Genomic DNA, 71,152 nt, shown 5'->3' with positions numbered 1-71,152 from the left:
CGATCATGATCTAATGGCGCGATCTGAGCCGTCCAATCAAAGTTAGCTAGGGTTTCCCTTCCACTAGCAAACTTGTTCATCATACCTAAAGAAGGCACATTATTCTTCTTCTTTAGACTATTATTATCTAGTGTAGCACTTCTACCTTCCTTACCATGTTCTTCACTTTGATGACTACCCTTTGATTTCTTCAATGATTTGTTGAAAAACTTACTAAAAGGCGATGATTTTGTACTTGATTTTTTTTGATGATCAACTTCTAACAATACATTATTTGTTTTATTTTTAGAAGCTATTTTTCTTAGCTTCTTTTTCTTGTGCTTGTACTTGATTTGCCCCATGCAAGATACCTTTGGTGAGGTGGGCTCATGGGCTTCATAGGTTGATCCATCTTTCTTGGGCTTTTCTCGGGCTTCGTCCGGTAACACCGAGTAGTTGATTGGGCCGGAGAAGCCTTTATGTGCATGGGCTTTAGCCTTGGACGAGTGGTGGTGGTGGTGGTGGTGATCTCTTCCAGGACTAAATTGAGGGTTTTGAAAGCTAACTGCTGAAGCTGCTTTTGGTAAGAACTTTAGAAATAAACTCTTGGATTTGTTTGAGTTTTCCATGCTAATTACTTTGGTTAATTACCTTCTAATCCATGCATAAAATATAACACATGCATGTATAGTATATATATACTATATGATTATATGAGTGAAAGAAAAATATAGATATAAAATGAAAGGGTTGAAAAAGTATAGTTGAAGGAAATTGGGAGAGTAGGTGGAAATATGAAATAGAGGGGAATTGACCTTTTCATGTTAGGAATAGTCAAAGAAGAGGGTTGAGTTTTATGACTCGGTTACCAAAATCTGTTCTTAACATTGATGATACAAACATTTAATTTATATTAATATTAATTTACTTGTAACGAAGCTAAATCAATCTGACTCAACCATTACATTGGGGACACATTCTTTAAATGTTTGTACAAGATTTGGAAGATGACATTTAATACTTGGAGTACAACTTACAAGTTTGGAGCTAACGCTTCTATGTGGTGGTCCCGGTTACCATGGTAGCAATTTTGGCCGCAGTTATTGGGATTCGTATTTCAAATTTTAATCAAACCCATTTAATTTTAGACCGGGTTAGACTAACTAATAATTGAAAATTTTATTTCAAACTTTGATGAAGCATGTTTGATTTAGGGTCGGGTTGGACTAACTTAATTAATACTTCATCCGTTTTTTTATTATTGCACCATAGGGGTTGGATACAAATATTTTGGTAGTGGAAAAAAAATAAGAAAGAGAAAGGTAAAAATACAAAATTGCCCATAGTGACATATTGATAAACTAAGTAGTAAGTGTGAAAAAGCAAGGGTATATTGGGTATTTGTAATGTGAATACAAATAATTTTTTCCTAAAGAGGAAATGTTGCAATATTTGTGAAACTTCCTAAAAAGGCAAGTGGTGCAATAATAAAAGAACGGAGGAAGTTTATATAAACGGAGAAAGCAAGTAGCGGGACTTGTTGTTGGGGACTTCAAGTTCGTTGAGGAACTTGAAGATAGAGTTTTTAGCTTGTAATAGGTTGATTGTCCTATTCTAGTAAAGAATCTTTCCTAAAATCCCAAATGATAGTGATTTTTCTTCTTGTTAGGGCCCATAATTTTTCCATGTAAAATCTTTTTGTGTGACTTTCACGTTCGTTTAGCTTTGTTTTATTAATTCCGCAAACAGTTAGCTAATTCCTCCCAAACTACAATTCACCCCCCGGTAGTATTCTTCAAGTAACACCAAATTTGTCAATCAAGTGACTGTTTGGTCATAATGAGGAACATTGTTGCTAATGTCAGCTTATTTGTTGTCTGCAACAAATGCTGAGTAAGAATTAGCATTTAAATTATTTTTATGAAATCGTTGGAGTTGTTAACATCCCTAGTTCAAAAGCCTTATTGCAAATAATTAAATGAATGATTTGCATAAGATGTGTGTTATGATGTTAATTGTATTACACATCCGACAGTTTGGCCGAGTGGTCTAAGGCGCCAGATTTAGGCTCTGGTCCGAAAGCTGTCAATTTTTTTCCTTATTTATTTCTTTGCCCTTGATCATCACCAATTCTAAATTTCAACTGTAAGTCTGTAAATTGGTATGCTTCAAAATTCTCCTAAAATCAAACAAATTGGCAATAAAATCATCAATATCAATAAATATTTTGAAGTGATTATAAAGAAAATCCTTTAGCTAACAATTAGTCAACTGTACTCAAATCTGTATAAGTAATAGCAATTTATCATCTAAGTATCTAACTAATGATGTTTTTATTCCCTAAACATAATCCAATTAAGAAAAAACATCGTAACGAAAATCTAATCTATTTGCTAATCACTTAGAAGAAGCAACTACTATAGGACTTCTGACATTGTGCACGCCATCTGACCATACTAACTCTCCAAACTTGTAATCTCCACTACTACTTTCAGAAGTTAAAGTCACTGTAAACTTCTTCTCTTCTCCAACTTTGTCAAACTTTAATATCCTTGGATTAACACTGACTGCTACTCCTGATGGATGGCGAACACGGGCTACATATTCGCCTGGAAATCCAACGTTCTTCAGAGTCCTAGTTACAGTGACGGAGCCAGAAAGTTCTGGGACTGTAATCGAAGGGTAGTTAAAGTTCAAAAGGGTGGCTGTGTTGGAACTTGATTTTGAACATTCGACGGAACCATTGTATAAGGTTTTGATGATAGTGTTGTTGTAGCCGATTGCACATAAGAAGTGCAAGTAATCAGTTGGGGTTAAGTCATAGACCAATCCAGGATCCATGGCACGGTTTGGTCTGACATGTCCTGCACCGTAACCAAATGGAGTGGCCTTAACAAAGTCCCCATCTTCCATTGGATTAATGGTGTTGTCTCGAGTTTTAGCTGTAAATCAATGACAGACCGTTATGTTAATAGATGACCATCTCAACCAAAAACTTGATGTTTGAAATACAAGATCAATTTATATACTCTATCACGTTACACACTATAGCCGAATACAAATGTACCATTAAATAATAAAACTGTCACAGATAGGATTACCTGTAGTCATTATAGCAGATCTGATAGCAGCAGGACTCCATGTAGGGTTAAGAGTTTTCAGAAGGCCGACGATACCAGATATATGGGGACAAGACATAGATGTACCAGATTCGACAGCAAAAGAAAGTCTGCGGTGATCATAAGGTTCTGCTGTTGGACTCACCCCTTGACTGTATGCAGCTACAACATTCACACCTGGTGCTGTTATATCAGGCTGTTTTAGAGCACATGCATAAAAAGAGATTTAGTAAATCTAACAAAAATCAGTATAAGTCTCAATGTTATAAACTACTACATCTTTTTCGAATTAGCCCAATAGAGAAAAGGATTAAGAACAATGCAACTAAAGCACACTAAAAGTTCTTAGTACAAACCTTCAAAATCTGTGGTGTTACTGTATTTGGACCGACGGAGGAGAAGGGAGCCATGTAGGGAGCAGGTTTCACATCGAAACTTTCTTTAAAGGGAGTAAAATAACCCACGGGATTACTGTAAAAAAGAATTTTGATCAAGTCTAAATTCAACACCCAAAAAATTAAGAAACAGAGAAATTTTGTACAATTGGTGTAGAAAAGATAAATACTTACTTTGTGGAAGTAATGTAGTTGAGTATAGCTGATCCATCTTTGTAGTTTACATGTACTGCAGGAAGAACATGAAGATCCGCAATGGTTTCATTTCCGTCTTCTTTGTCATTGCAAAGAATCATGCCAGCAGCTCCAGCAAGTTTTGCTACATTGCCCTTGTCCACTCTAGCACTGACTCCCCTAAGGCAAGCCACAATCTTTCCTTTCGCCTTTTGCTCATCTAGTGTGCCTGACTTGCAAAGGTGACTACAGGTACAACATACATATCAGTTACTAATAATTAACAAAAAGTACTGTTCGAATCAGAAAAAATAGGGAGTTGTCCTTACGCGTCATGAGCAGATGCATTAGCAGCTCTTGCATCAGCAGCAGATATGAGTGGATATGGTCCAACTCTCGGCAATGCTTGTGATAGGCTTGCACCCTACCAATGAAAAAATATTGATGAGGCCGATATCAATAATAAAATTGGATATAAAGTAATCAGATAATATTAACATTATTTAAGCTTTTGGTTGAGTTGGTCTTTTAACAATATGGTTTATACCTTATAAAGATGTCCGTTGCCAAGTTTAACAAAGGAGTCAAACTCACGATCCATAGTACTCGCAGCAACAGTAAAAATCCAAGGAGCAACATTGGTGACAGTACCAGGAGTATTCCCAGAATTTCCAGCAGAACACACAACAACAACACCATTTTGAATAGCATGAAAGGCTCCAATGGCATTTCCATCGGCGAAGTAGTCAACAGGATCACCTCCAAGAGATAAAGATAGCACATCAACGCCATCATGAATGGCCCTGTCGAAAGCTGCTATGATATCAGAATCAAAGCATTCATTTCCGTTAATAGGCTCCCAACAAACCTTGTATGAAGCAACTCGTGCTCTTGGTGAACCGCCTTTTGCAGTCCCTAGAAAATTGCCATTTATGCTTGCTGGTACGAAGTTTCCTCCTGCAGTTGAGAGGGTATGCGAACCATGGCCATCGAAATCTCGTGCAGATTCCATAGCTATTGACACAGTTCCACCAGAGGCTTTGTATCCTTTGTTGAAGTGCCTTGCTCCAATCAACTTCCTACAAGATTTTTTTCATTGTGTAAATATATAGAAGTTTAAAGTCAAATTTCATGATTTTTTGTTTAGAAGTTGATATTTAAACCTGTTGCAATGAACTCCATTAGTGTTGTTGGAGAATTGCTCGCAAGAACCTTTCCATCGCGATGGAACAGGTCCATACCCTATGTCGTTAAAGCTCATGGATTCAGGCCATACACCTAATCACAGTTTATATCAAGCATAAATTAGTACTACGTATATCATTTTTGAAGATGAACCATCTAATAAATGTCACCCCTCAATAATGTACTTGTTACGTATTGTAGACTAGTTGGTTAAAGTCTTCGAGGTGACAGAACAAATCTTATCTACTTCATCATCGAAAAGTAACTTTTGTTTTACCATACAATTGTCTTACACATGAATTATATCTAATACAGTAAGCAAATTAATCTCTCCATAATGACTTTTGAAAACTGTCCCACAATAATTATATTGTATGCTATTTTCAAGATCAAATATTATAAACTTCATTAATTTGTTAGAATATGTAGTCATATAAGATCAGGTTAGATTTTACACGATCAAAATATTAGCATTACCAATTATATTAGGCAATAGATCAAGAGAATACCAGTGTCAAGGTTGCCGATGATGGTATCTTCTCCGAATCTGGCTGTGGCCCATTCTTTACTAGGAATGCCATTGTTTTCGAGCAACAAGAAATCCCAAGAGTGTGTTGTGTGTTTTTTCTTCCCTTTGTTTACAAACACAGATACCACGTCCGGATGTTCTAAATCACAAGATACAAACTAAATCAATAAACTTGATATAGCGCGCTATATAGTAATGACTAATGAGAATCACGTCCTTTTATTATCAAAAGTACATTTTAGTAAATACTTCTACCTTCAAGTAATCTACTATAAACACAAAAATACAGGTTTAATAAATAATTGTGGACTAACTTGCTATTTCCTCTGCTTGATGCTTGTCAAGGTTGGCAGCAAAACCATTGATAACCCTAGTATACGAGTCAAATATTGCACCCCTTGCCTTTTCATGACTACATACACAACATAACCACGAATTGTACATTGTAATGTTTAAACTCAATAAATCAGAAACATCGAAAATAAAACCCTAACAAGGTATTGGGAAAAAAACATAAGTCATAAACAATTTGATTATGCATACCTTCCTAGAAAATTTGCAAGGAAACTATGATGATAATCCGTAACTCGATTAAAATCCTCGGTTGTAGCTTCTGGACCATGGGAGTGTGCTCCCATGTACACTACGTACGACTATAAAAGTGACATTAAACTATATCAAATTAGCAATGCAAATTAATAACAAACACAAAGTAATTATTAAGTTCACAATCATTATAGTTACATATTAATTAAAATCGTGTCGTTAAGATAACCTGTTTTACTGCTAGTGATGAGGAAACATGGAGGGCTGAAAGCACAAGAAAAACCAAGAAGATCTTCATCTTTATGTTAATATCAATAGCCAAATAAAATAATAAAATGCATAACAATGAGCTTATTATATAGAAAATTTTCAGTGAAGAGTAGTTCTGGCTAAGATGTGATAAATTATCTTCCACAAAGCTTTTATATCCTAATAAAGTTTATTTTACGTTTATATAGCTCAACACTACTAGATTGAATTTTTTTTTAAAAAAAAACTAAAGTATATATGTACAAGATTTTTTTAATCTTATCTTAAATATATACGTATTTATCTTGTCATTTTATCAATGTTATCATGTTAACCTATCTCTACATAGGAGCTAACAACAAGTTAATCTAATAGTTGTATAATTTAGAAAAAAAAATCAGTAGCATTTTTATTTTTATAATGATATGAGAAATCTTATAGATTTATTATTTATCGTATTATTGTGTACCCAAAGCTGTGTTTGTGTTAAAAATTTATCCAAAAGCAAAAGATAATTATCTATGGTTTTGAATTGATGACACAAATTTTTTAAAATTTTTTTAATTACTTAACTTTAAATCTCTTATCTTATTTGCTATTTTTATTGAGTTAAACACAAAATCAGGAACTCAATTCTTCCTTTTTTCACCGTTTAGGTACTCAATCATTTTTACTTTGCTTTTGGGTACTGAGTTAAGAATTCCGGCCAAAAAAAAATCAGCCAAAGAATTTAGTACCTTGGGTTAAAGAATTTAGTACCTTTGGTTAAGAGTATGTGGGCCCCACCCGATTAAAAATTCGCGGGTCAACCCATTTTTTTCCCCTTTCTTTTTCTTTATTCCCCCTTTTTGCTCCTTTATTCTTTCCCATTTCTGGAAACATTGCTGCGTCACTTTCGAAGAACAACGAGCAACCTTGGGCTCGATTATGGGAAAACGACACCAAAAGCCGCCATTTTTTTGAGGTAAGCTCAATTTCTCATCGTTTATGTTGTTAATTTGATATAAATTTTGGATTTTTTGCCCATTTGTTGATGTTTGTTGCGACCTAGGGTTTTCGATATTTTGGGGTTTTTTTTTTTGAACAAATTGATGATGTCGATTGGTTGTGTTTTTTGTGTTAAATTTGTTGCTTTGTTGTTGTTTGTTGTTGGATTAAGGTAGTGTTGTTGTTGAATGTTGATTTCATGTTGTTTACAATGCGCAAGGGTTGGATTAGTTTATATGTTTGTCGCACTAAAACAGGGGAGGTTTTGGTGAAATTGTGTATATATTCTGAATTTGTGTCCTCACAGAATATTCAAAGTTATCCTTCTATGAGGTTGAATTTCCAGAACTAGGTTCATACAAATTACATACAGTTAGGGGGTATGAATTTTGAACCGTTAAACTAATAAGAATTTTGGGCCTGAAGTGGTAATGATATGAACTTGCTGTAAGTTGTTCCTAATTATGTAGTTTTTATAAGTTTTGGTTGATCATTTGACTTAGTGGCCCATGTCATAGTTTGGAAGTTCCATTGTAGCAGAATGTTGATTTCATGTTGTTTACAATGCGCAAGGGTTGGATTTGAATCAGGGACAAATGGTTTTGGATGAATTTTGTTAAGCAACAATGGTTGATTTTGTGGCTGGACAGAAGAAGCAGCAGCAGGGGCAGACTTGAAGTACCAGCAGCAAGGGAAGCAGCAGCAGCTTCTGCTTCTGTGTTTTTTTTTTTTGTTTTTTTTTCTACAAAATTTGGGAAAACCTTGAAGAATTTCTGCCTAAATAAACATGGTCAATGAACCTGTTTTGATGAATTTTGTTGTTGGTTAAACTGCTACAGATTCTGTCTTGCTGTTTTTGTTTTTTTGTTTTTATTGAAATTGAATCAGGGACAAATGGTTTTGGATGAATTTTGTTAAGCAACAATGGTGATTCTCCCAGGTTCATGCCCCTTTAAATAGAGAAACTAACGGCTAGTTTCTTAGTCAAATTTAATACATTTTTTTTTAATTTTTTTTAAATATTAATTTTTTAAATTAGGTATGGGGCCCACATACTCTTAACCAAAGGTACTAAATTCTTTAACCCAAGGTACTGAATTCTTTGGCTGATTTATTTTTTTTGGCCGGAATTCTTAACTCAGTACCCAAAAGCAAAGTAAAAAAAATTGAGTACCTAAAAGGTGAAATTTTTAAGAATTGAGTACCTAATTGTACTCTTAACTCATTTTTATTTGGTTTATTTATTTATATCTATCTTTTTTTCTTTTCTAACTGCTTATGCGACACCCATATTTTAAGTTACCCGAGATTCCAATCGCGCACGGTATGACTAGCCCTTTGAGAAGACTTATTATCGATAGCCTTTATGCTCAATGCCTGCGGCTTGCATGATATTTTAATTATAACTATTTGCATATAGGCGATAAATGTGTTGAATGTTATATAATGTCCGAAACTTTTGTAGAGCTACTTTGATTAAACAACGGAACGCTAAAAATATCTAGGTCCAGAAATATAAATGTCCAATACTTCCTTCGTTTTTTTAGTTGACACCGTTTGACTTTTATACTATTCACACACTATACTTTGACTCACTTTTGTGATTTATACATACGATAAAGTATAATCATGTGGGATCTTGTTTAAATCGTCTATATGTATATTTATTAATATCCACTTTATATAATTTTACAATGTTGATAATTGAAGTTATTAAGCATTAAAAACATATGTTGGCAAGCATGATAACAGAAAGGTGTCAACAAAAAAAAAAAAAAAAAAAAAAAAAAAAAAAAAAAACAGAGGAAGTAAATTTTAGACCGAATTGAATAAATTAAACAAGACATTACACAAATATATAATTCTTGTACTCCATATATGTTAAAATTAATTTAGAATCTCTTTTATACATTGTGTTAATAATGATCAATTCCCAATATGAAAAACAAAAAGATATGGAGGGAGTAAGTAGATTTTAAGGCTTTTGAAATCAAATGAAGGCAAATATGTAAAACAACATTTTTAGAATTATGAACGTCGATGTATTTATAAGAATTTTGTTAAACTTTTTATAAGAGACGATAGAGATTTAACTCTAGAAATCAACTCTAATCTAATATATTCTAAACTAATGTAAGTAATCAAATCTAATCTAAGTTATCTGACCCTAGAAAGTGAAGAATGAATAAATCACTCCCTCTGTTTTTCCTAAATTCTACCCACTTTTCGTTTTTAACTTTTTTTTTTCTTTCTAAATTCTATTGACTTTTGTCTTTATTGTACAGCCTAATTTATTTAATAACTAGGTTAATCCCGTGTGATGCACGATTTGAATAATAAAAAATGTACTTATATGTATGTAATATAAATATTTTAAGCAAAACATAATAAATCGTGATCGATCCCTTTAGTTAAATCAATTAAGCTAAAAATATATTTTAATTAACTTCATAGTTATAATAAAATTTTGAAATGTTAGCATACATTTTTGATTCATTACAGAAAATTTGAAGAATTAATAAAGAGGGGAAATCATCCAAACTCTATTATCACTAATAAAATGAATGAGATTCCCGTAAAAAAAATATAAAAAAATACACAAGATAGTTTTTAAAAAATATCTATGTAGGACGAATAAAAAGAATGTGAGAGAGACCAACCGCGCTAATTATTTTTACTCCATAGAAATTTATGTAATTAGTCAATTTAGTCATAGTAGTTTTAAAATTATGTATAATTAATCAATAATTTTCAAACATTAGCTTTATTTAAAAAAAATAAAAAAAATAAAAATAAAAATAAAAGAAAAGAAGAGAGAGAGAGAGAGAATAATGTCACAAGTAATTTAAGAGGGGAATTTTTTTTTTTAAGAAGGCGACACAAATACAGTGTGATGTCAATGGTGATTATATTAGTATTAGGTTAGAACCCGTGCGATGCACGGTTTATATAAAGCCTATTTTAATTTGTAAATTTTAAAAATAAATCGCTATTATACATGAATATAAATAAGAATTACGTATATTTTGTATTTTTAAATTTTTTAATTTTAATCAAAATTATGATATAGTATCAGTTCAACGTTTTCTAATTCATAGTTCAATGTCGGAGGTCATTTATTAGTTTTCTATTTAAAATTGTTTCAATTTCCTACGATAAATTGATAGATTTTAGTTGTAATGCAGAAGCTTCCAATATTTAAATTTCAAAAATGTTAAATATGGTAGCTTTCCCACAAAAAAAAAAAAAAAAAAAAAAAAAAAAAAAAAAAGATGACATCATTATTACATTTAGGCGGGAAAATTTTTATTGAGAAAGAGACACGTGGGCAATGATGATGTCAGCAACTTCTGTTTTAATTATAGTTAATAGATTAGTTATAGAATCTCTTACTCTATATATCTCCACTTTAATACAAAAGTACCTGCATGTGTAGTCCAATTTTCAATTTTATGTTTTGACAATTTGAGTTACAGTAACTAAGGTTTTGTTCTGTTCACCTTATTTTCACTTATTTCAGGCATAATAAGGACATGTTCTAATTTATGACTGAGCTAAACTGAACTGGACTGATTGGAGTTGAACTGAACTGAATAGAGTTGAAATGAATTGTTTATGAGAGAAGGAAATTAAGAGTTGAACTAAACTGAACTCAATTGATTGGAGCTAAACTGAATTGAAATTAAGCTGAAGAGAACAGGCCCTAAGTTTAGATCTCTATAAAAATAATAAGTTATAGTAAGGCATTGTTTAGTTCACCTTATATTTGCTTATCTGAACTTATCTGATCTGGTCTCTGGTCTGGTTTGATTGGATTTAGTATCATTTGATTGATTGATTTGACCAAAATTTGACCTTAAGTGTACGATAATCTATGAAGAAAAAATATATCAAGTGGGGTTTTGATAAATTCATAATAAGGTGTGTTTTATTAATATGTAATTTTCATAATTTTTTATTACAAAATTTAAAGATATTTAGCGATAAAAAACTACACATAATACGATGATTTGATTTGAATTTGTTTTTTCTAATCTGAACTTATTTTTTCCGAATCTGATTTAATCTGAACTTATTTTTTCTGATCTGATCTAATCTGATCTGAACTTATTTTTTCTAAATTAAGTAAATATAAGTTCAACTAAACAAGGCGAGGTAAGCTCTGATAAGATAAGTAAAAATCAAGTGAATAGATTACACCCTAAATAACACTCATGATCACGAAGGAAGTACATATGAATTTTATCGATTTTGACTTAGATTTTTAGGAGAGAGCCAAGTAAACTATCTATTTATCTATACATATTACTAAAACAAATGCCGCTAACATTATCTTACCTCATTTGACACATGTAAATTTATCTTACACTTTTTTCCTTTAAATATTGCATTACAATTTACAATACACCTTTGTATAAACAGCTTATTAGCAAGTTTGCAGCACACCCGAACCACACAGGTCATCACCAAAACCACCACGCCAGGCCAACCACCTAGGCCATCACCAAACACAACCTTTGGTGTCTTCTTACACCAAAACAACCACCTAACTCGCCGCCTCTCCTACACCCAACAGCACCCTCCCAACAATCCAACCACCCAGCCGCAATTCATAAGAATTACAATTTCCCATAAAGCATGTGAACTTATTCACTTAACCCACCCTTGCTTATTCACAAGTCATGTGATTTATATAAATTTCACATGACAACCAAACAAAGTTGAGTTTTCCTATAAATTTTCATATATAGGAAATAATTTCTCATACATTAGAGTTTTTCATGAAAATTTTTCCCTATGTCAACCAAAGCGAGGCCTTTGACTTTTGATACTATTAATTGACTCTACTTTGACTAAATATTGTGATTTATAATAATTTTTATGTGGGATATTGTTATAAGTGGCTTAATGTATTTTACTCCGTAACTTTTATAATTATTAGGAAAATTTGGAATTTGGTACCTCGAAAATGGGGGTAATTGAATTTTAACATCTAAAATTTTATTTTAAATTGGTACCTTAAAAATGACTAAACTATAGATATCAGTACCTCCGTTAGCATTCTGTCAACTTTGCCGTTAGTGGGTCCCATTATCTAATTATTTAATAATTTAATAATTTAATTTATTAAAAAAAAGAAAAAACATTTAATAAAAAAAACTTAAAAAATAATTAAAAAAAAATCAGAAAAAAAACCCATAATACCACCAGCCACCCACCTTCCGCGCGCTGACGTCACCCCCCCCCCCACCAGCCCTGCCTCCCCGCGACGACGCCACCCTTAATTGGCAACCACCATTACTACCACTGGATCTCCACTCTATCTACCCAGAATTTCTCTCTTTTTGTCATCTCCCCCGATCTCCACTCTACCACCGACTTCCATCGCAACCATGTCATCTTGCTTGTCATCGCCGCCTTTTTCTCTTTCTTCCTTTCCTTGCTGCTTCTTGGTGGGTGGTTGGTGATAGGTGGTGGTGCTGGTTGGTGGTTTGTGAGTTTCGGGGTTGTGGGCGGTGGATCTAAGTTCGTGGGTTGTGCGTTTTGGGGTTGTGGGTGGTGGGTTTCGTGGTTGTGGGTCTGCGTTCGTGGGAATTGGGTTTCGAGGTGGGTGGTGGTGGGTTGTAGTGGGTTCGACGGTTCGTTGTGGTTCTGGGTTCGTGGTGGCGGGTTTTGGGGTTGTTGACTGGGTTCTTAGGTTATGGGTTTTGGGGTGGGTGGTGGTGGGTTGTAGTGGGTTTGACGTTCGTGGGTTGTGGGTTTCGGGGTGGAGGTTGGTGGGTTGTGCGTCTGGGTTTTTGGTGGTGGGTTTCGGGGTGGGTGGTGGTACGTGGGTTTCGGGGTTGTGGGTCTGGGTTCGCAGGTGGTAGTGGTGTTGGGCTCGTTGGTGGTGCGCTGGGTGGTGGTATGTTGGGTGGTGCTGGGCTCCGTTCGTGGTGCTTGGTGTTTAATTTTTGTTTTTTGTTTTTTATTTATTGGATTAATACTAAGCACATTCCTTGTTTTTTTATTAGGGGGTTTTTTCTGATTTTTTTTTTTATTATTTTTTAAGTTTTTTTTTATTAAATGTTGTTTTTAATAAATTAAATTATTAAATAATTAGATAATGGGACCCACTAACGGTAAAGTTGACAGATGGTTAACGGAGGTACTGATATCTATAGTTTAGTCATTTTTGAGGTACCAATTTAAAATAAAATTTTAGATGGGTACTAAAATTCAATTACCCCATTTTCGAGGTACCAAAATCCCAATTTTCCTAATTATTAACTTATTAATAATTATTGATATTAATGGTAAAGGCTACACATACAATTGTGTATGTGGGTCCTACATACAATAGCAATTATGTTACTAAAAAAATCTACAACATTACTAAAAAAGTATATTAGGTCATCAATAAATATAAGTTGGGTTTTTTTACGCAGTAACCCTGTTTTTTTCACTTTTCTACGTTGTGCCCCAATATATATGACTTTCTACACGGTAACCCCAATATACTTTTTGTTTACATACGGTAATCTTGCCGTTATCCCGCCGTTAAAAAATTCCGTTAGTGGGGCCCACTCTCCATTTATTAATATTATTTTTATCGAATTGATATTCCGTCAAAGGTTTCGGGGGCTATTTTGGTTCTTAGGGGTCCAAATTGAGTTCAGATTTGGCAAAAAAATAACGTAGATGCCTCGTTTTGCTTATTAAGAAATGTCTCGATTTACGTGTTAACATTTAAACACACAAACGAGGCATCTACGTTATTTTTTTGCCAAATCTAAGCTCAATTTGGCTCCCTAAGGCCCAAAATAGCCCCCAAAACCTTTGACGGAATACCAATTCGATAAAAATAATATTAATAAATGGAGAGTGGGCCCCACTAACGGAATTTTTTAACGACAGGATAACGGTAAGGTTACCGTATGGAAACAAAAGGTATATTGGGGTTACCGTGTAGAAAGTCATATATGTTGGGGCACAACGTAGAAAAGTGAAAAAAACAGGGTTACTGTGTAGAAAAACCCATATAAGTTTATTACTAGAGATAATAACGCCCTATTCAACGATACTAATTAATGAAGAGAAATGTTATTTTGTATACAAATTGAATAATGTATAATTTGCTAATGAAAAGCTTTTATTATACAAATATACATTATTATACTATGAGATATCGTGAAATTATATATTATTCAATTTGTATAAAAAAACAGATGTCCTCACTAAATAATGACGTTGACTAGGGCCTTATTATTTCTAGACTTAAACTTATATTTATTGATGACCTAATATATTTTTTTAGTAACGTTGTAGATTTATTTGGTAACATAATTGTTGTTGTATGTGGGATCCACATACAACAATTGTATGTGTATCATTATATTAATAGTTGAATTTGTGCATTGAAAAACATGAAAAAGGGTCAACTAACACTACAAGAAAAATGTCTTTTCGTAGCGATTGTATATTCGGTACAATATGCAAGCATGTTTGTGAAATAATTAAGGAACTCGTATCATTTTACAATCGTCATAGTTTTCCCATATAAAATCGATACGAAAAACATAATAATACATATCCACACTATTTTTACACATTTATATAATTTTGAGAAATCGTATCATTTACAATCGCCACTAAATCCCAAAAATCGATACGAAAAGCCTTTTCAACACTAGATATATAAATATTGTTTGAAATAGAATACATAAAATATGTCATAGCTTATTGGTGAAACATTTACTATAAGAGTTTGAGGTTGCATGTTCGAATCTTATAAAGATCATATGCATGTTTTTTTTTTTTTTTTTGAAGAAAATGAGTTCAATATTTATAGCGATTGTAATCGCTACAATAATCACCACGATTGGACGTAGTTTTTTCGTATCGATTATTGAGGCCAACCCCAGCGATATTGAAAACCACTACTAAAGGCTAAGACAACGGGGGATATTGTATCGAATGACCATTCGTTGGGAAAGCTTTTTGTTGCAATTACAATCGATATTAAAGGTTAAAATAATCGCTACGAAAAGGTTATTTTCTTGTAGTGTAAAAGTATATGAATATCTTACAACAAAGTTTGTGATGCAATGATAGTATTTTAAAACGAGCAAGCCACAATTTTTGTACTTGTTCAATAAAAAACGTTTATCAATAGACGATTTCATAAATAAATAAAGCAATAAAAAATTCAGTTACACGACGTTTTCATAATTAAATTAACAATTATAGGTACAACTCGTCTTGTGTGTGACTAGTCACACCGTGTCACGACTTATGAAAAAACAAAGTAACCCGCATAATACTGACCGAGTAACTTCTATAATACTGACAAAGTAACCCCCTAAAACACTTATCAAGTAACCCCTATTACACTAACGAAGTAACCCCTATAATGATTAGTCACACGGTGTGGCCAGCCATATATATTTTGTGTTATAGGTACCACACTGCCATATTTAATGAAGAATAGTTGATTTATTTACAATTTGTCACTTAGCAAATGATTTTTTAGTCGTACTTAAATTGTCTTTAAAAGCAATGAGTAAAAACTTCATGTTTTCTCCATTCTCTTTTACCACCTTAGGATAAAGTGACTTATGCATCAAATCCAACCTTTTTTTTAAAAAAAATTAATTAATTAATAAAAAAGGTTTCCTTTAATTGAATCAAATTAATTAATAAAAAAGGTTTCCTTTAATTAATTATATGTATTTGTTAATTTAGATTTCATTTGTTATTAATAATTGAATTAAATTAAAGTTTCCTTCATAAAAGCTATAATCGAAGATTTTGTATAGTGGTACGTCTCTCGCACACACCGTTGGAATATACAATCTTTTTCGGAGAGACAATCTAACGATTTGTTGTAGCCGTAAGGATGACTTTCATCTTATTCAATTGAACACATTTAAAAACTTGAAACCGTTGTAATCCCAAACAAATATTTACCAATGAGGGATACCCAGTCAATTCCCCAGATAAACAAATTTGTTTATCTGGTGGTATAATGGTCTTTTCAAGTAACAGTGGAGGGGTATATGCGACTTTTCATGTACTTTTTGAGGGCTACATGTGTAATTTTATCACCAAACAGTAAAAGCAAAAAGCAAACAGTAATTAGACAGCTCACCAAAAGTACTGAATAAATGACCCTGCTTTTTCAATATATTTACAAAAATGCCATCAGATTAACAAAAATTCGTTTATCTGGCAGGTTAACTTGTATTTTCCCCTTACCAACAAACTAAAAATAGGGTAAAAGAAGATTACTTTCTTTTTATAATCCCTAACACACAAATAAACCCTAAACATAAACAAACAACTAAATTAACAAAAACTAATGACTTTACCGAGACAAACGAATATTATCTACACCACTCCTGTAGATTTATTGAAACCTAAATTGCTAAACTAAATAAAATTAAGAGAAAAAGATCGGAAATAGACTATTTTCAACCCAAATGGCCAAGATTTTGGAGAAACAATAGGTGAGACGAGGAGGTTAAGTATTAGCGCATAGTTGCTATTTACATAACATGTAAATAGCAGCTACACTACAAAAGAGTAATGAATTTTTTTGTCTTTCTAGTGGTACAAATGTTGTACCACTGTTACCTATAATGGTTATAAATAGTACTATTAATACAATCTATACTATAATAGTATAAATTACATGTATAATAGTATATTAAAAATACCACTGTGAGTATAATGGTACATTAAAAGTACCACTGAAACGATAAAAACTCTAAAAAATTATGTGAATTTACAAGTTAATCCTCCTATATACATTCTAAATCAATAACAGCTATGCGCCTAGTTGCACTCAGAGGAGGAGAGGAGAGGAGAGGGGAGACACACAAGTTGGATCTCAAAGTTGGTGGGAACAACTTTTTCTAGAACAAGTTTAGCTTGATATAAAGTACTTATATGTCTACTTGCATAAGAAAGTACATGTATAATGAGAATAAATTCTGATTGTTGATATTATTAAGATGTGCCATTTAACATCATACACCTGTTATTTATATTCTTCTTATTTACTTTTTTTTTTTTTTTTTGATCCTTTGGAGGTTTTTAACGTTTACCCCCTCTTTCTCTCTCTCCAAAATCTCCACACTCCATTGATACTGCATACTCTGAAATTTCCATTGAAACAGCATCTGAGCTTTCTCTTCTCCATTGAAGCAGTTTTTAAGGTAAAATGTTTTAGTTTTCTCTTCTTTTTTATCGATATAAATGTCACACTCTAGTGTAAATCGTTAATTTAGTTGTCAGTATAGTTAATTTGGGGTTTTCTTGGTTGGATCATTTAATTATTTGTTATAATTACTGAATAAAAATGAAAAGATTTGCTGATTTTCTTTATCAAGAAGAATTTGATGTGAATTTTGGAGCCTATTTTTATAATTGAATCAAATTTGGTTGTGATTGTAATTATGTAATGCATGCTTTTGTTGATGATGTATAACCCTTTAATGTTCGGAAGGAACTATGAATATGGACCTTTTATCCCTCTGGCCAGGGCGGCCCCTATTGCCGTGGCTCGGGGACGGGCCTGTTAAGACTTAGGAGCTATGAAATGAAGGAAGTGTTGCATTTACTGAATTGTTTTAGGTTATTGGTTTTGATGTGTCAAATGCGGTTCGTAATTGTACTCCGTATTAATGTGAGCAAGATTATAGACATTTTTCTTCTTGTTTGTTGTAAGGAGATCAATCAATTGGTGTAGCCGTGTTGGTAGAATTGATCTCCTTGCCAAGAGTATGGTATTTTGAAGAATTCGTTGCCTGTGTTGTGGAATGAGATTAACACAGCATCTAGCATTAGCGTTGGCATGAAACGTTTTTGTTTTGATACCCACCCACGATGTAAGACTAAGCTATTGACAGTCATCAAACTTGCCAATTATTTAAAAATGTCGGAGTGGATGCATTAGAATTTGCAAGGTTTTGTATTTTGAAGGATAATGCTCAATTGCCCATGTCCATTTCAAGTGCTTGCATTCATGTTTGACATGGGTGCAAATGAGGAGATGAATGTCAAGAGTAACAATGTCTAGCTATGGACTATGACTTTTCAATTGGCCACTTAGTAATCGTCACACAAACCAAAGTGTTTGTACTTGCATTGGTGTTTTCCTGAGTACTTATGGGTCTTTCATTAATTTTGTGTAGGGGTTGCATCATCTCCAAAGCCAACTATCTTCTAATTGTGCAACTTCTGTAATATTGTAAAACATTGCATCTGATGGATATCCTAGATGATCATCATATAGAAGGACGTGATGAAAGTGATCCAAAGGTGAAATGCAATGAGTCTGCTGGTGCTGGAACCACAAAAAGAAAGGAGTTGCACGGGACAGTTCATGTTAATGCCTTATCTGGTACTTGGATAGATAACCCTCATGGAGCTGTGTTCCATGCTTACAAGATTGATTTCTCCTGTGATTGTGAGTTGTACCCTAGTTTTGTACTCTTGACAGAGTTGAAGCTAGATGAGGATGTAGCTAATACAAAAGTTGATTTGTATCTACTTGACAAGATGGTCAAATCATCGGTTATGCCATGTGGTGAAGTGCATTTGGGGCCTGACCAAATAAGGCGGGCTATGTGCTTTCATGAACTCCTCTTTAATGGGTTATATGGAAAATTGTTTCTAGGATCAAAAGTAAGTGGGGTCAATAGAGAGTTTCTTCTCCAGAGAGACAATGATCTTCTGTGGTGTAATTCATACATATATCTGATCTTACCAATCGAGTCGTTAGACACTGTAGGTCATGATTCATGGAGAATTGACTGGAAGGGAATTGATTCCTGTGTCTCTGTGGTAGAATTTATGAGGAATTCTGCTTGGTTGAGTGCTGAGCAATCTGGATCCCAGTATAGGAGCTCGATTGGTGACCCATCTTCAGCAGGTAGCACTGGTGAGAATAGTATACATTTGGCTAACTGTTCATTGGCTATAGAAAACTTGGAAGAAACTGTCGTTATGTCCATCCACACTGGAAGGATATACTATGTTCGAGAAGTCTTGGTCAATACCTCTGCTGAGAGCCCTTTTGATTCTAATGTTGATGGGGCACCATCAAAGTATACTAGTTTTGCTGATTACTTTAACAAAAAGTACGGAATTGTGCTGTTCTATCCAGGACAGCCGTTGTTACTGTTGAAGCAGACTCATAATCCATTTAATCTTCTCTCAGATAGTGAGGCTAGTGCGTTGCGTCGAAAAATGTTGTCAAGTGGTGATCTGGTTGACTCAAAGCGAATGAATCATGTTCACATGCCACCTGAGCTATTAGTCTGTATTGATATCCAACTATCAACTCTAAGGGCTTTGTACTTAATACCTTCTTTGATTCACAGGTTGGAGTCTTTGATGTTAGCCTGTCAGCTAAGGAAAGAGATTGCCTATGATTTTCATATGCCAAGCTCACTGATTTTGGAAGCACTTACAACTCTCAGATGCTGTGAAGATTTTTCTTCAGAGCGTTTAGAGTTGCTTGGTGATTCAGTGCTAAAGTATGTTGTGAGCTGCCATGTTTTTCTTAAAAGTCCCCATGAACATGAAGGAAAGTTATCTGGCCAGCGCCAACGTACTATTTGCAATGCTAACTTACATAAATTGGGAACTAAGCGTAAGCTGCACGAATACATTCGTGATAGTGCATTTGAGCCTCGTCGATGGGTTGCTCCTGGGCAGCTTTCAGTCCATCCGGTTCCTTGTTCACATGGTGTTGACACATCTGAAGTGCCTTTAGATAGCAGCTTTCATACTATAGATGAAAATACCATACTTGGAAAGAGCTGTGACAAGGGACATCGGTGGTTGGTTTCCAAAAGTATAGCTGATTGTGTTGAGGCAGTTATTGGAGCATACTATGTTGGCGGTGGATTAATGGCTGCTCTCCATATGATGAAATGGCTAGGAATTGAAGCTGAACTGGGGCCTGGTTATGTTGACAAAGCTATTAATCTGGCATCTGACCGATCTTGCATCCAAAAAGTTGATCAGATTATAGCCTTGGAATCCAAACTCGGGTATGACTTCTCTACCAAGGGACTGCTACTCGAAGCTATTACTCATTTAACAGAGCAAGAATCTGGGGTGGGCTACTGCTATGAGAGGCTGGAGTTTCTGGGGGATGCTGTGCTGGATGTGCTGATAACATGGCATCTTTATCAGAACCACACGGATATTGATCCAGGAGAGTTAACTGACCTACGTTCAGCTTCTGTGAACAACGAAAACTTTGCCCAAGTCTCTGTCAGGCGAAACCTGTATCAGCATCTTCAGCTTTCTTCCGAGTCAATCTCAAAACAGATAACAGAGTACGTTGCGCTGGTTATGGATGCAGAAGATTCTAAGTCGCTGCAAGGAAGGCAATGCCCCAAGGTTCTTGGTGACCTTTTGGAGAGTATTGCTGGGGCAATACTAATTGATACCAAGCTTAATGTCGAAGAAGTGTGGAGAATATTTTTCCCTTTATTGTCTCCTATTGTAACACCTGATAATCTTGAGTTACCTCCCTTCCGTGAACTGAATGAATTGTGTGATCGCCTTGGATACTTTTTCAAAGAACATTGTATCAATGAGAAAGATGTGGTGCTTGCAGAATTGAGATTGCAACTGGAAGACATTTTATTGATAGGAGAAGGAATTGGTAAAACTAAAAAAGCTGCCAAGGGACAAGCTGCTCTTTATTTGTTAAAAGGACTGGATAACAAAGGAATGTCATATGATAAATGTGTTCTGAAGAGGAAAAAACAGGAATTGAATGATGTCAGTTCAGGCCTGTTCGATATGAACTTCAGTGTCATGAAAAGCAAAGATGCATCTCACAAGAAGCAAAAGGTCTCTCAGCTGCCTTGTGGAGATAATGAAGCTCCTGGTGCTGCCATTCCAGTAATTGCAGCTGTTAAAACAGATAAAGGGGGGCCAAGAAACTCATTGTATGAACTGTGTAAAAGATTGCAGTGGCCTATGCCTAGCTTTGAAACTACTGAACAAAAGTCAAGATCACCTATTGAATTCGGTGAAGGCTCAGATAAAAGGACCGGCTTCAATAGTTTTACGTCGAAAATTTCTTTGCTCATACCTGACTCTGGTGTTATGGAGGCCATGGGGGAGCAAAGAGCTGATAAGAAAAGTTCTCAAGATTCGGCAGCACTGCACTTGCTTTATGAGTTGGAACAGCAGGGAAAACTAGTTATCGATTGCTAATTAGTAGGTGGAACAGTAGGGAAGACTTAATGAACTGAAATGGCAAGCTTTGATGGATGCTAGTGATTAGGATTCAAACTCTTGCTTCCTTTTGCCTTTAGGCTTAGATGGTGTAGGACAAGCTATGTAATGGAGTCCTGAATAACTAAGAAGGATAGATTACCCTGTTATTTAGTCTTAACGAATCTGAATGTAAGATTATGGCCCTGTACATAATGGTGTAACATTACTGTAACTGCGAACACCTTATTGTTCTGTCTTGCCTGCTGCTTGATCATCGTCATTAGGAGATTTAATAAACATCTATTCTGTAGTTGTAACCTATATTCTTCCAGTGTATTTTCCCTTCATAAACCTCTCTAATCCCCCTTTTAACATTGAAGAATATGATTGCAGCAGGTCGTCATGGGTGTCACTCTTGATTTACAGGCTTTTATTCTTCGTGCTCGAGTACTGAAGCTGTATAGAGAAGCACTGAGAACGGCTAGGCGAGCCCCGTGTCAATCCAGAGGTGTCCCCCCCCCCCCCCCCCCTCCCTCCCTCTCTCTCTCTCTCTCTCTCTCTCTCTCACTCATATATTTTTATGTATTCTGCTGCTATTGTTTTTTTCAGTTGCAAGAGCTATTGCAAATTCCTTTATTAGTTATTGCAGTTGCTTGTTGTATTTCACCTTGGTTGCCTAAAGCATGCAAGATAATCCATTCTGGGTACTTCATGGTCCTCATCTTTGGGTGATTTTACTTTGGGTACCGGAGAATTAATAACTTGTTCCACTTTGATTCATCACCCTAACCTTGTCAAGTTTCCAATCTTTCCATTACTATTTGCTGATCATGATAGTGGTAGTAATACATTTACAGCTTTGTGTTTTACGGATCCATAATGTACGTTTTATTAATGATTTTCAGTGGATCATGCCAATTTACAAGTAATCTTGTGCCCTTTCTGGTAAAAGTTCTGAAGGAGATTATGGTTGTCCATGTAATTGCAGCTGAATTGCAGCAAACAATAAGGCAAGAGATAGAGAAGAACCGGGATTGTCAGGACAAGCAGAAGATTCGTTTCCTGTTAAGTGAAGGGAAGGAGAGAGTGAAACGCTTAGATGAGATGCTCGATATGCAAGGTTGCTGAGGATGCTGACCACGGGGAAAATGTTCTGTTACAAGAGGATATGATTAAATTACAAAGCTTGTTGGCTTGCTGGCTACCAAATGTACTTACTGTGGTGGTTCAGCCATGATCTGTTGACTGTTATAATCTTTTTCTAAATGAGGATATGTATGTGAAATACGTTGCTAGAATTTTTTTTTTTTTTTTTGTAACATTATGCTTATGCTGCCACAGTCTAGAGATCTTGTGAGTTCTTAGTTCTGCGCTTTGGTTTTCAATTTAATTTTTTAATATTTAAAGCAGGTGTTTTATGAATAAATAAAAGAGTCTAAGCAATTTCGTCACTTTTGTTGGACAGCAGCAATTTCACTTTTCTTATTAGTCTTAAACAAGTAAACTTATTAGCCCTTATTTTTAAGAATAATAACCCTTACATTATTGGACAATATAGTGAAAAGAAGATAATATGTTATTCAAGACATGATTCCAATTTCCAAATGCAGAGCACACATTTGAAAAGAAATATTCAAATTATTGCCAATGAACTAAGGAAATCATTCTTATAAGAGTTACAGTCTAAAAACAAGTGCTTATATGCTATGAAAATGTACTGTAAAACATATAAATTGACTTGGAAATGATTTGAAACTTCATGCCATTGGGGCTGAAGTAAAGTCAATCAGTATCCAGACTCCAGTTGCATGAATTAATGAAAACAGCAAAGTGTAAATTATGTACACTAGATTGGTTTGAAACAGAGAAATTAAACAAGCCAACACAAGAACTTTCCACGTTTCCAGGCTCCGCCTCATGAATAAGGCAAGAAGTGAGATTGAACATAATAACACAATAATATTCGTCCAGCCTCTGCCTCATGAACTTAACAAGAAGTTCAATGAAAGCATTAAAGCAGGTTGCTTAACCATGTTTTATTGTAAACTAATTTGTAAGGACCTTGCCCAGTTGCCATCAAAATACGAGAATGGAAGTGTGCACTGTATATATCACTGAATCAAGGGAAAAATCTTGCAATACATTTCCACAAAACTTTCTTCTTCTCTGCCTATTAGGCATGGGGTAGTAAGTTTGACAACCAAGGTCTATCAATGTGCAGCAGAGCAAATCCAGCTCAAACTGGTAGCACTCGTATACTGTATCTTCAAATAGGCCGAGTAGCATATCCCCTGTCAACCATCTTTTCCACCAACTCCTCATGCAACTTAAGCTGCTCTGCTTTCCTCAACAGATTCAAGACCATGTTGTATAGATGCAAGCTTGGCACCAAACTCTTCACTTCAATCATCTCTCTAAAATACTTGTAAGCTTTGGACCAGTGCCCCATTGCACAAAACATCGAGATCAATGTCTTATAAGTATTCACATTAGGCTCTACCCCATTCTCATCCATCTCCTCCTTCAGCTTTAGAACCATATCAGTCGACTTGGATTCCACAAACATCTTCATCAGCACATTGTATGTCACTGTATTAGGCCGACACTTCAGTTCTTTCATCTTTGCAAACAAACGATGGGCAGAATTCACATCCTTAGCCTTAGCTATACAGATGAATATTGGGTTAAAACTATGCGCATTAGGAGTACATCCCTTGATCGTCATTTGGCGAATCAGCTTAGTAGCCTCATCCCGATTGTCATTCCTACAATGGGAGTCAATCAGAAAGTTATAGGTGATCACATCAGGCTCACACCCAAGCCTTTTCATCTGATTAAAAGCCTGCAAGACCTCTTCAGTCTTCCCCACCTTAGCATGCACCCTCATCAAGTTATTGAAGGTCACAACATTTGGCTGACAACCCTTGTCAATCATCTCCGAGAAAACATCATGGGCACGAGTAATTTGCCCGTGCCTGCACAAAGCATCGATAACAATCGTATAAGTATACACATTAGGCTCAATGCCCGCCTTCTTCATCTCACCAAAAACCCTTTCAGCCTCAGGAATATTCCCCACCTTACACCACCCATTCACCAAGCTAGTATAAAGCACAACATCAAGTTCAAATTTATCTTTCACACTATCAAACAACGATTGCGCATCGGCCGCCTTCTTTTTCTTACTTAGAATGCTAATGATAGCCGTGAATGCCGCCTTATCAGGGCGGCAACCGTAATCCTCCATTCGATTAAATGCGTGTATCGCCTCAGCTACCATCCCTGCCCTAACATACCTCCTAACTAAGGAATTAAAAACATCTACAGAAATTGGTAAATTACTCGTTTTCATCAAATCAATCAAACTCCATGCTAAATCAAACTGCCTTACCTTCCCAGCTAAATCGATCATTTCCGTAATAGCCTCATCTGACAAAACAACAACGCCATTGTTATGCTGGCCAACCACCCAATTGAAGAAAGCGAGAGCTTGAAGAAAGGGAACTCCATGGCGGACAATACGACACCGTTCGATAACAGAGGTTACGATTTCAGGGGAGAGAGAATCGACGGTGGAAAGCTTCGAGAAGGAGAGAGAAAGAGATGGGATGGTGAGATTAGGGTTTAGAAAATTAGGGTTTTCTTCAAAATTAGGGTTTTTGCGGAAATGGTCTTTGATTAAAGAATGGAAATTTTCCGCGATTTGGGTTTCTAGAGGAGAGAGATTGGAAGGTTTTCTGGGTTGTTCTGGAGCTTCAATATCATCTTCATTGTCAGATTTCTGGGGTTGCAGTGTTTCAATGGCGGATGTAGAGAAGGGTTTAAGGGAAATTTTAGAGAGAGAAAATGATAATCTTGTTCTGATTAAAGCCATTTGAATCAAATGAATGAATGTCTAAGAAAGCTTTAATCTTTGTTTATGGTTGTTTGAAATGGGAATTGGGAAGAAATCAAGCGAGCTTTCAACAACGGAGGAAGCTGAGGTTTATGCCTCAACCCTCTGCCTTTAGCAGAGCACACAGTACAGAGGTCAGAGGACAATGTAAACGACGTCGCTTTAGATATCAAAATTAGTAAAATTAAGGACTTGGGGCCTGTTCACATTTACTTAATTTCAGTTCAGTTCAGTTCAGTTCTAATCAGTTCAGCTCTTAATTTCCCTCTCACATAAAATATTCATTTCAGCTCAGTTCAGTTCAGTTCAGTTCAGTTCAGTTCTGTTCAGCTCAGTTCAGTAAATATGAACAGGCCCTTGTTTGGAAAAGATTTATTTGGAAAGCTTTTAGTGAGCACTAAAGTTAACCATGATAAAAGGCTTATTTGGTTGTTTGGTAAATAACTTACTCCGTTACTAAAATATGAAGTACCAGTAGTTTTTTGGGCTTAAAAAACTCTTTTTAAAGGCAAAAGCTAACGAATGCCTCGGGGGCCTTGAATAATCTAGCTAAAAGTAGAAAAATTAAATTAAAACTATCATTAATTGGGCCCAGTTCTCTTCACTTTAAATAAATAATATTAAGTAAAAATAATTTCAGTTCAATAAAAATAAGTTCAGTTCTGTAAAAATAATTTCAGTTCAGTAAAAATAAGTTCAGTTCAGTAAAATTTAGTTTTCTTAGAGAAGAATTATAATGAAAAAATTAGTAAAAAAAATTTCAGTTCAGTAAAAATAATTTCAGTTCAGTAAAATTAATTTAAGCTCAGTAAAATAATTTAAGTTCATCAAATATAATTTTGTTTCAGTAAAAATAATTTCAGTTCAGCAAAAATACGGTAAAGAGAACGGGGCCTTACACCGATCGACGTACGATTTTGTCATACATTTTTTTTTGTTATACATTCTTAAATTAATACTACGTTAGTAATATTTTAAAAATGCTTATCCAACACCCCGGGACGTTTGTTAGCAATAGAACTGGCAAAAATTGACACGACACGATAACACGACACAAACCGAACAGGAAAAAAACGGGTTAGTGTCAAGGGTTTTCAACACGTTTAATTGAACTAATTATAAGAGCTTTTTGAAATTAGCTTATTAAACACTTAACTTTTGTGTATTTAATACATACGGAGTACACTAAAATAGCTAACAATAAACAGCTAATTACCAAACACTTTTACACAATAAGTTATTTACAACCAGTAGTCAGACCAGTTAATACACCCACTTCATCAAATAGCTAACAACTAATTATCAAACAAGGCCTATTATAGTTTTCGAAACTTTATACACTAGCTCTGTTTTTAAAAGTTCCATTAGTCAAAATAAGATAAATTTGGCTATAATTAATGACGAATATACACTATAAATAAATTAGCATGTAAGATATTAAATATTATGCTCCACCAATATATATCAAAGAAAAATATATATCAAATATGTTCAGTATAACCACACAAATACAAAGTAAGACCATTTATGGGCCTGTTCACATTTACTTAATTTCAATTCGGTTCAGTTCAGTTCAGCTCTAATCAGTTCAGTTCAGCTTCAATCAGTTCAGTTCAGTTGAGTTCAGCTCCTAATTTCTCTCTCTCATTAAATATTCATTTCAGCTCAATTCAGTTCAGTTCAGTTCAGTTCAGCTCCAATCAGTTCAGTTTAGCTCCAATCAGTTCAGTTTAGCTCCAATCAGTTCAGTTCAGTAAATGTGAACAGGCCCATACTCCCTTAAACTCGAAGTATGGCTCTAACTTATTTATACATTATCTTTGAAAAGTTCAGGAGATAATAGTACTATGTCTTTGTTTAATTTAAGGTCACTCAAGTGTAATTTACATTTTAATAACAGGCCCATACTCCCTTAAACTCGAAGTATGGCTCTAACTTATTTATACATTATCTTTGAAAAGTTCAGGAGATAATAGTACTATGTCTTTGTTTAATTTAAGGTCACTCAAGTGTAATTTACATTTTAATTTAATAGTTATATCATCATTATTGCTACATATATACATTATACTTGTAGAATGTTGTGACGACCTAGACAAATACAATAGCAGGCGAGGGGAAAGCATATCCTTCAAGGACTTTTGGTAATTAACTCATAATTAATAATCCGTCTTTTTTTTTTTTTTTTGAGTAAATTCATAATTAGTTTATATTTGTAAATAAATGCTTATCTAATACTAACAAAGAGTCAAGGACCTTTTCCATCAATCAATCAATATCAATATATATATTAAAACTCATGGCAAGACAAGATGTTTTGCCATGTGTCAACAATTTTGCCATTTGGCATATAATGTATTAATAGCATTAATTATTAATGATGTCGTGGCCAAATCATACCATAGCATTAATTATTGAAAAACTCTATGCATTAACTTTCATGTATTAATATTAAGTTTAATTGATAAACTCTTCATATGCATGGCATGACAATTTCCCTTAAATTGGACTATAACTCCTTAATAATTACATAATAATAAAGTTTGTAATAATTAAAAATATATATAGTTCGATTAAAGTAATAAATTTATAATGACCTGGGGCATCGCCCGGGCCAATAACTAGTTATTTTTTAAATCACAAAATATAATAACAACATCTTTACACATAAGAGAATTACAAATGACATTATTATGACATATATGAGTGATATGACTAATTAAATTAGGATAGACTAAAAATTATAAAATAACCAGATACATAACAAAGTAGTATTTAAATAAAATATTATTTTTTAATCTGGTAGACATAATAGTATAAATAGCAGCAAAAGTAAAGAGGACATCACACAAATACTTTCTATTCTCATTGCAATCACACAAAAGTTCGATAATTTTTGTTCTCAACGTTACAAAAATGGCAATCAAGGTCAACTCCAAGAGCATGAAGTTAGCTACCCTTTTCATTCTTTTAGCAGGTCACTATTTGATGTCCTTTAAATGTTATTTAATCTACCATGTTTATGCATACTAAATCGGCCTAATTTGGTAAAGAGGTTACTTATGAATCTTTAATTTTGATATTTGAAAAATAGATATTATTACTTCAGGAAAAATAGAATATAGGTTAGTTATGTGCTATCTTATTAAATTTGTCTCGGCATATATATACTTTTAATTAGGATATACCAACTTAATTGTTTCTTACGTAGTATAGTTTTTAGTTAGGTTATTGATTATATTAATGAACAAATTAAAGCTGTTTTTTTTAGAGCACAAAACTCTAATTGTTGCATTACTTGCATATGTCGTAATAAGTATATTGCATGCTAACCAATAATGTTTACTTTAACCCGTGCTCATAAAATACTGGTGTTTCTTATGTAGTGACATTGCAATTCATTACCCAAGATGTAGAAGCAGCGTGTGGGTCGTATGATGCTGTGTGTGACCCAAACAATCCAGATTTGTGTTGTGAATCTGGGCTTCACTGTCAACAAATTAACCTTACTGAGTATAGATGCAAAGACGAATTTTGCGAAGAGCACAAAGACCATGAATGTTATCCTGGAATATTTGATTGTTGTGATGACACGGAGCCTAAATTGGAGTGTGTGTCTGTCGGGGTTAATCAGTACGAGTGCAGAGAGATGCCCCTGTGATGATCATCATATCATTTGCCTACCATTCATACATGCTATGAATGAATATGAACCCAATTTGAATTGGCATGCAACTTTTCATTACACCACCTTTCTTTTCCAGTCATGGTTGTTGCATTGTGTTCTAATTTTTCATTTTGCATTTTCCATTTTTAATGTTATTTTGGATAACATTATATACCAAGTATCTGTATAATGGCCTAATGGGCATAATGGTGTGGTATTGTTTGATATTATGCCCGCACTACCTCTTTAATAACTAGTAAAGGGAAAATAAAAAAGTTTTATTGTTGTGTTGATGGTTGCAAGGGTTGAATCTTTTCCTTAAATTAACCGGTCTACAGTATGATAAAACACTTATTTGAATAGCCCATAATGACCATAATGCAAAATATATACTTAAACCATGGGTGTTGTATTTCAATACTTAAAAACTAGGAGAAATTTGGTATTAAAAGTCCAGATCGAATAATAAAACAAGTAATATCAATTTCTAAATACGAGTAGTTATATAAAGGAAAATTTGTTAAAAAGGACCTTTTAAGTGCATTTCTTTGTTAAAAAGGATCTTTTAAAGCTAAAGTTGTCTAGAGGGTACAAATTTTGGAAAAAAATTGTGACTTGGGACCACTCGCCGGAAAGTCGAATTTGACCCACCAAGTACGGCGTTGACCACCCTAGCCCAACCCCTCCCCCTTCCCCTTTCATGGCAGACCCCCCCCCCCCATTAGCCCCCCCTCTCCCCCTCCACTGTCTAAGCGACACCCAAGCCGCCTCCCTTTCCTTAACCCCGATCCTTTTTCTCGCTTGATTACCCACCCCCTCCGTTTTCAACTTAATCTCCGGTAAGGGTTCGATCTTAATCTCAAAGATCTCAACTTTCCCCAAATTCGTCACAAATTAATCCAATTTCATACCCTAATTTCATTAAACTCGATCACTCAGAAATTTGATTTCATCTTCTCTCTTTGCTCCATTCTCTCATCCCTAAATTACAAGGTTTTGGTGGAGGAAATCGCTTGAACATATTTACAGTAATCACAATGGAGGAAAGGGAGTGGAGGTGGGGAAAGGGGAGAAGTGGGTTGCGGCCGTGAAAAGGATGGGACTGGGGTTTCGGGATTAGCGTCGGCAACGGAGGATAAAAGGGGGTGGCTGGGGCTGTCGACTTGTCGTGAATGGGGAGGGGGAAGAAGGAGGCGATGGGGTGGAGGAAAATGGTGGCCGCAAGTGCTGGTTAATGCCGGAGTTGTGCAGTCAACTTTGGCTTCCGGGAAGTGGTCCCAAGTCACAAATTTTTTCCAAAATTTGTACCCTCTAGACAACTTTAGCTTTAAAAGGTCCTTTTTAACAAAGAAATGCACTTAAAAGGTCCTTTTTAACAAAATTTCCTTATATAAACTCTTTAATGGAACAATCATTTTGCCAATACTATTATAAACTCTTTAATGGAACAATTTTTATTTTTTTTTTATACTTTTTTTATTATTTTATTACAACAACTGAGTTGACACTACTCTTTTTTATTATTATTATTATTATTTTATTGACTACAACTAAAATCAACACAACAATAACTTACCGACTTACTTTTAGTCACGCGTTGGGACCATTGATAGAATTAAGGGGGATCACAAGGAGTTAAAGTTGATTAATTATTGTACTGTGAGGATCTTTTAAACACATAACTAAGACTTGATCAAAGTTGTTGAGATGACGAAAAATTTACCCAAAATCGACATGTCTTAGCCTAAGGGACGAATTCATTGCTTCGCCCAAAGAACAATCCTAAGAATTCAACAAATCGAATCTTCTAGAGATTTGTGTTACAAGTCACAACCAGGCGAAATTGACAGCAGGAAAAAGGGAGGCTCTTGCGCCCGGCAGGGCGATGGTTCGTCTAATAAGGCGGCGGGACCTTAGTTTGACGAGCCTGACCGGGCGCGACACCTAGTTTGAGAAGTTCATCCTCGCGCCCCGGGAGGCTGGTTCTTCAGTCGGGCCCGCCTCTTTTCTGGGTGGATTTTGCTTACTACTCCGGTTCATTTTACTTGCAACAATTTCCTTTTTGGGGTGGTTCATATTACTTGCAACAATTTTTTTTTCCTTATTTAGTAACTTTTGAGCTGCACAATTACATATATGCCCTTACTTTTTTTTTTCTAATCCTACTACTTAACAATTTTTATTGGATTTGCTTAGTTTTATGTTTTGATTAATTAACCTAACTCTTCCCACCAAATTTACCCATTTCCCTTTAAATTCCTTCATCTCCCAACCACCTTCATTGAATCTGCATTCAATACAGATTGAAGATGGTTGAGAGCATTCAATTCTGGGAAATTTTCCCAGAAAACCCACCCTCTCCCAAACCCTACTTCTTTAAAATGTTCACTCTCTCTCTCTCTCCTCTTTGCCTTCTCTTTGTCTTCTCGTATACTTCATCTTCTTCTCTTCTCTCTCTTCATTTTCTGGGTTCTGCTCCTTCCTCACTCTTTAACTCTCCATCAAAATGTCTGAAAATCAACCTAAAACTGCAGATCTCATCTGCCTTGAGTCCCTTTCTTCCGGATCTACACGTTCACCCCCTAAAGAGGGGGTAACTAGATTTGTGCCTAGGTGTGGTTCTCGTGTTATGAAGCCAGTCCGTCGTGCTTCTATCATTGCGAGAAGGAGGATTAGAGGGGCGAAGCTTGTTGAATACATTTCCAGTGATGAGGATGAGCAGCCCATGCTCACTTTTGGCTCCAAAAGACCTGTAGCGGCAACTGAAAGCCCAGATCTTGAGGTTGTTGCAACCAAAGATGGTGGATCTGGTTCAGCCGTCCCTATACCAGCTCCTTCACCACCGCAAGAAGCCATCTCCTCAACTGGGTCTTCGGCTTTTCCTGAATTGACTGCCGATGAAGTTCTCCAGCCACCAGCTTCGCATCCTATGATGGGTGGGAGTTCTGCTGGCCCAAGTGGTGGTTCTAAGAGGGTCAGATTTGGACTTCCTGAGGGGCTTGAGCCTGATGATGTTGTGGAGGCTTACCTCCAGATCTACTACCCCCAGCAGTCCCTTTCCCCATACTGATTTGGGCAGCGTAATTTCTATCACCCCTTTCTTCTTTTACTGTTCCAATTTATTGATATTCATCTCTAAAATGCTGCATAATGGTTTTTGTGATTCTGATTTTGGTTATGTTGGCTGTTATGTTACTGTATTTATGAGTCCCTGTGTTGTTGCTGTTTATGCTACTGAAATTCTGATTTACTGAGTGTTGTTGGTGTGTTGGAGTAGCCTATATCCTGTGTTGTTGTGTTGGATCTTGTTTTCCCTTGTGGTGGTGTGTTGGATCTGGTTATCTTGTGATTTTGTGTTGTTGGTGTGTTGGATTTACTGCTGGAGAATTAGAGTCCCCTGTGTTTGATGTAATGAGTCCCCCCTAATCAAATGCATGTTACCCAAACCCATCCAAATGATGAAGGGACTCATCAGATAGCTAATTTGAGTAAGTTGGCTGCTCTAGTACCCTCTATTTGAGGAGTACTAGCGAGGTACCACAACTCAAAGATGCCTTGAAAGATAATTAAAACCCAACTGATGGATGGTTGTTACCTAATAAAGATATTGCTAACATTAATGTCCCAAAAAGTCGATTTTGATACTTACATACCTTCAATTGCATGTAAGACTGCCTATCTATGAATACACAATGTTTGTTATCAAAATACACCTAACCAATACTATTGTAAACAACAAAAAACATGTTAAAATCATACTGGTTATGTGTGGCAGTCTATGCTTCATCTTGTGTGATATGCTTCCCTTCAATCTTCAGTCTGCATCTACCTCCATTTGGTTTTCATTTGCAACACTTGTTGGAATAATGATTGAATCTAGGTAGTGTACTACCTCTGCAATGAGTTCCTTGTCCACCTCTAGCAAATCTGGTAGAACACCTTGCCTATCTAAACTCCTTTTTTTCATGTGTGGTGGTGTGTAGTTGTTACCCCCTTTTCTTCTTAACACCTCTATCATGCAAGATTGGAGAGTAATCCAACAATATTTATTAAGCTCTGCCTCAAATCCATTGAATGCTATTTCAACTTCTCTGATAAGATCATCTAAATTTTGAGGGAATGACTGATACTGCAATAATTGAATGACATTGAAGAGTCCTAAGTCTAAAACATTCATGTCTGGTGATTGTGCTGGTTGAAAAACAAAGTTGATGTTGAACCCATATGCTTTACATGCTTCCTGAAATTCTTCATCTTGTGGTATTTGGTGAGGCCTAGCATTGTTCCACTGAATTGTGATGTCCTAGGGCAGTTGGGGTGGCCATTGTGCATGTATTGTGGGAAACACGGTTAAGTAGCATGTCCCTTATAGCTTCTTTGTTTATGCTCTGCACTGCCTTAGCTTCAATTGTACCCTTGTCTCTGTTTTTGCTTTTTTTCTTTGCTTGCTCATACTTGACAAAGGGAAATAGACCATACTTACCATCATGTAGTAATTGTTTGTTCTCATCATACAATGGTTTCCCAACCATGCCCATAAACATTGCCTTCACCTTAAATCTCCTTGACTGCTGTGCTCTGTATGGATTTTCTTCAGCTGGTAAAAGATAGAATGTTCTTGTTTCTGGGTTTATGAAAAACCACTTCTCATCAATGTGTATCCATTGTTGCATATCAACAAAAGAAGGGTCCCCTTCTGCAGGAATAGGGGTAATGTGACTGAGAACCCATTTTAGTCTTGCTATTTTATGATTGTCAGTCAGTGCTGGTTTGTTTGTGCTTGTGTGTGTTCTTAGTCTACCCCTTTTCCTTAACCTATGAATTGCAGACTTAGAAATATGAAGGGCTACAGCATACCCTCTTTCAGCCCGTCTCTTGTACAAAGGGACTGATGTTAAGAATTCATCAGTGTGTTCCTTTTGTTTTCTACCACAAGCACCTAATTTCTTTGTCCTAACATCTACACCATTTCCTTCTAGCATGTGTTGTTTAATTACCTTAAACCATCTTGTTGTTGTTGATCTATGCACATAATGCTTTCTAGCCAAGTGTGACAGAAATCCTCTTGGCAAAGAGTCCCCCTCCATATTGAGCATGATCTCATCAACAAGATTCCTCTTTTCTTCCACTGTCATTTCTCTTTGTTGTCTGCCATAAACATGTTCTGCATCTTGTTGTTCAGCATCATCATCTGCATCATAACCATCTTCTTCCTCTGAGCTGCTGTTGTTATCATCACTGTATTCTGCACTGAATTGATGCCATGTTGCCATATCTTGTTCCTCATCATAAAGCTGATTTTCATTAAAGAAGAGTTCTTCAAAGAACTCTGCCATGAGTCCCCCCCCCCCTTTTTTTCAGGCTGACTGAAGGTGATGAAGTGGTGGCTGGAACTTTTTGGATGGTCTTCAACGGAGCCTAGTACAAATGGACATAGATGCTGCTTTTGATTAACTTAGCACTGTGAATGTAGGCTGATTATAAACTAATTTTAGGATGATGTAATTCGTAGGGTTCTGTTTTGTAAACACTTAATTATGCACTTAATACCCCCCCAAACCCCGTCCCCTGTGTGTCTTTTGTTTGAAAAACAATTACTGTGCTGCTTGGATGAATCCTCTTTTTATAAGGGGATGTTACTTGAATGGGAAGCTGAACTGGTTTTGGGGTATTTGGCAAAAAATTTGAATTTTGCTTGAAAATTTGGGAGGGAAATGCTTGTCAAAATTTGCTTAAAGGAGTCCCTTTAAAAATTGGCTGGAAAAAAAAGAGAGGGAATGCCTTTCCCATGTGAAAAATCAGAAAAATTTGGGTGGGAAAAGTCCACCTAAGCATACTTTCCCACCTTTCCTACTTTATTAAAAAATGGGACCACATACTTTCCCTCCTTATTATCTCCCTTAATTGCTAAACTATCACATGCATTAAGCCCCTTAAAAGTTTTGTCTTGGTTTGCGTAAACTTGTACTTTGTTGCAAGTAAAATGAACCGGAGGTAGTATTTGTTTCCTACTTTTGAGATACATATAAATACGAATTATCTCTCTCTTTGATGAGTTTATATAATTCATTATTGTTAAACCCTAAACACAAAAATACAAGCCTACCCTTTTGAGATCTGAACAATTCTTGAGCAATTCTAACCTTTGATTCGGGTACACAAATTGCAAAGGTCGTTGTGTAAAACTTGGGGGGCGTGCGTCACCTGAAAACTTGTACCGGTGGTGGCATATTTTGCTTCTAAGGCAGTGGGTACCAAACCACAACACAACCGAAGAAGGACAAATCTTTGATTCGAGTATGGTTATCGAATTTGTTCCAGGGAAGTTCTTGATTTGTCTTATATTTCTCATGGAAACAACAAATATTTTTCCAACATAAACTCCACCTTAACCAATAATTTGTGAAATTGGTGCATGTATGTTAAAAATTTCATGTTCATACGAAGTAATACTATATGTTGTTAAGGCCAATTTTACCAAAACAAAGTTTCATTATCATCTTCCATATTATTAATGTCAAATGAGATACTGAGTAAATTTTTTTAAAAAAGGCAAAAGCTAACGAATGTCCCGGAGGCGTTGGATAAGCTAGCTAAAAGGAGAAAGATTAAACTAAAAATAACATTAATTATACCGATAAACATATAATCTTGTCATACTTTTAAAATTAATACCAGATACAATTAATATTTTAAATGCTTGTCCAACGTCCCGGATCCTTAAAAAAAATGGAGTGATAAATACTCCGAGTGATAAATACGGAAAAGTGGGCATCCATGTAATTTTGTACTTGTATTTATGGACTAAATCAGACGACCGACCCCATCTTCACACCTTTGACCTTTCTTCCTTCCATTTCCGTATCCCCAGACCAACGCAACTTGTAAAAAACAGAACACAGAATTTTCAAAACCAACAACATTCATACTTACTACACCACTGTAGATCTCCTATTAACTCAATTTCAATCAAATCTTTTTCACATTTATCACACAAATTTCATTTGATCGACAAATTTAGGGTTTTTAAAATTCAATCATTCAATCAATTGATCAATTCAATCAATCAATTTACTCGAATCAGAGAGGAGAGAGAAAGCGTCAACAATGGCGAAAAGCCGGCAAAGCAGGAAGAGAACGTCGACATCAACGCTAGTATTATCATTGTTGCTAATGTTAACTGTTGTACTTCTTCTTCTTCTTGCTCTCGGCATTCTCTCTCTTCCTGTATCTTCTAATGATCCTAGACCTGCTCACGATCTCAGTAACTTCGGTCGGAAGGTTCTCGAAAGGTATTTCTATTTCGCATTATTATTTCTTCATCATTTTCATTGTTGTTGTTGTTGATTGTTGACGATTTGTTGTTTTTCATTGAAGAGGTAAGGGGATTGGAAAGCGAGATGAACAATGGGTTGAGATTCTCTCTTGGGAGCCTCGTGCTTTTCTTTACCATCATTTTCTGGTTAGTTTTTCCTTTTGATTTATTCAATTTGATTTATAATTGACGATTTCGTGTTAAATCTGGAGTTTGAATGTGTTTAATTGATTAATGAATGATTTAATTGACAATGTGTGAAAATTTATGGTTGCGTGTTTATGTATTTAAGTGATATTTTGTTTTTAGATGAGTTTGGTGTAGCGTGGTCGAATTTCAACTGCAGGTAAGTTTAGGGATGAAATTAGATTTGTTTGGTGTTGCGCAGTCGAATTTTAAATATGGAGTAGCAATATCCAGGTTCTGAAAAAGTTTTGGTGAATCATTTGAAGTAGTGTGAGTAATGATTGTGATCAATCAGTTGAAAACAATAATTAGAATAGCCTGCTAGGTGAAAGTTCTTGTGATCTCTGTCACGTTAATTTTAACCCTGTAGGGTTAATGATGTTTTTTGGCATTACCACGTTGTTCCATGTCTTGTATATTTCAGTTGTGTGGCTTGCATATGCTTAGGAGCTTGAAATCTCAAACGTTTCTCGTGGCATTCATTTAGGAACAGTTTTTGAGAGTTATGTTGGGTGAGAGATTTTGATTTTGTCTGCTAAATTGTTAGACATTACATAGGGGTGAAAGTTCGGTGTTCGGTTTGGGTTATGGCCCAAACCGAAACCAAACCGAATTAATTCGGTTTTACATTTTTCAATCCGAATCCAAACCAAACCAAACTAAACCGAACCGAATTTCTGATTAGCAAACCAAAACCAATCCATACACCGAATTTTTTAACATATACGAATTGAAGTACGGAGCATAAGAAAACTAAGCAATATGTATAATTATAAACACAAAATAATACAAACTAAACTGAGAGATAATTTTATATAATCAACTATTATAAATTTTCCCACCAATAATCTGACATTAAAAGACATATAGATTAAAAAAAAAAAATCAGTTCTGCTTCGGTGCTTCCTTCATAAACGTTTGGCTCAAAACTTCATCTCCAATTTGCACCTCTTTACTAATTGGAAAAAAGGAAATCTAGGGACAAAGAAATAAAGGAATATCACCAATTCAAACACAACAAAACATCAAATTCACCAATTCGAAGAGAAGTAAAATGATAATTCTTACCTTTGAGTGACTGAGAGAGGTGTTTGGGAGGGAACGTGGTGGTGAGCGGCGGTGAAGTGGTGGTGATTTGAGGGATAACGAACACCGAAATGGAGCAGTTGAGTTTACACAAGAGAGATACGTTGAGAACACAAGTGAGGAGGGTGACTTGGGATACCGTAGTATCGGACTAGTGGGGTGGACGACTGACTGACGGACGGAGTGAGGTGGTGACGAAGGAGAAAAGAGGGGAAATCTAGGGTTTTGGTGAGGAGTGCCGAGGGAAAGTGAAAGGGAAATAGGAAAAGAGGGGAAGAAATTTAGGGTTTTGGGTACATATATGGAGGATATTGAGCTAGGATTAGTGGGCTTAATAAATTTCGGTTTGGTTTTCGGTTTTCAGTTTTCGGAATCCCAAAACCGAATATTTCGGTTTCAAATTTTTCAAACCGATCCAAACCGAAAACCGAAAAAACCGAACCGAATTGCTTATTCACTTTGGTTTGGTTCGGTTTTCAGTTTTTATCCAATTTACTTTCACCCCTAACATTACATACACATTTTGCGAGGTAGATTTTACTACTTTCCTATAATCTTCTTTAGTTTTGCAAATGTGGGAATGCTGACTGTTGGGATATTCATTGAAAAATCAATAATTAGAAGTTATGGTGTGGGTGTGGGTTTTGCCAAAGGTTTATTTTAATGTTCTGCTTAGTCTTAATCTCCAAATATAAAATGAGATACAAATTTTATTAGTGATTAACTGAAAAGTTGCAGTTGCATGTTTGTGTATCCGAATGATATTATGTTTCGCTGCCGTGCTTATGTGTTTGGTGTAGCGTGGTCGAATTTCAGGCTTTCATCTGTGGATTATGTAAATTTAAGGGATGTATTTAGATGTGTTTTGTGTTGCGGAGTTAAGTTTTAACTTTGGTGGGTCATGAAGGGGTGTGAGTTAAGATTGTGATCAATAAGTAAAATGACCTTTCATGCTAGTCGATGTATAAATAGTTTGCTAGTAAATTGGTTTATTTTTGATCTTCTCAGTCTTGTTGTAAATTCTTAACCATGTAGGGTTAATGATGGATTTCGGCATTACCTGTCTTATACTCTGAGTTTTGTATTTTTCAGCTTTTGAATGCATATGCTTAGGAGCTACAAAATTTTTAATTTTTTTTATTTTTTATTTTTTCATATTTTTAAAACCTTATTTTACAAAGTTTAAGTAATGTTTTTGTGAATTCATAAATTATCATTGTTCAATGGTTGTGAATTAGAGAGTTATTGGGTTAATTAGTTTGTGAAATGAATTGTTAGTGAATGGATTTGTGAATTGAACTATTAGGGTTCATTAGTATGGGTGATCAATTAATGAATGATTGTTTAGTGATTTTCATTGAGAAAGAAGTGTTTTTACAAGTTCGATAAAGATGTCATTGATCAATTTCAAAGAAAGTAGACCCGAAGGATATTTGAGTAGTTAGTATCCGAATTTTTATTTATAATATGGTCTTTTGGATTGAATATGTACTCGACTAAATGTTTTTTTTAATAATTTTAATTATCTAAATTGTCCCCCACCGTCAAATTCTTGGGGCCGCCACTGGACAATGGTTTGAATTTTATAAGCTGTAACACCCTTTCTTGCTAGATAATATCCACACTGTCACAAGTCATCTCCCACATCAAGGAGGGGCGTCAAATGGGTCACTAGGCAACAAGGCATAATTGTGGCTAGGGGTTTGCCCAGCACACTACCCCTATAGAGCTTTATTTTTAGTGAAGGCCCACTTGATAATAACTAAGAAATACAATAATTGGCCATTTAGATGGGCAAATGGGCTCAAATTTGGGGTTACACCATATTTTGAGCCAATGAACACCATGGTGGTGTCGATTTTTCAAGGTAAGGTTCCGAAGTATGAGTTTCGGTGACAAGGAGTTCGGAAAACATGGGAAGCTTTTACAAGGTTCCAGGCTTCTTGAAAAGGCTCTTTTGGAGGGTATTATGGAGGATGACTTTAGAATATTCAAGGATGATCTTGTATATAGTAGAATGTTTCTAGGTTCTTCTATGTTTGTACGTATGAATTGTAATGTTCTAGAATGTATAGGAGTGTCGTGTACATTTTTAGACATAGGAAGTGTGTAGAACCTCCTTGTATGTAGTTCCTTTGAAGGTAAGAACACTATAGAATCTAGTCTAGGAAGGCCATCCCAAATTCCCAATCATTTTGTAAATTGAGCTATCACATTTGTATTTTCTTTCAAATCACTCAAAACATTACTTTAAAAACACTTATATAGCCAAATTTCGTAGTACACTTAGCCTAGCAAAACGAGCGGAGTTCTGAATAGAGTATAACGGATGCTAACTCTACTGGATCGCGTTCAAGGAGGACTAAGGGAATTAGTCAGCACGTGACAAGTTCATGGGCCGCCTCCTTGGCTCCCTCCAAGACTAGAATACGGCTATCGATCCCATCGATGCCTCGCACCACCCCTTTGATGTCTTAGTGTCTATAACCCCTCGACATCGTGGGAGATGGCCTTAAATCCACTCTCCAACTTTGTAATACAAACATAAAACTTTGTGGTTGTTTGCTTGTTCTTCTTCTTCGCCTCATTGACGATCCTCTTTGACCAACATTCTCCTTGTGTTGCGACGACCGCATTAACACCCCTGATTTCCTACTTTAGCACTTTGTCCACAGCTAGCACCCGACGCAACAGACCACCCCTACTAGCTCTTTAACACTTGTCATGTGCCGACTAATTCCACTAGCCCCCCTTGCACGCGGTTCACTAGAATCAACTCCCGTTAAACTCTAGTCATGACTCGTTGTTTTGCTAGGTTAAGTGTGTAGAGAAAATACAAATGTATTAGCTCAATTTACAAATGAATGGGATGGGATGACCTATTTTATAGGCATCCTGTCTCCTATCCCTAAATATCTAGAGACTTCATAACCTCATTAAATGGAGGATTCTAGACTTTCTTTATAGTGCTCCCACCTCCAAAGGAACTACTTACAAAGAGGTTCTACACACTTCCTTTGCCTAGAATATACATCACAGTCCTAGAACATTACAACTCATATATACATACATAGAAGAACTTAGAAACATTCTATCATGTAAAGATCATCATTGAATATTCTAGAGTCATCCTCACTAGAATACCCTCCAAAAGACCGTCTTAGATAAGCCTGGAATATTCTAGAAGCTTCTTGCATTTTCTAGACTCCTTGCTACCTAAACTTATACTTCGATTACCTTGGAAAACCGACGCCTTCATGGTCTTCCTTGGCCAAAAATATGATGGACCCCCAAATTTGCCCTTCCAAATGGTCCATTATTGTGTTACTGTTAAGTGGGTGTTCACTAGAAATATAGGGTTGTAATCTAAATAAAGCTCTATAAGGGGCACCGGAGCAAGCCCCCTAGTCACGAATATTTTTGTTGCCTAGTGACCCAATTTGACTCCCTTCCTTTGTGTGGGAGATGACAAGTCGCATACTTAACAAAAAGAATAAAAACCTAACTAATTCTCCTTATTATGTAGTAGTAACAAATTATCAATATTAACGAGAGGAGAAAAATACCAAATCTTGAATTAATATGATAGCATAAAATCTTCAAAATACAATAAAATAAAGCTAGAGAGAAAACTAGGGTTCTAAAGTAATGGTTTTAAAATATAAAGCCAAGGAGTACTTATAATAAAGCTAGGAATGACGGAAACTATTCCTTTAAGAAACCGCCTTTATTCATCCATTGTGCCACTCAAAGGCACATAGTTCTCTCTTAGATAAAAAGTATGATCAAAATATTGATGAGACTCATAGCTGTTAACTTTTTCATCAACGTTTTGCTTCATCCTGGCTCAGTTTTGTCTTGAAGACATGAGTTGAGATCCTTCAGCGATCTAACTTCATATTCCATGATTATTATACTTAAGATTAGCCAACCATAATTCATTTGCATCTAAATCACCTAAAATCATCATAACACACAAATGGAGAGTAGTAAAGCATAACTTAAGCAAATAATGTAAATATGCACCTAATACCTCTAAATATATAAGCAAATGAGAGTAGATATGCACCTATAATGTGTACAAGTTAGGACTTATCACTAGACAATACATCCACATTCTGCAAGACAACTTTTGGCTAATGTGCTTTAGTTTAACAAATGTGCCAATGCTGAATTGCCGACTATTGAGATATTTATTTGAGAAAAATAATTGAGATTTTTATGGTGGGGTGTGGGTTTGCCAAAGGTTTAATTTATTTTCTACTTGGTCATGATCTCCAAATTTAAAATGAGAAAGAACCCTCTAGAATGCTAGATAAGTGTGAAAGGATGAGTGAAGGCATGTTCTTAGGATTGTGATTCTAGGTGAGATATGGGTGGAGCCACTCCTTACATCAGGAGAAGGTGCAGAGGTAGATAATAGATGCCAGACTATTTTTGCTTATTGTCACTCTATTGGGACATGTTAAGGCCTTGTCTGCTAAGTTCCTAGTGGCCAGAGTCAAATTAGAAAAAAAATACTTCCTCCATTTTTTTAGTTGCATCACTTTGCAAATTGCAGAATCCTAGGAAATTTTCAGAGAAGAGTAGAGAGAATAAAAATAAATGGAGCTATATGATAGGAGAGGAGGGAGAGAGAGAGTTTTCCCTCTTCCCGTTGATTGTTGTGCTTGTGAACTTTGTGCTTGCCAAATGTTAATTCTAGAATCTGATTTCTGCAGTCTAAGGAGGAATGTGAATATCTTATTGACCTGGCTAAACCTCATATGGCAAAGTCAACTGTTGTTGATAGTAAAACTGGTCGGAGCAAGGACAGCAGGTTTGTTTACTGAACAATCTTACATATAATGGTGCAGCCTTTGAATTTTATTGAATTGTGGCATTATGATAGCCCATTAATTTCTTCCATTTTCTTATTTCTTTTGATGTTTTATGTAGTATAAATATGACAACACTTTAAAGATGTAACATCTACCTTGATCATATGTGCAGGGTGCGAACTAGTTCTGGAATGTTTTTGAGAAGAGGTCAAGACAAAATTATAAGGGACATAGAGAAAAGAATAGCAGACTTTACCTTCATTCCTGTAGGTAAGAGATGCAATGACTGATGTTTCTGGTAATTTAACTTTGCACCAAGAATAGCCTCATCATATATGACTTTGATAGCCCTGCCTTCCCCCCATCCAAATCCACTCCAGAACAATACTTTACATTGCTCGGATCATTGATCAAGTTTTTGTGTTCTGGGGATAAAAATAATGTTTGTTTGGCAGGTGTTAGGACTGATGGTAGTGAATATATTAATTCTGTAAGAAAAGCATCATGAAAATATTCTTGGTAATGCTTTTGCCCCAATTCTGAAGTACTGCTGTTTGTAGATATTGATGCCACTAGTCCCAACTATTGGTGATCTAATTTAAAAGGTCTTAACTTTCAATGAATTCAAGGTGGTCCTAAACTCCAATGAGCATAAGGTGATCCTAACTTTTGATGAACTCAAGGTGGTCCCTACATTTGGGGGGGGGGGGGGTTCTTCCCTTGACAATCCCAAACTATTTTATCCGGACTGACTGTTTAATGGTGCCATGTGCCGCATATTCTTTGGCCTTAATTCCTTATTTGAAATCCTATAATAATTTGAGTCCATGAATGACTCTAATAACACACGTTGGTATTAAATTATACTTTAGATGGTATTATCATGATACCAAAATACTTATTCGGTAGTACCAACGAATGCAAAAAATGCTTTGTTGGTATCGATATGATTCCTTGTTGGTAACTATAATTTAATACCAATGCCGTATTATTAGAGTCATTTATGATCCAAATTATTAGAGGCAGAGAAATCCTCAGAACAATCTTCAATCATTTTCCCATCCACCACTATAATAAACTGGGATCAGCAACAATTACAGGTGGCAAGGACAACTATGGATGAAGCAGACAAAATTAATTAACACTCCACTATGGAAGGGTACTCACTGAAGACAACAAACTGATTCTCTCTATGTAATAACCTTAATAGGACAAATTCTAATGATGCTAGGGTATTGTAGTTGCTGGAGTATATAAGGGAAGGTAGCAGTAGTAAGGCATGCAGAAATTTGAGTGACATTTTGAATGTGAGATTAGTATCCTCAAGCTACCACCGATAGCCTAAAGCTATATTGATCTTTGTAACCCTTTTGCTAGTTTCAATCAAAAAGACTCAAGCTTTCGTATCAATTTTACAATCAGTTTACAAAATTTACAGCAGCAGTTGCCAATACTTATCTATCACAATTCACAATCACCCTCTATTGCCAGAACCACCACTTGCCAGCCACTTCTTCCTCCTCGAACGATGGCCTGCCAACCAACTAACCAACCATCCAGACACCCCTTCCCCTCCTCTGCTCTCATTCTCTCTCCTTGCTCTCTCATTTATTTAGGGTTTTTTTTTGTTTGTTTGTTTGTTTGTTTGTTTGGAGACATTAATATAATTAGATAGTGTAAATGAATCTTTGTGCTAGGTTAAGGAGGTGTTAAAGAGAGAATATTTTTGCCTTAAAAGAAATAAAGCAAAAATTGGAAGATGCATGAGTGGCCTAAACTGAAAGCAAGAAGATCATTAGTAAACTGAGAGCCTTAAATATCCTGTCTTATATTAGATAAATAAACATGGCTGCTAAGAAGAATATAACTGAAATTTCAAGAATGTACAGGGAACTCAAGAACTGTAACAATAACAAGAAGCAAGGTTTTGTTGAAAATTGAATTTGGAATTTTGATGTAAAAGGTGATGCTTTGACAAATCAAATTTAACGAGAAGAACAGCAATAATGCCAGTGTTATTTAAACTATTCTTGGTTTTAAGGGAAACCAAAAACTAGCAGTGTTACCTCTAACAACACATCATTAAAAATTTGTAAGAAGGCAATCCATATCAAACATTGAACCTATTGAGGGCTTCATATGTGCTCTACTGTTTGTATGCTTCCTGAATGATTATGTAAATAATACTGGGATTGTCTACTTGTCTAGAGGTAGCCTTTGAACCCCTGCACATCAGAAGCAACACCTAAAAACTTTTACTAAGGATTTTAACTTTTGAACTTCTTGACTAATTAAATTATAGTAGATTTTGAATTTCTGGGTTCATGATTTTACCTCTTGTGACCCTGATGAGTGATGGGAGTGAATACTGATGTAACTTTGTATATGTTTTCTTGGAAAACCTTGAATTATTTTTCTTCTGATAAGTTATTTATTAGTTAGTACTTTGTATTATGCTATTAGTCAATTATTGTTCTACTATTTTCAAAATGATATTACTCTGTCGGCTTCTCTTCATTTCTTGCTCCTCTTTATCTACAGAGCATGGTGAGGGATTGCAGATTCTTCACTATGAAGAGGGTCAGAAGTATGAACCTCACTATGATTACTTCCTTGATGAATTCAACAAAAAGAATGGCGGCCAAAGGATTGCTACTGTTCTAATGTACTTGTAAGATCTCTAAACCAACCTATTGGCATCGTAGCTTACTCGAATTGAACTTCTGCAGTTCTTCTTCACCCTTTGAGTGTGTTCTCTTTTCCACTTCTAATTTTCTGGTATTCTTAATGTAGATCAGATGTTGAAGAGGGTGGTGAGACTGTTTTTCCAGCTTCTCGAGGGAATTTTAGTTCTCTACCGGGGTGGAATGAGCGGTCTGAATGTGCTAAAAGGGGCTTATCTGTAAAACCAAAGATGGGTGATGCCTTACTTTTCTGGAGCATGAGGCCTGATGCGACATTAGATTCTTCTAGCCTGCATGGTCAGTTAATTTCAACCCCATGTGGGAAAAAACTAACAATACCCATCCCCTCGTTTGTCCCATGACAGTAGTAGTGTTGTGTGGTATTTTGGGCTTTTTTATTAAAAATTTGTGGCTCTTCAAGTAATTGCTCAAGCTGCCCACACAGATGGTTCTGATGTTGTCAATCTTGTCTTGATGTGTTTCAGGTGGCTGCCCAGTTATTAAAGGAAACAAGTGGTCATCTACAAAATGGATGCATGTTGAGGAATACAAAATATAGGCGTCATCAAGGTGATTTACCGTAAGTTTGACTGTTGGATGCACTGTGTATCCTATCTTTGACTTTTAGTCATAGCATTGAAATCATGAAGTGTGAAAAAGTTGAAATTGTTATAGATTCCTCAAGTCTAGAATTTAGTCAGATATTTTCTGAATTTTCTGAAACATGGTACATAGACTTCATGGACAACCTAGAAGCCAACAGAAACACAAAGATTTGCTCAGAGTTATACTTGTATGTAAAAGTCCTGGAAATGTCTTTTGTCTAGTTGTCTACTGTTCTGCTCAGCCTTGTGCAGTAGATCTTACACTGTTACACATCAGTAAATAGCACATTAGGCAGCACTACTTGCTGATTTGAATTTTTTCTTCTTTTAAACTGAACATATGGTTTTTGATATACTTGAGCTAGAATGATTTCAGTGAATTGTTATGTGTGGTTAATGGAATTTTACTAAAGATTATGTTTTATGAAAATGTAATAAGATGAACATTGTATAAATTGTTGAATTGGGTAATGTTGTTGGAAAAAAACACCATTTCTCTTCGTACTCCCTCCATCCCAATGTAATTTGAATGCTTCCCTTTTCATGTGTTCTAATAGTTTGGAACACTGCCTTTGGAAATGGTCTCACATTGTTTTCTCATGTCTCCTGTTCGATCCACTATCTCCTTTCACCCGTACCTTTCTCATGAACTCCCATCACATATACTTTACTATTAAAATAATATTAGGTAACACATCCTCAATTTATCTCATGCAGTATTATATATTTGTAAGAATTCTGGGATGAAGAAAGTACTTATAAGATGTGGTTTCTGATGTGCAAGTGCTTATTTGTTTTGGATAACATTCAGCCATTATAGCTGGACACAAGATTACCTTCTTGTTTATTGGGAGTTGACAAGATTGATAAGTGTTTAGTGTAACTTTTATAGAGAAAAAGGTCCATGTAGAACTTAGAGGTGCCTTGCCAATTATAACTTCTTGGCAAGAATAGCATTTAGAAGAGAATATATGATCTGCTGGATCAGTCATGTTAAGCATTTCAATAACAATGGTAGAATGTGATCCTTTGACAGGTTAACGGATCGTGCCAGCCCTTCTGGCTTATATCTTACCAAAGATGTCCATCGACGACCATTTTGAAGCTGAGTTTTTTTGGGTCCTACCGCAACTGCATGCCTATGCTACTAACACATTAGTGATTGTATTGGTGAATAGATAATTACTTTAACAAAATTTAAGATAGTAATGTTGATGCGGCATAAGAGTATATACTATACGATTCTCTTGGTTGATTGGTTTTCCTGCTTGTGGTACACATTCTATTATTTTCAGGGATATGCACGGTTGCTACAATGTGAACTATGAGATGTATAGTGTTTCATGAAGTGGTGGCAAAATTTTTCCAATAGAGAGTTCATTTTTTATTCTGTTCTTCCTTTTCTGGATCATTCATGCTTTTATTCCCTTTTTATTTCAGTATTTCTCTATATTTTGGTGCTGCTGAAATGAGTTTCCAAACTGCTTGTTATGATACGTTTCCAAACTGCTGGAATACGTTTCCAAATTGCTTTTATTTGACTTGCATAATGCATACTTTGGTGCTCTGCTAGAATGCGTTCCCAATAGGCTTTACATTTTTGTAATTATATCAGCACCTGTGGGGCCCTTTTTTTAATATAAAGTTGAAATTGAGAAATCATTTTCCCTAAAATCTGTTTTCTATCAAAGCCAACAAAGCCTTTGTGAATAATCAACCTAATTCCACTTAGACTACGTTTTTTTGATGAATAATGTGATTAAAAAATATTTCCTTTATCTGTATGGGAAAAAACTTAAGTCAAAAAAAGAAAAAAGGAAAGTACGAGGTGAAGCTTGTCGGAGAGAAATTGAGAAGATACAAATTTATGTAATTTTTAGATTCATTTTGAATATGTAATTTTACAATAGCAAATTTCTCAATATTTAATCAGCAAGAAACTAAGTTAGGAAAGTCTTCTCTCAAGACTATACCCTAACTTATCTTAAGAAATAAAATAAAAAAACTTAGCATCTAAATTAGGGTTAATGTTTACATAGCCTATAATTTGATGGCCTATAGCTACAACATCATCTGCTGCACGATTAGCTTCTCGATAGACATGGCAAGAAAAAACAACATCGAAGTGAGCCAGCAACTTCTTGACGTCATTCATTAGCAATTTGAAGTGAATGGTGGCTTTGGACTGGACTTGTTGAACCATGATAGTCTCTTCCTACAATCAGGACCTACAGAACTGAACACCACAAATACCAATCAGCTGCAGAGTTGACAAGAAGCCTAGTAGTGGCAATACGACAAGGTCGGATCAAGCTAAATCCAACATAACACATTTAATTCATGTAATACATCAAGAAAACACAATATTGTTGATCCATACTTTTTTCACACCATTTCTTGGCGATGATAATACTTAATTTGGCATGACGGACACTATAAGTCATCCTGATATTAAGTGCAATTGGCATCAATTAATGACCCCGACAGAAAGAGCAAACTACTTAGCAATAATAAAGCCAGATTTCCCAAGCCCTTAAAATAGCATGGGTATGGCGAAGGGTGATGCAAAGGATAGCTATCAGAGTTTGAGCACTACTCACGAACCAAGGAATAAACTTCCAAGTACATCCTTGTAAGATCATTGGACGAAAAGTTCGCTGATAAATTAATCTCCACAAGGAAGAAAAGGATAGGGCAAGAGAACATATAACAATTACTATATAGCCCTGGACAGATACTTTTTACAAACCTGAAAGCATATATTGAATGGTCTGTGAATGATTAAATGTGACAAACAAACAACAACAAAGGGAATGGGGCCTGTTCATTCCCTTTCCCTTTGATTATTAACCCTAACCAAACGGCCCCTAAATGTCATTGGTTAGTTTCTACCTACCTTGGTCCTTGCAAACACCCAGAGCGCTATTTGCTTGCTGTCCCTTGAAAGAAAGTGTTGAAGCACCACTCAGTGGACCTTGAAAAGAACATGTGGTATGTGCAGAATTTGGGCACCAATTTATTTTGAGATATTGCGTAGCTGACTCAATATTTCAGCAAGATCAGTAGGTGGAGGGCATGAAAAATGCATGTATTTGCCAGTACATGGATGCTTAAACCTAAAAAAATAGTAACAATATTAGGAACTTCGCAACTATTGCTCAAATTTAGAACGGGAAGTACAATAATTAGATTTTACTTCTCACCCAAGAACCATAGCATGGAGGCAGGGCCTTTCTATGCTGGAAACCAGATCACTGAGCTGTAAATGACATGTGGATGGGGTTCTTGGTCGAAGTAACGATAAGGCCATATCCTTGGTCCCACCATACAATTCATCTCCCAGTAATGGAATGCCTATGTACTTTGCATGCACCCGAATCTTCATCAAATACAAGGACACATACATGGCAAATGTAATGAGCTCAGACCAACTTATAGAGTAGATCACAAAGAAAGATCTGTGTACATTACAGAGTACAAACTAATGGTAGCACTGAAAAGTAAGTACACTTGAGGCAAAGTAATATGGCAAGGGAACCTTCAATATTGTTCCAACAAAAGGGAATTTAACATCTCCTAAGTCTTATAATAAAACACAACATATTATTGAGCACACTATGCACATAGAATTTTTCAACTTTATTCTGGAATTGCAGCACAAGATTTATACACACATATGACAAATCCATCTAACCAAGTAAATGTTGGAATCTGATGACGGCTTTGATTGATTTTTGCACATTAGTGATGCTTCTTTTCAGTGATGCTTAGTCTCAGTTGTTTCACCTTAAGTGTTAAGACATCCAATGAAATTTGAAAGGGCATAATTTTCTTTCTTTATTTTTTAAGTTTTTTTTAACCTTTTTTTTGGTGTACAGAGAACCACAAGAGCATATGATGTAAGTGGAATTTGAACTCAATTTTTAGGTACCACCCTCTAAGACTTCAACTGACTAAACTAGATGGTATCCTTTGATAGGCACTTAGGCTGTCTGTATGGCAATTGGCAATTGGAATAACAAGATTCTTGTAAACCACAAGAATGATAATCATATGATGATTTCCCTAGAGTGCTATACTAAAAACTATGTTAGCAAACTTAAAGACAAGAGAAACAAAACATGCCTAGTCACCAATTCACCATCTTTCAAATCTCAGAAGTCAATACCAGATTTGGAATGCAGAATACATCTAAAATAGTGAGCAGTTGAGCATATCAACACCTTCATCAATTCTCTATTTTAATGGGCCAGAGAAATGGGAGTTCTGCAGTACTTTTTATACCTGATGTGTACGCCCAGTTTCTAATCTCCATTCAACTAATGCTGCACCTCCATTAGCTAATACTTCAAGTACTTTGTACCTGCAGACACAAGACAAAGGAAAGAAAAAATTTAAAATTTGAAGGTATTACAGGTGCATCAATTAATAAAATTGTTAGATAAATACCAAAGCAGGAGTCATTGACTTATATGATTGATTCAAACACAAATGTTATTAGAACATTTCTCAACCCAACCTGAAATACATAGACCCTATACCAAAAGTTACACATCTGACCCATTTCATGGTGTTATACACAATGTCTACCAAATTCATCAACCTGTCTTAGATGATGTATCACTATATATCTTTAGGTATTTGTAACAAATAAATATAGGCAAGACTGGGGTCGGGTCAAGAAAGAAACACAATTAATTTAGGGTGTAAAAGGGAAGTTTAATACCCCCCCGCAGCCCCCATTTCAAAGGAAAATACCCTATTTCCAAAAGGAAAAATTATCCAGCTAACAGAATTGCAAGTTTGCAACCTTAATTTTTGTCATAATCATCACATGTCAAATTTCTTGTAATGATCAGCCTTTTCCTATTACTCATTCTCTTTACCTTTTTTTTTTTTATTTCATAAAACTTAACAATAGGAAATACAAAATACAGTAATGACCATGGTGATAGTTGTTGTATTGCTGAAGTGGAAGCTGGGAGGAGTTACATTTATTTTTCAGGGTTGTTGTGGCATAAAATGGCTTAGAAGATTCACTTCATAATTGCAATTTGAGAGGTTTTAACATTTTTCAAAACATTTTCCATAAAAAAATAAGAAATAAAAAATTAAAGAATACTTGTGGTGAGCAGATGACCACAATATAAGTGCAAATTATCTTTACACAATTATTATGGTTTTTGCATACAAGTTTGAAGAGTATATATAAGCTATAATTACATTTTCTATTATGGTACTCCCACCAACTATTGACTTCTACATTATTCACATATCTTACTCTAAACCACACTTTTTTTTACTAATAAAAAACACATGTTATCTTGTACAATATTATTGGATTTGTCTCAATGTAAAAAAAAAAAAAAAAAAAAAAAAAAACACAACTTTCTTTAATTTTTATTTAAATATATATAGATATAAATGGTCAAAGTATTCATTGAAAACAAAGAAGTCAATAAGAAATAATAAAAAAAATGGAAGGGGTAGTATTTGATTTTATAAGATTATGACAAAAACTTGGTCAATGGCATTCTCTCCTTTAAAAAATTTTATATTATGAATCAATAAATACTTTTAACAATACTTGTAAAATGGAACGGAGGAAGTATTACATTTGAGTATAGGTAGTTTCCCATTATAACAGACATATAAAGTTATGCTGTATGTATATCAATATATGAGCCTATGAGGCACTATGTTGTAGACACTAGCCGAATTTTGTTTAAGTCATTTGAAGCAAAATTTTGATTTTTTTTTCTTCTTCTGTGAGACAGTGAAAGGATCTTAAAAACATTATTATGCAGTGTAGAGACATAATTTACCTACTTGCAGCATGTCTCGCAGGTCCAGCTTTATTTCCAGTAGCAGCAGTCATCCGAATTCGATTATTTAGATCACGACCAATTGGCACCTCAACGCGGTCAGAAGCTGAAGTAGGCACCCCAGAAGTGATACTTAAGTAAACTCTGGTCACTGTATGGGCCTTAAATTGCTCTGCCAAATGAGCATGAGAATGTTCATCCTGTCAACAGCACATAAGTTTTACAAAATTCATAATTATGTGAACCATTTTCATCTCTTCAGTTGCAATAGAAACTAAACATCCTGTAAAATTTTATAAATTTTACCTTAGCAACAACCAGCAATCCACTAGTGCCTTTGTCTAGCCTATGCACTATCCCAGGGCGAATTGAACAGGATGCATCTTCAGAAGTAGTTTGATCTGTAGGATGGACGTCTATATTGAGATCATCCTCAGACACATCATCTGCCTCAGAAAGCCACCCAACATCAGTTAATGCAACATTGGGGAGACTGCAATGGTTCAAAATTGCATTAACAAGTGTGCCCCTTGGATTTCCAGGTGCAGGATGGACAACCTAATCACAGTATAGATATTAACGGTATTAAATCTGTACCATATACTTATAATTTACAAATTTTGATGTTTCTCATCCATCTCAAAAGCAAAGAATCTCACAAATACTCTTTGCATGATCTACCCATGTTTCTCTTCATTAGTCCTATTTAACTTTTTATTAGGCCAAAAAAAAAACCTCACAATTACGCCCAAGAAAAAAATAAATAAATAAAATAAAAAAAGAAAAGAAAAAGAAAACAAACAAAACTTGATATTATGAAACGATGCATTGGGATGACTATTTATCGAAAGAGTATAAGATACTAATTGCATTGGAATCTAATATCATTCCAAACAAGACAAAATAATGAAGCAAAAGGAGAAGTATACTGATGTACAGATGTAGACACACAAACAAATGCCCGAATCTGACAGCTAACAACTTTCAAAGCTAGAATGGGCATCATCACACTAAATACAAGAGTCATCACAAATCATCTACATGCGTGATTCTGGAATATTTTGATGATATTTCATTTACTTTCTGGAAGCCAATTATCAATAAAATTTCTAGTAGTTCTTCCAACAGGAATAAGCTCTCATAAGGTGCATGACAAACATTAACATCTTTTTTTTTTTTTTTTTTTTATAATATCTGTACCAGAATCAGATTACTACATGTCTTTTATCAAGGACATAATTTCTATATAAACCCTTTTGAATAAATTCTAATTACGTATATACATGATAAGTTCAGCAAGATTTGACATCTATCACACGTCAGCAGTTGCAAAGGGCTATATGTAGGATGAGATCTTTTTTTATTTTTTATGAATTGGATTAAAGAGGTATGTGGATATAGTAGTCACATAACAGTTCCTTAAATCCTCATACAGCAGTAGAAACCTTAGAACGCTTATGTGATGAACAACCTCATTTCAAAACACAATAAGCTCCCAATGAATAATAAAGCACGTAAATTTTAATAAATAGGTAACACAGCTAATTAATGGAGTATGAAAGACCATCAACAAACTATGACATAAGAATACTTACCATATGTGGAGGTTTATTCACAACTAAAACATGATCATCCTCATAAGTAATGTCCAAAGGTATATCCTCTGCATCAGCCCTCAATGGTTGCAGTTTTGCTATAGTGCAGTTGATTTCATCCCCTGTTCTAACACCATATGATACCTGCAAAAACAATGACCACCCTATTGAGAATTTCAACAAGACAAAACTTACTATATTATACCCTAAACAATAGATGACATTTCTATATTAGACTGTCCCTTAAAAATTTACTTTTTTTGTTGGTTTATTATTGACAAATGACGGAGAGATCTCTTTGATTTACAAAACTCTCACAAATGAAGTAGCATAATCGCAATCAAACCAAAAAAATATATCTTATCCAATGATTGAATATTCAATGACCATGGTTATATATTTCATCATTCTTATTGTCACAGTGAAATTTTCGCTAACTGTGATGGCGTTAGAAACACTAACCAGCCTAACTTCTCACACTAACTTTATATATGAACACACAATATAATAAACACGATTGAACATATAGAACACTTAGGATATAACACAAAGCATACTTTTATTAATATCATCAATAACGTATTTACACAATAGTTTTTGGATGCCTTGGACAGACCCCAAGGTCATCTATTTATAGGCAAAGAAGGACAAACCCCTCCAATGAGAATAGACACTAATCGCGCATGCATGCCAAGTGGCACTCATGCAATTAACTGTAATCTAATACAAGTCAGCAATCCTAACCAACCGTCGCGAATCGCCACCATCATCACTCATGTCTCTTCGCTCCATTCAAAATGCCTTTGCCCATAAATCCTCATCCACAATGTGAAGTGTCGCTTCGCCTTGGATGAGCATCCAATCCTTATTCATAGATCGTAACCGTTTGCATAAATGTCATCCAACTCCAACCAACGCCTAGCTTCGCATTCCATAGCATCCCTTCACATACGGAATAACTTCCAACATCAGTGCCAACTCCCACTAGGCATTGCACCCAGGTGCTGCCGAGCGTCGCGTCGCTTTGGTGTACCGTGCCGTCGTAGCGACGCCGGTGCCCAACCGACACGTCGCTTTGCAGCCACGCCAAGCACGTACCAGCAAAGGCTCGCCACGAGCCTTCGCTCAAACCCAAGTCACTTAGCCCACTAAGTTACCAAGCAAACCTTGTGCCCAAGTCCTAGATAGCCCACGCCACACTTAGAACCATGCATCATGGCCTTAGCCAATAATGCGCCCATGGCCGCACCAAGCCATGAGAGATACCTTCCCCCTATAGAGCTTTATATTGCTCTACGCTTGTAAACCTAGTGAACACACCAGTGACAGAAACACAATAATGGATTATTGGCCCCAACCCTTGGTCCAACGTCCATCCAATGCACCTTAGCTTACCAAGCTAATATATAGAGGCAACCATATGCTTTTATTTACTTATTAACCACACCATCGGGTCATATAGTAATATGTACAAGGCCTAGCACCTAGCCAAGTCGTAGTGTGCCTTTGCCTAGGCACGCCGCACGCCATGCCGCGCATGGCCCAATAGGGGTCTTACAATTCTCCCCCACTTGAAGATCTTGCCTCGTTAAGTACTTTTCAATCTGAGCCTCGAATTGCCATAACGTAGTATCACGTTCCCACGAAGTCTCCGCTTTGGAAAATTCTTCCACTGCACCATGTACTCAACTTGGCGGTTTTTCTTACTTTGCCCAACATTCTTCGATCTAGAATCTTTTCCACTTCCTTAGTGAATTGTTTCCGGATCGTTGGTGGGTTCCTTTTTGAGGCGGGATGCAAACCTTCCGCATCCTCGTAATAAGGCTTCAAATAGCTAACATGGAAGGTTGGGTGCACCTTGAATATCTCTGGTACTTGCAACTGATATGCAACAACACCCACTTTCTTCAACACCTCAAATGGACCATCGTACCTTAGGATCAAAACCATTTGCGCCGTTTTGGTGCTAATCATTTTCCAAATCTGAGGGGCAAGTTTCAGCAACACTTTATCCCCAACGTTAAACTCTAACGGACGTCTTCCCTTATCAACGTACTTCTTCATGCGATGAGAGGCCTTTTCTAGGCTGTCTCTCACCTATTCCATCAACTCTTGATAATTTGTAGCAAAGCGATGCGCTACGGGCAGCCCACATATTTGCTATGCTTTATGACCTCATGCGGCGTAAGTGGCTGCCAACCCATAGCAAGTTTAAAGGGACTCATTCTCGTTGCCGAACTCTTATGGAGGTTATAGCAAAACTGAGTAAAATCTAACAACTCCAGCCAATTCTTTTGAGAGGCTATGACATAATGTCTTAGATATTCTTCTAGCAAACCATTGATGCGTTTCATTTGCCCATCCGTTTGTGGATGATTGGCAGTCGAGAATTTTAATTCCGATCCCAACAAATTAAATGAAGCAACCCAAAAACGACCAGTTTACCGTGTATCCCTATCACTAACAATATCTTGCTGTAAACCAAAATATTTAACAACATGCCCAAGAAATAGCTTCGCTGCCTCCTTGGCAGGACACGCATTAGAAGCCGGGGTAAACACAGAATACTTCAAAAATCTACCACCACCATGATAGATTTCTGCTTGTTCACGTTAGAACCCCCGAAATAAAATCCATCGAAACTAAAACCCATGGCTTCTCCGGAATGGACTATGGTTGCAATAAGCCTGCTTCCTTGCGACGCACAGTCTTGTCCAATTGGCACACATGACATGACTTCACATATGCCTCCACTTCCGCCAACATTCTAGGCCAAAAATAACTGCGTTCCAATAATGCTTGCGCCCTTTCCCTTCCCGGGTGTCCGGCCCATACAACATCATGGACCGAGCTTAACAATTCTTGACGTAATTTCCCAGATGGGAAGTACTAACGCCCTCCTTGTGCTAGCAACAACCCGTTTTCTAGCCAATGCTTCGCACATAACCTTCTTTCACTTGCTCACATAACTTAACATATTCCGCATTGTCATTGCACTCATCCCGGACACGCTGTGTAAAATCAGATTGCACGCTAGTAAGGGCCGCAAACACTTCTTGCGTTTTCCTATTTAGTGCATCCGATACACTATTATGGCGTCCAAGTTTGTGGTGCCAAGCAAAGTCATATTCTTCAAAAAAAACTCCATCCATCGAGCTTGCTTTAGCGACGTCTTTTTTGATTGAAAGAATGTATTCGCTACATTATCCGTCAAAACTGTAAATTCCATCCATCGAACGATTTATCAAACTCCGGAAGTTTGAGCACTAGTTCAGATGAAATAGCCAACTTCAAACTCTTGAAAGCATCTTCACACTTTTCTAAACATGCCCACACTTGACCCTTCTTCAACAAATCAGTGAGTGGCGTCACTTTTTGACAATAGCCCTTAATAAATTTTCGATAATAATTGGCTAGACCCAAAAAAGATCGCAACTGTGGGACAGATTTGGGATGTTCCCAATTGACAATCGCCTTCACTTTGTTTTCATCTATCCGAACTCTTCCTTTGCTAATTTTGTGACCAAGGAACATAATTTCGGTTCTTGCAAACTCGCACTTTTCCTTTTTCACATATAACTCATACTTCCTTAACTATTCGAAAACTAACCTAAGATGATTAACATGTTCATCAAAACTGTTCGAATTCACAACAATGTCGTCTAAATAAACGACACAAAAACTATCAAGATACTCGTAAAGAACATTATTCATTAAGTTACAGAAAGTAAACGCGGCATTGGTTAGCCCAAACGGCATTACAAGAAATTCATATGAAACATATCTAGTTACACAAGTAGTTTTGGGATCATCACCCTCCTTAATTCTAACTTGCCAATAACCAAAACGTAAATCAAGTTTGGTAAAATAAGTAGCCTTTGACAACCTATCAAATAAATCTTCCGTCCTTGGAATGGGATACTTATTCTTTACCGTTACCTTGTTTAGCGCACGATAATCAACACACATGCGCATCGATCCATCGGCCTTCTTTTGAAACAGCACTCGCGCACCATATGGAGCCTTAGATGGCTTAGCCAACATCCAAAAGCTCATTAAGGTGTTTGCGCAATTCGGCCAGATGGCCCTATCCAATACGGTGCCTTAGCAGGTGGCCTCGTACTGGCCTCCAACTCTATCGCATGATCCACTTCGCGCCTTGGTGGAAGTCTTTTGGGCAGATCTCCAGGCATCAAACCCTCAAATTCCTTCAACAAATCAGCGATTTCATCTGGTACTTCAACGACCACATCTTTCTTCATTTCAACCAAAGCGGCCAAGAACGTGGGTTCACCCCATTTAACACCCTTCTTAACCTGCATGGTTGACAATAAACTATCAGTTGAAGTAACATTTGCAGTAGATAACCTGTAAGGGACAAAGCAAAGATATGCTTCACCAGTTATCATAACACCGCCCAAATAGGGCGCAACCATCAACTTTGCTTGCTTGAAAAATTTGTTGCCAAGAACTGACTCATAGTCGTTCATTTCCACAGCAAGCAACTCAAACGTTCCTTTCCATGCCCCCATTTTGACATGGACGTCTTTCACAATACCAACGGAATCTGCAGCGGCAGAATTCACCGTGTTGATCATATGCAAAGATGGTTGAACTTTCAATCTCATCTTCCGAATTAGACCACCCTTCAGAAAGTTATAGGTAGCCCCAGTGTATATCATAGCCCACATATCAGAACCATTATATTACATAAGGCCATCAACCGGTTCCTTTTATTCACCCTTTCTCGCACTCAATATCTTCATCGTATTCATTCTTAGTGCGACATCGTCTTCTTCTTGTTCTTTTTCCATGGAATCCTCTTCATCACTTGACTCACCCAACAACGCAAAAAGTTGTTGGCGTTTTGGGCAATTACGGGCTATGTGAGGATCTTCGAAAATGAAACACCCGTCGGTGAACCGCGTTTTCTTGTTTGACGAGTTTTCTTCTTTCTTGTCGAATTTCTGACCGACTTATCATTGTTTTGGAAGCCCTTCTTTTTCATGAACTTCCTTTTCTTTGCACGATCATTACCCTTTTCTTTTCTTCCCTTGTTATCAGCAACATTGGAAGGTTTCCAATCGACTAGCGCTTCCGCGACAACAATCGCAGCGTTCAAATCTTGAACCTTCTGCCTTCTCAACTCGGTTTGGGCCCAAGGTTTCAAACCAGACATGAACTAAAACAACTTGCCCTCCTTGGACATGTTACTAATTTCCAACATTAAAGACATGAATTGCTTAACATACTCACGAATGTGATAGTATGCTTCAAGTCTTTCAATTTATCCCTTGCAACCCAAGACGTGTTATTGGACAGGAAATGGAGACGGAAGCAGAGTTGAAGTATCTAAGGTAGGGGTGTAAATGAGCTGAGCCGAGCCGAGTACTACCTTGTTCATATTCAAGTTCATTTAACTTAGGCGAGTTCGAGCACGATCCCGAGCTTTCAAGCGAGCTCAAAAATCTGTTCAAGCTCAGCTCATTTAGAATACTATATGTTTGCGAACGGTTCGTGAACGACTCGTTTATTAACGAGTTGATAAACGAGCGTTTCATGAACATGCTTAGTAATAAACGAGCTTCTCCAATAAATGAGATTTGTAATTTTAACATTTGTAAATCTTAAAATTAGCATAATAATTAAATCCTATTTATAAACCTTAGAATTAAATCTTAATTATTAAAAAATTAAGAATAAAATTAACAATTGTGAATAAATAAATATGTCATGAATATAAATAAACGAGTAGTTCGTGAACATAGATAAATGAGTTGTTCATGAACTTATCTGAACGAGCATATATATGTTCATGTTTAAGCTCCTTTAGTACACGAGCTTCAAATTTTGTTCACACTCGGCTCATTTATTAAATAAACTAACATGAACGAGTTTCAACCGAACTTGAACCTGAGTAGTTAATTGGTCGGCTCGGTTCATTTACACCCTAATCTAAGGGAAGAACTTTATCTTCTTCGCAAAGCGGTCAAAGAGAAAACATCTTCATCTGGGGATCGTGCTAAGGTTCCAGAACCAAAATCGTTCGATGGATATAGGGACTCTAAGACCCTAGAAAAATTCATTTGGGATTTGGAACACTATTTCAAAGTGACCAATTGGGGAGATAGTGGCAAAGTTGATTTGGCCGCACTGTATCCGGTGATGCAAAACTGTGGTGGAGATCTCGCCAAGAAGCAGATAGAGTAGCCAGAAAAGATCCTATATCCTCATGGGATGTAATGAAGGAAGAGATCAGAAAGCAATTTCTGTCTTTGATGTTGAATATTAGTAACATGTCCGAGGAGGACAAGTTGTTTCAGTTCATGTCCGGTTTTTGAAGCCTTTGGCCCAAACCGAGTTGAGAAGGTAGAAGGTTCAAGATTTGAACGCTGCGATTGTTACCGGAGAAGCGCTAGTCGATTGGAAACCGTCCAATGTTGCTGATAACAATGGCGGAAAAGAAAAGGGTAATGATCATGGAAAGAAAAGGAAGTTCATGAAAAAGAAGGCCCGCCAAAACAATGATAAGTCGAGTCAGAAATCCGACAACATGAAAGAAGAAAACTCGTCTAACAAGAAAACGCGGTTCACTGACGAGTGTTTCGTTTGCAAAGGTTCTCACATAGCCCGTAATTGCCCAAAACGCCAACAACTTTCTGCGTTGTTGGGTTGTTAGGTGAGTCAAGTGATGAAAAGGATTCCATGGAAAAGGAATAAGAAGAAGACGATGTCGCACCAAGAATGAATACTTCAACCCATCTCCCTTTGCTTTCCCACTAGATTTTGTATCATTTCATTTATCTCGTTCAATTTTTCAGAAAGTAAACTGACTCACGTGCCGTACTAGGGGGAAGATCATCGTTTCCCAAGCCTAATTACTTTTCGATCTAGGCCAAAGAGGCCTTGTTTTCTTCAAAGAACTTCACCATTGCCTACGATTTTTGAGTGACAGAAGTTTTCGAAAGAATGCTAACTTTGTGGGACTAAGGTTGAGGGCCACTTTGTGGGGGTGGAAGCACTCTCAACGGGACTGGGTCGTTGTGATGGAAATTGATGAGTAACAACAATGACCAGGAAATAAATAATCTAAACCTTCCTCAACACTGTCTTTAACTTGAGAATCAAGTTCCTTCTAACAACGAGACTTCTCTTTCTTTAATCTCTTAATTTCTCTTAAGTTAGAAGCAACACGATAGCAACCTACTTAGCGATCTTCTTAGAAGGAAACATAAAAATGCAACAAGTCTATTGTAAAAACCCGTTGTGATACCAAATTATCACAGTTAAATTTTCGCTAACTATGATGGCGTTAGATACACTAACCAGCCTAACTTCTCACACTAACTTTATATATGAACACACAATATAATAAACACGATAGAACATATAGAACACTTTGGATATAACATAAAGCATACTTTTATTAATATCATTAATAACGTATGTACACAATAGTTTTTGGATGCCTTAGACATACCTTAAGGTCATCTATTTATAGGGAAAGGAGGACAACCCCCTCTAATGCAAATAGACACTAATCACGCATGCATGCCAAGTGGCACTCATGCAATTAACTGTAATCTAATACAAGTCAGCAATCCTAACCAACCGTCGCGGATCGCCACCATCATCACTCATGTCTCCTCACTCCATTCAGAATGCCTTTGCCCATAAACCGTCATCCACAATGTGAATTGTCGCTTTGCCTTGGTTGAGCATCCAATCATTATCCATACATTGCAACCGTTCGCATAACTGTCATCCAACACCAACCAACGCCTTGCTTTGCATTCCATAGCATCCCTTCACATACAGAATAACTTCCAACATCAGTGCCAACTCCCGCTAGGCATTGCACCCACGTGCTGCCTCGTGAGCACCATGCCGGAGATCAAGCGCCGCGTCGCTTCACCACACTGCACTGGTGCCTAAGCGTCGCGTCGCTTTGGTGTACCGTGTTATTGGCTAGGCAACACTTCGTAGCGACGCCGGTGCCTAACTGACACGTCGCTTCGCAGCCACGCCAAGCACGTACCAGCAAAGGCTCGCTCAAACCCAAGTCATTTAGCCCACTAAGTAACCTTGTGCCCAAGTCCTAGATACCTCACGCCACACTTAGAACCATGCATCATGGCCTTAGCCAATGATGCGCCCATGGCCGCACCAAGCCATGAGAGTCCCCCTATAGTTTTTTATATTGCTTAACGCTTGTAAACCTAGTGAACACGCCATTGACAGAAACACAATAATGGACTATTAGCTCCAACCCTTGGTCCAACGTCCATCCAATGAACCTTAGCTTACCAAGCTATTATATAGAGGCAACCATATGCATTTATTTACTTATTAACCACACCATAGGGTCATTTAGTAATATGTACAAGGCCTAGCACCTAGCCAAGCTGTAGTGTGCCTTTGCCTAGGGACGCCATGACGCGCATGGCCCAATAGGGATCTTACACTTATCCTATATGATATAAGATCTATAACGTCATAGTTCTTAATTACTTCGTACGAAGTATACCATACTATAATCTTGATTTGTGTATATACCATCTCCATTATCATTACCATAATATAGTCTTTATTTGTTTTGCATTATATTATATACCACTACCAAATTTACCATAATCATTACCATACAAACCCTTCACCATTGCCACTATTTGTCAGTTCATTACTGCTTACCAAACAAGCATTTCACAGTCTCTAACAACTCGAGTCATCACCGACTCTAATAACACATGTCCATATTACATTATAGCTTGTTCCCATTATCTTTATACCAACAAAGAATACTAGAGATACCAATAAAGCATTTTATATTTATTGGTGTTATTATAGGAGTAGTTTGGTATCATGGTAATACTACTACAACAACAATAACACAACAACAAAGCCTTAGTCCCAAAATGATTGGGAGCCGGCTAACATAAATCGTCATAATACCATCCAAAAACAATAAATTACTAAATTAACAACTAAATTCAATATTAGAATGCAACAATTTGTACAAAAATAATGAATCCAGAAAATGAAATAGAGAAATGGAAGCAGTAACACCTTATCGACAACGCGGCCATTAACGCAGACAAGGCCAGCGCGAATACTGGATTGAACTCTAGCTCTGCTAATTCCATTAATTTTGGAAGAAATCCAAGCGTCAAGCCTAGTTTTAGCGACGCCTTCGACCGTCACTTTCTCCTCCAATTTAACTCCTTCATAGTTGGTTCTTACACCTTCAGCGGAAGAAGTGGTGGAGAAGGCTTTGACGAGAGTTGAAACCCTAAATCGAATTGTTTGGCGCGGAGGAAATTGGCAGAAGGTAGGAGATGAAGTGAGTGACAACATTTTTGTTACCTTTCTATTTCAGAAATTCTACACAAACTAACTGTATGATGACCTGGATTAAACCGGAAGTTTTGGGCTTCTTAGCCCCTTCTTTCAATGCCAAATAAAAAGATGGTTGTGGCTTGTGGGGTATTGGCTTATGGATCGTGTGGGGACCCATATTCTTTGGCTTAGCTAGGCCCGACCCTTGGCCTAGTCGACAAGGTACGTGTTGTGCCGTGTTGTGTTGTATTGAAATTTTTATAAGTTCAGCCCGTGCTTGGCCCAAGTTATGTGCCACTGTACCTTGACACTTTGTGTTATGCTTGCAACATGTGTGGCGCCTAAACCAAATTTCATGATTTTAGCGTGTTTTGTCATGTAAAGTCAGATCGCATCGTGCTATGTCATGCTTCTCACAAATAAAGGTTATCCAAGCTAAGCTTACAGCCATTGCGCATGAATCGTGTCGTGTTTACATTGTTGAGCCATGCTTTTTTGATGCTTGAGTCGGCTTGGCCCAAGGTGCCATATGTAGGTATAATACACGATTATTAAACTTTTTAGCTCGAAATCCCAACCCAAATGTGAAATGGACAATCTTAGTGCACATAAAAACTACCTCTTTATCCGTCTTTCAAAATATGTCTCATTCTCTTATTGTCTCTTAAAAACACTTTTGAATGATAAAATGTTAAACTACAAGTTCATAAAATTCTATCAAATAAGTATCTAACAAGGTTCGTTAACATAAATAATTTCTAATAGGTTTATGTGGTTAATTTTCTTAAAATTTAGACTCTAAAAAAGCAAATGGAGCAGTTGATAGTCTATTTCCTGTCCTTTTCCATCCAAATTTCTATTGAAATACATTATATTTGATAATCTCGACTTTTTGGGTTACCCTTTATCTACAATAATTCATAGTTAATGCAAAACAGTTTTTTAATCCAAGAGGCTTACCACATACTTTAATTTGTGGGATTTGTAGTTGAAATTTTGCATATATATAACTGTAATAGAAAGTAAACATACATGACTGATGATCAAATTTTGTAACAAATATGCAGCTTATTAATCTCAGGAAACAGCAACACGCCTTACCAAGTAACGAGAAAATAATCAGAACAATAATATACAAGGCACAAATAATTAATTTTAGCTCCCCTTCACCCTTTTCACTTGTACACAAACAACTCATTTTTCTTTCCATCAGAATCTGGTGTGCCCTTCTTCATCATTGCTACAAACTCCTCATAATTTATGTTTCCATCCTGCGTGCAACACACCAAACATCATTCATAGAACAAGTCTATCGTCGAATCACAACTTAAACATAGAAAACACAAGGGTGCAAACAAAGTTAAGAAAGAAAATTTACTTTGTCAGTGTCAACATCATCAAGAATTTCGTCGATAGTTGCATCATCTCCCATTTTATATTCTGTCATTGCCTGTTTCAGCTCATCTCTTGTTATATACCTACAATATCAAACGAATGTACATATATTTAGCTGTTAGCCATATACAAGTATATATTTTGGAACGGAGGGAGTATAACTTTATATTCGCCTAAGCAAAACAGAACATGAAAAAAATTATCATGTAAGCATGATCTAGTATACTAACCCACTGCCATCCTTGTCAAAGAACTGGAAAGCCTTGTACATATTCTCTTCCTTATCCAATCTATGCCGATGCATAGTGGCCGAAATGAATTCCATGTAATCAATAGTTCCATTCTTATCAACATCAGCCTGACAGAAAACGCAAGCTAGACTTAATATAGACGCACAGGTGTTATTTATAAGGATTCTATATTTGCATTACTTCCAAAATATTGATTGTCAAATTCTGATAGTTGATCGATTTTCTTACAGCATCCATTAGCTGCTTTATTTCAGGTTCACTGAGTTTTGAGCCAAGCCTTGCCAGGCCATGTTTAAGTTCATCTATAGTAATTGTCCCGCTTCTGTCAGTATCAATGTTGTTGAACATTTCCTTTAAACCTTTGATTTCTTCATCTGACAGATTTTCTGCCATAACCTTCATCAATCAAATTCACATTATCAAGAAACAAGTACAACTAGCCTAACAAATTCCGGGTTTAACACAGGCATTTGTCGATTATAGAATAGATGTTATAACAATGTACCGGAATTTGTTATGTTACCATGAGAGCAAGCTTCTTGAGCTTATTCATTGCTCTGAACTGCTTCATCCTAATAAGAACCGCGCTGTCAATAGGTTTCTCAGAAGCATCACTGTCTTCTTTGAGCCATGGATGCTCTGATTCATAGGTAATATGTAAATTGTGGGCAGTCAAAAGCAGTTTTCATGTCAAAATTTCCTATTACCAAACCATAGTCGAGCAGAAAAATACATACCAAGTGCCTCTGCAGCACTTATACGCGCCTTAGGATTTCTCTCTAACATTTTAGCAATTAAGTCTTTGGCACCAGCAGAAATTGAAGGCCATGGATGTGAACTCAAGTCAAGCTTCCCGTTCTTGACCTGATTAAAAATCCCAGCTTCAGTCTCTGAAACAATCGCAAACACTATGAATCAGAACCAAAGAGATGAGAAGGGCTAATTACAGAATGCATATTCATTTAATCCGAGTAACATCTCTATATACAAGCTGCTATAACAATCTTATAATTTTTTGTTAAGCAGCATGTAACACGCTGAATTTTGTTTCAGGAAGTCCATATGCTTACCAGCCCAAAAAGGAGGAACTCCACTAAGAAGAATGTATAAAATGACTCCAGCACTCCACACATCTATCTCTTTCCCATAGTTGCGTTCCAAAACCTCTGGTGCTAAATAATATGCACTTCCGACAAGTTCCTTGTACACTTTTCCTGCATTTTTCATTTGACTGATCACTATTGATGAATCCCAAATAGTTCCAACATCATATTGTTGAGTCCGACTTTAAAGAAAAATCTTAAATGAAACAATATACTTGTACTACTTAAGACTCAAATGTCCAAAGTTAAAAGATAGATATGATTGCATATTGTGGAATGGAGCATTAACTTGCAGTTAAGTTACAGTACATAAGCTACTCAGCTCGTGACATTTTCAACATTGTCTCTTCATGACAGCGCGAAACTAAATACAAAAATTATCTACATCAGACATAACATCAGTGAGATGGATAGGAAAATAATTGAGGGAAATTGTTGATTTTTGCTGAACTGATGGCAGACGAGGACATAAATCGTAACAAATGGTTTGAAACAAGCTTAAATGATCCTAGTTAACCATAATGAACATCTCTTTCATAATTCCCACTTAATTAATTAAGTTAGTGCTTGTTTTTATTCAATCACTCAGTCTTCGTTTTTGAGGAAACATAAGTTGACTTGATTTGGTTGACTGGCCCCTTTTTATGACTCTAGGACACCATTTTGGTGCAGGTTGCTTTCTAGAGTTATACATGAAAAATATCTCCATTACATTTACCATTTCTTTCCCAAATTTTACTGGGTTGATCTTTTTATTATTATTATTATTATTAAATCATAACAAAATGCTTACTTCTTCTACCCTTTTTTCTAAAGAAATTATAGCGTATGTGTTACATAGTTAAATTTATCTGTATATCCCAAGGTATGAATTCCCAGGTGATAAACCTTAAAGAGAAAAACAAACCAATCAAATTCGTGCATGTTTATATTCCTGTAAAGTTATTTATTTATTTTCTTATATTCGGAATGAAAATGTACACCTAACAAATAGAAATCTGATTGAGTTATGTTAGAAGGTGCTTGGCTCGATTCAAAGTACGAGTTTGACATGGGTTTGGAATCACTCAAACCCATACCACTTGTTTGGTTCAGTTAAATGGGTTTGGAATCACTCGAACCCATACCACTTGTTTGGTTCAGTTAAATGGGTTTGGAATCACTCGATCCCATACCACTGCACTTGTTTGGTTCAGTTATATTGGCATCGGGATCCATCCCCTGCCCTCAAGAATCAAGATATAGGGTAACAAACTAACAACCTCTATTTAATTAAAGAAGATAAAATCTCACATTGCAGGAGTGTTTCATCAATTGAAAAAAATAAATTTTTTTTTTTTTTTGTTTTTGCCTTAAAAATTCCATATTTTAATTTTAAATGGACAGAAACAAAAAATAAATAAAAAATAAGGTTATAATTTAATGCGTACATTTTACACCAAGGTGGGCTATGATATGTTGCACCCTTGCACCCTTAAACTTACTATCAATCAAAGTCAAGGCCAAGTATCTTCTATGCTAGCTAGCTTGATTACTCATCAATAGTCATATATACCTTGCTTCAGAATGAAATAACGTCCATATAAAATATAACAATTTAAACTTTGCAATATTTCATATAATTGCCTAAAAAAATATACTCCTTTCTTCCCAGCATAAAGCTACGTATATGCTACATTGATGTGCTAGTTTATCCCAACAAAATTCCACTTTCTATAATGTGTAAGTTAAAATTCTAACTTTCCCAATAACTTGTAATTGGCATTTTGGCAACCTAATAAAAACTCCAAAAGAAGTTAAAATTGGTAGCATGAAAAACAATTCCAACTAAACAAAAAATGATATATACAGCTTTTAGAGTTACATGTGTAAGCTAAAAAAGAAAGACAAACATACAAACCAATCAACGGATAATCATCTATATCATGCAATTTTTTTTTTAAAAAAATGAATTACTCCGTAAATAAATTATGTTATGCAGTTCTAAGGATTATGTATATCATAGTTGTCCGGAAATAGGATTCAACTTACCTTCGATGAAGACGGAGAGGCCAAAATCAGTAATCTTCAAAGGGGAATCATCATCCTTACTAACCAACAAGAAATTCTCAGGCTTCAAATCTCTATGCATGACACCCATAAAATGACATACATGAACAACATTAACAATCTGTCTAAAAATAACAGCAGCTTCCTTTTCAGAGAAATGACCTTTACTCACAATTCTATCAAACAACTCTCCACCAGAACAAAGTTCCATTACTAAATACAATTTATTTTTATCTTCATAAGCCCCTTTAAATTCAACAATATTTGGTTGTCCACTTAAATGTTGCATTATCAAAATCTCTCTTCTAACATCTTCAATATCTTTTTTACGCTTAAGTTTAAGCTTTGATATTGATTTACATGCATATTTCAACCCTGTTGAAATTTCTGTGCATAAGAATGTTATACCAAACTGCCCTCTTCCTAGCTCTTTCTCTAGGTGGTAGATGGAGGTGATGTCTACATAGGGTTTGTTTAGGATCGTGTCGTGTTCCGGGACCGAAGATGAAGAGTAAGGAGAGGGAATTGATGTACGTGGTGGCGGCGGAGGTGGAGGGGAAGCTGGTGTTTGTATAGGAGGGAGTGGTGGGGGTTTGTAGTATGATTCGTTTCGGTTTCGGCTTCGGGTTGGTGGAGAGGTGTCTGAGATTGCAATTTCGTAAGAGCTTGGAGACCAGAATTCTCCTGAACAACAGTTTCCCATGTTTGGAGAGAGAGAGAGAAAGAGTAAGAAATGGGGTGAAGAAGGAAGGTTTGAGAATTGGTGGAAGGAAAAGGAAGGAATTAGAATTGAGTCGTCCACTTTCATATTGAATGTTTTTGGGTGCTTTGCTTTGCCTTCGAGAGTTGATCGTTGTTCACTTTTTATTTATTTTTTTGTGTTTTGTTTGTTCCTACCCACTTGTTGGGGATAGTTTTCGTTAATGGGACCAAAACGAGCAAAAGTTTAAGCTGATGGTTGAGTTCCAGAAATATGCTTTATACTCTATCACGCTCCTTCACATAAAAATCCGTTGGACTTGAAATGTGGATGCAGCATCAGCCCTTCTCATACCCTGCGAGAGTTTGTTGGGCTTGAAATGTGGATGCAGCATAGGCTCTTCTCATACTATATCCTTGAAATTCAGACATAAATTTAACACACACAACGACAGACCCACCACAAGGGCGAAAAAACCACTGACAGTCTAAAGACAAAAATAAAGGGAAAAGTTAGGGCTTTTTACCTCGTAAAACGCTCGACTTTCACGATAATGATCTTAGCAAAGAAGGAAGAAGTAGGAAGGTTAGCTGAAATGATTCTTTGGAGAAGACGATCGAGGAAACCTTTACGAGGATGAAAATTAGCGAAGAAACCCTTGGAGAAATTTATTGAAGATAATTCAAGAAATTTTTTGGAAAGTAAAGAGCAAATGATGAATTTCGCTCATTTTCGAGGCTTATATACCCCAATGAACAATGACCATTGAGTTGACAGTTTGTACATGCAATCCAACAGTTAGGGGAAAACGCCTTCTGGGCGTACACATATCTTATGAATGACGCGTGTCCCACTACTTTTCAATTTTTCCCTCCCAAACCATTAATACAATTTAAAATGAATCCACGGTTGGGCAAAGCGCTATCGGTGCTTTGCTCACTTTGGGGGCAAATCGGAGATTTTCAAATCTCAAAGCCATTTTAATTGACCAAAGACTTATCGGTACTTTGCTCACTTTGGGGGCAAATCGGAGATTTCCAAATCTCAAAGTCATTTTAATTGAACAAAGACCTATCGGTACTTTGCTCACTTTGGGCGCAAATCGGAGATTTTCAAATCTCAAATTCATTTTAATTAACCAAAGACCTATCAGTACTTTGCTCACTTTGGGGGCAAATCGGAGATTTTCAAATCTCAAATTCATTTTAATTGACCAAAGACCTATCGGTACTTTGCTCATCACTTTGGGGGCAAATCGGAGATTTTCAAATCTCAAATTCATTTTAATTGACCAAAGACCTATCAGCAGATGTTGGTTGAGAATTGTTCGGGATTAGGGGCAAATCAGAGATTTTCAAATCTCAAATTCATTTTAATTGACCAAAGACCTATCAGTACTTTGCTCACTTTGGGGGCGAACGGAGAGTTTCAACTCTCAAGTTCTATTTCCTTGCACAGTCCTCGCGTTTCAAGTGAGAACGCATGTTCTACCGCCGTCCTCACTTGGGGGGCTAGTTGTACGGGAGGATATCGATAAGACATATTAATTAGCCGATAACTATACGGGAGGATACCGATAAGACATGTTAATTAGCCGGTAACAATACATTATGCCGCCAATCATCCATTGATTAGCATATCAGCTCAACTTCTATAACGGCCTTCTTCTCGGTCACGTGGAGAGCTGCTTTGGACCACGTAGGCACCTGCTGCCTATATTGTCAGCTTGCCACTTATCAGTATAGGTGGCACCAGCTTGGTTGTCTCTCTGTAAATACCCAAGCAAATTCCCACCCACAAGTTACAATCTCTCTATATCTCTCTCTTTAAAACACTTTCTCTCTCTTCATTCCTTTCTCTCTCTTCATTCTTTCTTCTCACCAGATCACTAACTTTAGCATCGTAGTGGTTATCCCCGGATAACCCCCGGGTTAGTTTATCTGTGCCGACTGTGCAGGTACTTAATTGGACGGTATAGGTTTATATATATATATATATATATATATATATATATATATATATATATATATATATATATAAATTCACTTAGCTTTGATTTTATTAAGAATGAAGGAAACAATCCGATTTCTTTTTCCTTGAGCACTACATACTATAGCCAAATCCTTCAAAAATAAATATCTAGTGATCTAGCTAGCGCCTACTATATAATATATAATGGTCATACCAAAAAAGAAATTTGTTCATTTAAAAAAAACTAAATGTTCATAATAACTTACAGTTGTGATTGAGCATTACCATTTTTAAAACAATTGTCAATTATAAATCTTTCTTAAAAGCATATTCGATATGTATTCCATAAGCTTCTGCTTGAGATTTAAATTCTTTGCCCTAAATTTCAGACTCAATTAGTTGCTTCTTCATAAACCATATCATCCTTTTTTTCTACTGCATGAATTTATAATCTACAATTATTGTAAGTGAACTTAAACAAGTTTAAAAATGATCAATTATAAATATATAAAATATTCAATAAAAAAACTGCACATGATCAAATTTTAAAATGTAATTTATCAAAATTAAAACAAAGCTGTATACACAAATGATCATTTATCACTTTAGAAATGAATATTAATTTTTATATCACTAACAAAAGTGCATATGATAAATAAATGATAAGTAAAGAAAAGAAATTTAAAAAAATATAAAAAAAAAAAAAGGAAGAAAAAAAAATGAAAACTAACAACGAAAGAAAAAATAAAAAATCAGGTTGTTAAATTTAAGGGGGGTGTAGATAGAACACCCTAGCACCCTAACTAGCTACAATACAATGTAGCTTTATGGGGGGTGTAGGCAGAACACCCTATGCTGGGGTGTAGGGTAAAATTTTCAAATATTTTATGATAGAAGGAAATTTAAATAAGAATTGAACTGAACTGAACTGCATTGAACTTATTGGACGGAGCTAAATTGATGAACTGAACTGAAAATAAGCTGAAGAGAACAGGCCCTTCCTCCGTCTTTTTAGTTGCTACACTTTTATTTTCACGGTCTCCCAGACAGTTTTTTAAGAGAGAGATAAAGAGAAAAATAAGATAAACCCATGTGGGTATGAGATCGAGAATTAGAGAGAAAATAATGTCAAAAATAAAAAATGTTGCAAATAATTAAAAATTTTCAAAATACGAAAGTGTATATACTAAAAAGAAACAGAGGAAGTATTAATATTTTCACTAATACAAAAGGAAAAAAATGTAATATGAAAAATATACATGGAGACCAATCAAATA

At 36.0% G+C, this 71,152-nt stretch overlaps 7 protein-coding genes and 1 pseudogene across 12 annotated transcripts in view; 2 read left to right on the top strand and 6 right to left on the bottom strand.

Moving 5' to 3' along the window:
- The window catches only part of LOC145615174 (uncharacterized protein At1g76070-like), a 1,340-nt gene extending 483 nt beyond the window's left edge, over positions 1 to 857 (bottom strand). The window contains exon 1 of the mRNA XM_081670242.1: positions 1 to 857. This exon is cut by the window's left edge and continues 483 nt beyond it. Within this exon, the coding sequence (XP_081526368.1) occupies positions 1 to 608 (608 nt within the window). The 5' untranslated portion in view covers positions 609 to 857.
- A 1,519-nt stretch (positions 858 to 2,376) lies between these two features.
- Positions 2,377 to 6,225, bottom strand: LOC145614029 (subtilisin-like protease SBT5.4). Its single transcript, XM_081669039.1, has 11 exons — positions 6,157 to 6,225; positions 5,925 to 6,034; positions 5,696 to 5,793; positions 5,362 to 5,520; positions 4,831 to 4,945; positions 4,215 to 4,746; positions 3,997 to 4,091; positions 3,668 to 3,913; positions 3,455 to 3,569; positions 3,081 to 3,294; positions 2,377 to 2,921 (listed from the first exon to the last, which is right to left on the bottom strand). The coding sequence occupies exons 1-11, from the start codon at positions 6,223 to 6,225 to the stop codon at positions 2,377 to 2,379; spliced, it is 2,298 nt and encodes a 765-aa protein (XP_081525165.1).
- An 11,006-nt stretch (positions 6,226 to 17,231) lies between these two features.
- Positions 17,232 to 22,415, top strand: LOC145614477 (endoribonuclease Dicer homolog 3 pseudogene; annotated as a pseudogene). Of its 3 annotated transcripts, none has more exons than XR_014107110.1 (3): positions 17,232 to 17,362; positions 21,786 to 21,900; positions 22,381 to 22,415. The product of XR_014107110.1 is annotated as an endoribonuclease Dicer homolog 3 pseudogene, transcript variant X2 (transcript). The 3 variants fall into 3 exon arrangements; XR_014107111.1 differs by having other exon boundaries at positions 17,234 to 17,362; positions 21,789 to 21,900; XR_014107109.1 differs by lacking the exons at positions 21,786 to 21,900; positions 22,381 to 22,415 and adding an exon at positions 18,341 to 21,702 and having other exon boundaries at positions 17,236 to 17,362.
- A 549-nt stretch (positions 22,416 to 22,964) lies between these two features.
- On the bottom strand, positions 22,965 to 25,494 carry LOC145614583 (pentatricopeptide repeat-containing protein At1g20300, mitochondrial-like). Its single transcript, XM_081669641.1, has one exon. The coding sequence runs from the start codon at positions 25,264 to 25,266 to the stop codon at positions 23,659 to 23,661; it is 1,608 nt and encodes a 535-aa protein (XP_081525767.1). The 5' UTR covers positions 25,267 to 25,494; the 3' UTR covers positions 22,965 to 23,658.
- A 7,734-nt stretch (positions 25,495 to 33,228) lies between these two features.
- Positions 33,229 to 34,290, bottom strand: LOC145614028 (uncharacterized). The gene has a single exon (XM_081669038.1). The coding sequence runs from the start codon at positions 34,288 to 34,290 to the stop codon at positions 33,229 to 33,231; it is 1,062 nt and encodes a 353-aa protein (XP_081525164.1).
- Positions 34,291 to 35,808: 1,518 nt separating this feature from the next.
- LOC145613229 (putative prolyl 4-hydroxylase 3) lies at positions 35,809 to 46,911 on the top strand. Of its 2 annotated transcripts, none has more exons than XM_081668293.1 (8): positions 35,809 to 36,246; positions 36,332 to 36,416; positions 42,263 to 42,360; positions 42,534 to 42,631; positions 44,903 to 45,032; positions 45,155 to 45,342; positions 45,531 to 45,615; positions 46,687 to 46,911. In XM_081668293.1, exons 1-7 carry the CDS (start codon positions 36,062 to 36,064, stop codon positions 45,602 to 45,604), a joined length of 858 nt encoding a protein of 285 aa, XP_081524419.1. In that variant the 5' UTR covers positions 35,809 to 36,061; the 3' UTR covers positions 45,605 to 45,615; positions 46,687 to 46,911. The 2 variants fall into 2 exon arrangements, with proteins under 2 accessions (XP_081524419.1, XP_081524418.1); XM_081668292.1 differs by having other exon boundaries at positions 45,531 to 45,625.
- Positions 46,912 to 47,516: 605 nt separating this feature from the next.
- On the bottom strand, positions 47,517 to 62,474 carry LOC145613228 (RNA pseudouridine synthase 2, chloroplastic-like). 2 transcript variants are annotated; one of them, XR_014106895.1, is made up of 8 exons: positions 62,137 to 62,474; positions 53,071 to 53,214; positions 51,782 to 52,033; positions 51,476 to 51,675; positions 49,935 to 50,013; positions 48,854 to 49,029; positions 48,547 to 48,766; positions 47,517 to 47,886 (listed from the first exon to the last, which is right to left on the bottom strand). XR_014106895.1 is itself a non-coding variant. In XM_081668291.1 (7 exons), the coding sequence occupies exons 1-7, from the start codon at positions 62,422 to 62,424 to the stop codon at positions 48,667 to 48,669; spliced, it is 1,239 nt and encodes a 412-aa protein (XP_081524417.1). In that variant the 5' UTR covers positions 62,425 to 62,474; the 3' UTR covers positions 48,292 to 48,666. The 2 variants fall into 2 exon arrangements, 1 of the variants encoding a protein (XP_081524417.1); XM_081668291.1 differs by lacking the exon at positions 47,517 to 47,886 and having other exon boundaries at positions 48,292 to 48,766.
- A 919-nt stretch (positions 62,475 to 63,393) lies between these two features.
- LOC145613227 (calcium-dependent protein kinase 29-like) lies at positions 63,394 to 68,020 on the bottom strand. The gene is made up of 8 exons (XM_081668290.1): positions 67,187 to 68,020; positions 65,123 to 65,266; positions 64,790 to 64,942; positions 64,576 to 64,691; positions 64,281 to 64,448; positions 64,032 to 64,159; positions 63,785 to 63,884; positions 63,394 to 63,677 (listed from the first exon to the last, which is right to left on the bottom strand). Exons 1-8 carry the CDS (start codon positions 68,010 to 68,012, stop codon positions 63,582 to 63,584), a joined length of 1,731 nt encoding a protein of 576 aa, XP_081524416.1. The 5' UTR covers positions 68,013 to 68,020; the 3' UTR covers positions 63,394 to 63,581.
- Positions 68,021 to 71,152: the final 3,132 nt, after the last annotated feature.

This window comes from Chenopodium album, chromosome 25 (assembly GCF_948465745.1).
Source record: "Chenopodium album chromosome 25, dcCheAlbu1.1, whole genome shotgun sequence".
Lineage (NCBI taxonomy): Eukaryota > Viridiplantae > Streptophyta > Magnoliopsida > Caryophyllales > Amaranthaceae > Chenopodium > Chenopodium album.
This window is presented reverse-complemented; position numbering and strand designations above follow the sequence as displayed.

Bases quoted from the DNA above. Each gene is read 5' to 3' on its own strand.
- LOC145614029 (XM_081669039.1), bottom strand. From the start codon at position 6,225: ATGAAGATCTTCTTGGTTTTTCTTGTGCTTTCAGCCCTCCATGTTTCC. The intron at 6,035-6,156 runs GTTATCTTAACG...TCACTTTTATAG, and splicing joins CATCACTAGCAGTAAAACAG to TCGTACGTAGTGTACATGGG. The intron at 4,092-4,214 runs GTATAAACCATA...TTTCATTGGTAG, and splicing joins GCAACGGACATCTTTATAAG to GGTGCAAGCCTATCACAAGC.
- LOC145614583 (XM_081669641.1), bottom strand. From the start codon at position 25,266: ATGGCTTTAATCAGAACAAGATTATCATTTTCTCTCTCTAAAATTTCC.
- LOC145614028 (XM_081669038.1), bottom strand. From the start codon at position 34,290: ATGGCAGAGTTCTTTGAAGAACTCTTCTTTAATGAAAATCAGCTTTAT.
- LOC145613229 (XM_081668293.1), top strand. From the start codon at position 36,062: ATGGCGAAAAGCCGGCAAAGCAGGAAGAGAACGTCGACATCAACGCTA. The intron at 36,417-42,262 runs GTTAGTTTTTCC...TGATTTCTGCAG, and splicing joins TTCTTTACCATCATTTTCTG to TCTAAGGAGGAATGTGAATA. The intron at 42,632-44,902 runs GTAAGAGATGCA...CTTTATCTACAG, and splicing joins CTTTACCTTCATTCCTGTAG to AGCATGGTGAGGGATTGCAG.
- LOC145613228 (XM_081668291.1), bottom strand. From the start codon at position 62,424: ATGTTGTCACTCACTTCATCTCCTACCTTCTGCCAATTTCCTCCGCGC. The intron at 52,034-53,070 runs GTAAGTATTCTT...TACTGTGATTAG, and splicing joins TGAATAAACCTCCACATATG to GTTGTCCATCCTGCACCTGG. The intron at 51,676-51,781 runs GTAAAATTTATA...TGCTGTTGACAG, and splicing joins GATTGCTGGTTGTTGCTAAG to GATGAACATTCTCATGCTCA.
- LOC145613227 (XM_081668290.1), bottom strand. From the start codon at position 68,012: ATGAAAGTGGACGACTCAATTCTAATTCCTTCCTTTTCCTTCCACCAA. The intron at 65,267-67,186 runs GTAAGTTGAATC...TGAAAAATGCAG, and splicing joins CCTCTCCGTCTTCATCGAAG to GAAAAGTGTACAAGGAACTT. The intron at 63,678-63,784 runs GTAAATTTTCTT...TGTTGCACGCAG, and splicing joins ATGATGTTGACACTGACAAA to GATGGAAACATAAATTATGA.